Here is a 72089-nt window from a genome sequence, read left to right on the forward strand (position 1 = left end):
GAGAATCGATCAACCACCACCATGATTGTGCCAAAGCCCTCTGAATTTGGAAAACACATAATGAAGTCCATTGTGACGTTATCCTATGGCCTTTCCGCCATTGGTAAAGGCTCAAGAAAGCCTCCCAGTACCTTGTGCTCAACTTTGTCTTGTTAGCACACAAGACAGGTTCGGACGTAGACTTCAATATCATCCCTCATATGCGACCAATAATATGATGACTCTAACAGCGCCAAGGTGCACTTTTAGCCTCTGTGTCCTGCCCAAACAGTGTCGTACCTTTATTTAATTAATGTGCGCCTAAGGTTTCCCCATTTAGGCACGAAGATACACCTACCAATGGAATAAAGAAGCCCATCTTCCACCCAAAATATCTTTCTCTTGACTTGGCTGACCAAGTAAAAAAGTTGCATCGCCACCGGATCATGCTGAATCCCTTGCTTGATTGCATCAATATATCACTGTTGGTCATGCTAACAATTGGTGCTAGCAGTACCCTCCGACTCACTACGTCGGCTACAATATTGGCTTTCCCCAGTTTGTACTCCAAGTAATAATCAAACTTCGCCAAAAAGTCCTGCCACCTTACTTGCTTAGGTGGTAATTTCTTCTAGGATTGGAAATAACTTGTCGTCACGTTATCCGTTTTGACAATGAAATGAGCCCCCAACAAATAATGACGCCAGGTTCTTAAACAATGAACCATTTCCATCATCACCTTCTCTTCGACAGTGTAACAACACTCTGCATCATTCAATTTTCTGCTCTCAAAAGCTATTGGATGGCCCTCTTGCATTTAGACGCCTCTAATAGCAAAATCAGATGCATCTGTGTGGATCTCAAAGACTTTGGAAAAGTTGAGTAGAGCCAAGACAGACTCTTCCGTAATTGCTGACTTGAGACCTTCGGATGCCCCTCGACACAAATCAGTCCACTCCCAGGAGTGATCCTTCTTCAGCAAATCTGTGAGCGGAGCCACAATTGCTGAATACCCAAGAATGAATCGCTGGTAATAATTGGCAAGGCCAAAAACATACCGCAACTCGGTTACCTTCATTGGGGCCTCCCAATCTCTAATCGCCGCGACCTTGTTGCTATCCATCCGAATCTGTCCTTGGTTGATTGTATCCCCAAGAATTACACTTGGGGCTGGGCAAAAGAACATTTCTCCTTCTCCACGAACAGGTCATTTTCCCTTAGAACTTGGAAAACTTTGCGGAGGTGATCAAGTTGTTCCTCCATGCAGGTGCTGTAAATCACAATGTCATCAAGATATATGACTACAAACTGATTGAAAAATGGATGGAGCATCTTGTTCATCAAAGTGCAGAATGCAGCGGGGATGTTGGTCCAGCCTAACGGCATTACCAACCATTCAAAAGCCTTGTAACACACCACGCAAGTCGTCTTTGGTTCATCACCTTCGGCTATGCGAACCTGATAATATCCTTTCCTCAAATCCATTTAACTAAACACCTTGGCCTGGCCATGACGATCAAGTAAATCTGCTATCAAAGGGATTGGATATTTAGTCTTTACCGTGACTTTGTTGAGAGCATGATAGTCTATGTTAATCCGCAATGACCCATCTTGTTTCTTTTCGAACAATACTGGTGCACCAAATAGAGCCTTGACGGTCTGACATGTCCCGTCTCAAGAAACTCTTTAAGTTGTTTTCTCAATTCCTCCAGTTATGGAGGTGCCATGCGATACGGACCCACGACAGGTGGCTTTGCTCCCAGAATCAGCTCAATCTGATGATCTACTTCCCTACGTGGTGTCAAATGTTTGGGAAGATCTCCGGATATGAAATCCTTGTTCTCATCAAGAACCTGCTACACACATGGGGGCAAGGCTTCGTCAACCATGTCCTCTTCAATCTCTATTACAACAGCTAGAAATGTGGTTTCACTCCTCTGGAAGCCTTTCACGATATACATCACGGACAATTGGCCAACGACTTACGGCACCCAAACTCTTGGTACCACACAAGGAGCCCTCGGATCCCAAATATAAATTTGGTTAAGGTTGGGGGAAATGAAGGAAATGACTTCATCCCAATAGTCCAAACCCAACACAAGATCAAACACATCCATGGGAGCAACAAAGAAATTCACATTTTCCTGCCAAGCACCTAAGTTGAGTTACACATTGCGGGCAACTCCATTCACGTTGGTAAGGTCGGCATTGACTATTTTCAACAAAGAACTACTAGGACCAAACGCAAGGCCAAGTGACTTAGCCTTTGCTTCAGCCACAAAATTGTGTGTCATTCTGGAAAAGGGTACTTGAATGATCGGGGACCACGGAGTTGGGGCCATCTGCGAGGCACACCGAACCGGGAAGCCATGCTAGAAGGAACATAAAGGTTCTTATCTATTGGGCGAGTACAAAGGTACTACCGGGAGCATTGGGTACTTGCTAAGGAAGTGATTGTTGGAAAACAACGAGAATTGTTCTTGAATGTGTAGATGTTATACCTTTGAGAATGTAGAACACACCAGGAGTACGTCCCCAAAGCTTGATGAGTACCGAAGTATATGAAGCAGTTGAGTTGCCGAAGGTTCCATGTTGCAGCATGAGTTTCCGGAGGTAGGGCTAGTATGCCAAGTGGGATAGAAACATTGACAAGTACCCTCCACATTGAGTGTGGGAGGATCTGCCTATATAGGGGCATTGGGGCAAAACTGTGAGTCCTGAAGCAAGAGAGTCTTCCAAGGTAATGAGGGTGAGGAAAAGGGCTACGTGAGTGATTGAGCTACTAGAGCTATGCCAAAGGGCGCGAAAGGGATTTGTGTGTTGTTAAGCCACAAAAGCAAGGGCTATGCGAGTTGTTGAACTACGGGAGCTGCGCCAAGGATTACTATAATGTGCTTACCACTGAGGGAAGACCTTCGGATGATATGAAGGCCATGAGGCTCATGGTGTGGTTGACTAGTGTGCGTCACCACAAAGTTAGACACCGGAGGGTGCAAGTGCGGAGGCACTTTTTGAGCGAACACCTAAAGGATGTGAAGTGCAGAGGCACTCTTGGAAGATACTTGGGGGAGAAGTGCACGGGGCATGACTCCATTCTGAGACGGACTTTGAGGAAGTCCGATCCACAAGATTAAGGGATTGTGATGTACATCCCTGAGGGGGAAGACTCTGGGCTATCGTGGGCATTGTTGTGTCATCAAGGATGATGACATGTTGAGTGTTGGAGGATGCTACACCCCGCGTTTTGGGGGTTCTTGGCATCCATAGTACTGCGCGCTACAGGGCGGCATAACGAGTGTCAGTCCCGTAGGCGACGTGTGCTGATGATGTGTAGTGAAGGAGCATCTGACTGATGGGCTATGCATGAGTTAAAAACCATCTATAAAGGTTGTGTTACATGTCCTAAGAGTGCAAAGAGATTTTAGCGAGGACTTTGGATGAAACCAAGGGTCTAGCCTGCGGGCGACGGCTGCGTACGTGCTTGAATGTCACGACCATACATTTCTGATCTAGGAGGGGAATCTAGGGATTTCGGTAGTAGGACTTGTTCCTTGTATGCTCTTATATATGTTGACCAAGTTTGGCATCATTTGAAGTTCGTTTTCCTAAAGACTTGACTTCTCCAAGGGTACTGGCAATGTCGTAATTTGCTGAAGTGTCCGAAGGCTATAACTTTTTCCAAAACATGTCTACTCGGCAATCTTAGGCTTTTTTATTTTAAGCAATATAAGAGGGGCAGAGGTGTTGAAGCTCAGCCAGCCTCCCCCGTGCATGCTGCCACAAAGCCGCACCAAGTGAGCCACCTTGAGGGGGAACCTCAAGGGCCTGCTTGGACATCTCAAAGGAGTATCTTAGGTATTCATACGAGCTTGGGAACTCTATGGACGATACAACGCCTTAGGACTAGCGTTGGGCACACAACGGATGCTAGAGGCTAGACATGTGGGACTATTATGCCCTATAGGCTACCGAAATTGTGGATAAAGACCTTTGTACCGATTGGATACTTGAAGCACCTATCTTAGGTATCTTAGGGGACTCATGTGTCGACTTGTGAGCATCACTTGGGTTCATCTATGTGAGCAAGGGTCTGTTGTCTTAGACGTGCAGTTGTGGGTCGACACTGCACTATGGGCGATGGAAGTATGTCCCAAGGGCTATGTTTGGCCATGCCATAGGACAACCATAGGCATGCTATGAAAGACGCACATGACAAAGGCCAAGGACTAAAGGTTTCTTTAGTCGGGCGAAGCACAAGCTGGGTGTGGATGCACGAGGCAAGTGTCAAGCTTGAGGATTGGACTGTGCACGCGAGAGTGATGCTCAGTGCCAGGCAAGGTACGGACATGTCCTTAGCCAACCCCGGGTGTGTGCATTGATGAAATACAGTAGATGAGAAATGCTACAACTAGTCGAGGCTATAAGCCTAGACATCACACGGACGACGCAGTTGAAGTAAGCCTCCTAGGCAAGCTTCACCACATGCTAAGGATCATGTTAGAAAACTTGGGAAAGATGACAGGCTGGCATGTAGTGCGGGGTGACTATAGGCGCCGCACAGGTTATTTAATGCCGTTGACATCCGGAAAAAGATCGGCTCGTGACACATATGTTATATTAATATAAGTATACATATGTTGTTGTAGCTAAAACTTAAGTATTAATATAGCACTATAATTTATGGAACTATACACTTTATTTTTAAATGTGTTATTAAATTTTCAATTGATCCACTGATGAAGTATTCGAGCAAAGCACTAATAAGGTGATCGAGAATAAAACATTCAAGATTATGTGTGTGTGTATATATATATATATATATATATATATGTGTGTGTGTGTGTGTGTGTGTGTATGTGTGTGTGTGTATATATATCTATGCTGGGGTTGTATGGCTAATAGATCTGACGTCCGAGGGCCGGGATGTATAGTAGCGTCCATATTGTCAACTGTAAATTCATATTTTTTAATAACTTAATTGTATAAATTATATATATATATATATATATATATATATATATATATATATATATATATATATAATTTTTGTTATATTAAAAAATCAATTGTCTTGGGCGGGAAAGTATGACCAATTTGTTATATTAAATGCAAGTATGACCAAGTCTTGATTGAAGATTGACCAATTTATGATCAAGATCGGTCGGAATTTTTTTTGTTGTGGGACCACTATTTCCGACCGATAGTGATCGGTATATTTGTCAGGAATATTTTTTTTGACTTTTGTGACTAGTTTACTTGATTTCCGACAGATTTCGGTCGATTTTATTTCCGACCAATTTCGGTCAGTATTCTGTGGGCGAGTGTTTCTAGTTTTCTAGTAGTGCCAATCGGTATTTACAAACCTCATGACATAGATAAGAGAGATAGAGAAGCTTCAAGCTTTCCTAGGTCATAAAGAAGCTTCAAGCTTTCCTAGGTCATAAAGAAGCTTCAAGCTTTCTTAGATCTGAAGGAAAAGGAAAGAACCTATGTTTGAAGGAGTTGAATATAATTATGAGGACTTTGAGAAAGTGATTGATATGCGTCAGCGGATGGTTGATAAGGCATATATATACATAGGCAAAATACTTTAAAACCCTCCTAAACTTGACATGAATTATTATTACAACTTTAAACTATTCGTGTTCTTAATTACCCCCTCAACTTGGCCTTTTGAGAACCATTACCCCCTGGATGCTTGTGACGACCCGATCGGTCGTCTTAAGAATTAACGCCTAGATCCCCTATTGACTGCTTTTCCCAAATTTATTTCTGCTATTTTGATTTGCCAGAATATTCGGTTTTGAGTTTCGGAGAGTTTTTGGGATACTTAGTTCCTAAATGAGAGCTTAACTGTTGAAAAATTGACTGTAGTCGGAACAGTGTGAAGACGGCCTCAGAATGGAAATCCTATGGTTTCGTTAGCTCCGTTGGGTGATTTCATGCTTAGGGGCGTGTTCGGATTGTGTTTTGGAGGTTCGTAGCTAATTTAGGCTTGAAATGCGAAAGTTGAATTTTAAAGTTTCCGGTCCGATAGTGAGATTTTGATCCGACGGTCGGAATGGAATTCCGAAAATTGGAGTAGCTCCGTAAGATTGAATGTGACGTGTGTGCAAAATTTTAGGCCATTCGGACGAGGTTTGATAGACTTTTTGATCGAAAGCGTATTTTGAGAATTTTAGAGTTCTTAGGTTTAAATCCATGGTTAATTCGAGGTTTCGATATTGTTTTAGGTGTTTTAAGGATTGGTACAAGTTTGGGTAGTGGTTTGTGACTTGTTGGTGCCTTTGGTTGAGGTCCCGTAGGCCTCGGGATGAATTCAGATGGTTGACGAAAAGATTTTGGAGTTAAAGTTGTAGCTCCAGCTGCTGGTTCTGTCATAATCACACCTCCGGTTTGGGTCCCGCAGGTGCGGCGCCGCAGAAGCGGCTCAAAGGTTGCAGAAGCGGTTGGAGGTAAAAGGGGAGTCGACCGCAGATGCGGTCAGGTAACCGCAGAAGCGGCATCGCATCTGTGGTAAGGTAGTCGCAGGTGCGGAAGTCCTTCTTTAATGAAAAGCCGCAGGTGCGACCATTGTTCCGCAAATGTGGGATCACAGAAGCGGTCCCAGGGCCGCAGATGCAGAAATCGCTTGGCAGAACATATAAATTCTTGCCTTCGCGAAATTTAGCCATTTTTCATCTTTTTCAAAACGGGAAGAAGCTTGGGGAGCACTTTTCAAGAGAGATTCTCAGAGGAGTTTATTGGGGTAAGGTCTTTGGTCCCTAAATTCGTTAATGGAATAATTTTTATCAATTTAAGCATGAAAAATTAAGGAAAATCAGTGGTAATTGGGGGGTTAGGGCTTGTCTAATTGGAGGCCTTTGAGTGATGATTTGAGGGACAAATTGAGGTCCGATTTTGGTACTTTTAATATGACTAAACTCGTGAGAGTGCGAAGTTTCTAGAAATATAAATTTTACCCGATTCCGAGACGTGGGCCTGAGGGGCGTTTTGGTCATTTTACCTAATTTCGCATATTAACTTAGAATTTAATTGTAGAATCAGTTACTTGAAGTGTTATTTACATTATGAAATTGAATTGAATAGATTTGGGCCATTTGGAGTCGAGTACTCGTGGCAAGAGCGTGGTTTCAGAGTGATTTTGAGCCGGTTCGAGGTAAGTGGCTTGTATAACCTTGTGTGGGGGACCTTCCCCTTAGGATATGATATATGTGATAATTGAAATGCCTTGTACGTGAGGTGACAAGTGCGTATTTGAGCTAATTGTTGAAAAATCTGGGCTTTCTTTAAGTATTTCAATTGATTTCCTTTTTCCTGTTTTTATTCTACTTGCAAATTTAGCCTGTTGTTAGTTTAGATAAGCATGTTTAGTTGACTTAATTACCTATATGCTTAAACTACCTTAATTGCACTACGTGAAGCATGTTAGGCTAGAATTAACTGTTACTTGGTATGGAATTTAGCATTTATTGGGTATTCTTGTGTTGTTGTTGTGTGTTTTTACTTTGGAACTATGAGATGGTATCCTAGGAGATCCCTGGCACGTATATTGAGGATACCAAGTGATCCTTGGGATACCAAGTGATCCGAAACATATATTGAGGATACCAAGAGATCTTTAGGATACCAAGAGATCCCTTGTATACATTGAGGATACCAAAAGATCTTCGGGATACCAAGAGATCCCCGGTTATCATCCCTGTTATGAGTAGTATTCCTTGTGTTTTGTCTTTATCTCTGTTGCAGTTATTAATTTCCTTATTATCCTGTATTACACTCTTGCTGTAGATTCTAAATTGAACTGTTTATCTTATGCTGTCATTTCTATACTTATTTAATCTCAGTAGGGCCCTGACCTTCCTCGTCATTACCCGACCGAGGTAAGGCTTGGAACTTACTGAGTACCGCTGTGGTGTACTCATGCCCTTTCTGCGCATGTTTTTCATGTGTAGATCTAGGTACTTCTACCCAGTCCTATCACCCTGAGGCGAGGCGATTGCCCTAGCGACTTCGAGGTATATCTGCCGCGTCCGTAGACCGAGGAGTCTCTTTCTATTCTTGTATTTAGTACTTAGCCCTTCTGTATTTTCTGTTCTTGTTAGACATTCCGAAGTTAGAGCTATGTAGTATTTCTTAGCTTGTGATTCATGGGTTTCCGAGTTGGATTTATGTATTGGTATTGAGAGTTAAACATGCTGTATGCCGAGCGGCACATTTAAACACTGTTATTACTTTATTTCTATTTTAAAATGTTTTACTTCCGCAAATTTGATTTTTATTCCGCAATTTAGGCTTACCTAGTCGTAGAGACTAGGTTCCGTCACGACGGTTCACGGAGGGAGAACTGGGGTTGTTACAATGCTGATGCAAAGAGTGCAGGTGCACTCGCCTGCCACGTGGATTTTTTCTGTATATGTGATATTTTTTGAAAAATAGAATATATTTTTACCTTTTTAAGTCTGATACTTCTTTAGATAATCTTTTTCGAATACAATTTATAATAAAACTTGGATAGAACTACATTATTTAGGCCAAATATTTTTTATTTGGCTAAAAATAATAAAATTTCAATTAACTTTTTTTGAATTTGATCTGAAAATAAAGGTTTATACAATTGAAATAAATAGTCAAGGCATCTAAAAGTTATAAAAATACATAGTTTAAAATTAATTATTTTGGCTATAATTTTTTATATAGCTCTAAATTATGGTGCTCTAAAAAATATTTTTTTTACAGATTTTACCGGAAAAAGTAAGAATACACAGTTGAAATAAATAGTCATTGCATCAAAAGAAGAAATAAAAAGATTGTACAATTTCTTCAAATGTGTATTTTTATTTCTCCAACTGTGTACAATTTCTTCAACTATAAAAAGAGTGTACTATTTTTATTTCTTCTTTTGATGCAATGATTATTTATTTCAAATGTGTATTTTTACTTTTTCAAGTAAAATTTCTAAAAAAATATATTTTTAGAGCACCATAATTTAGAGCTATATAAAAAATTATAGCCAAAATAATTAATTTCAAACTATGCATTTTTTATAACTTTTTAGATGCCTTGCCTATTTATTTCAATTGTATAAATCTTTATTTTCAGGTCAAATTCAAAAAAAGATTAACTAAACCTTTATTATTTTTAGCCAAATAAAAAAATTTAGCCTAAATAATGTAGTTCTATCCAAGTTTTATCATAAATTGTATTCGGAAAAAATTATCTAGAGAAGTAACATACTTAAAAAGGTAAAAATATATTTTATTTTTCAAAATAATGTCACATATACAGGAAAAATCCACGTGGCAGGCGAGTGCACCCACATTCTTTTTCACATCAGCATCCAGGGGGTAATGACTCTCAAAATGCCAAGTTGAGGGGGGTAATTAAGACCGCGAATAGTTTAAGACTGTAACTAATAATCTGTGTCAAGTTTAGGGGGGTTTTAAGATATTTTGCCTATATACAGATTAACTCAGCTTAATTGTGTGCTCTTTTTATTTTCTAAAACAACATCAGAATTAATGTTTAAACAAATCGATTGATGATGTTTTAGCTAAACAACTCCAGGTAGTTAAACAATCTAATGTTGTTTGTACTGCATGCTTAACTATTTCGTTTGATGTATCTGTAAATACTCTATTTTATTTGCAGCATGCATGTTTATGGAGTATTGACAGTAGTATATGTCGTTCCCCAGACAGTAGACCACCAATACTGATTTGATATTAGATTGTAGTTTTTTCCCAGAAGTTCCTGACAGACCTTCATTACTAGATATATATATATGTTGGCTTTTTTGATGAAGTATGCTACTAGTGCATCTCTCTATAAGCTAATTAAATACGTACAACGGGTATTCACTATTTTAAACATGCATGGATCAAAAGCATTTTGTTTTCCTGATTGATGAGCAAACGATACAAGTGCAACATTAAAGAGTTCGAGGATGATATATGTTTTAGCAGTGTACTACCTGATATTTCGAAATTCATCCAATAAAGTGAAAAGTTGCCGATAAAAGAAATTTGGGATTATAAACGTACGTAGGAAGAATTACGGCCTTGTCACTTGGCCCAACAACCTAATCAAAAACAACCCAAATTTAAAATCCTTACCCTATTTGACCCCGATTGTACATAACATTGAAAGAAATTTTTCAACCTTTAGCCCATATTAATTATTTTAAGGATTATATTCAGTTTCCACTTTTATTTTTATTTCTTCTCTCTTTTGTCACGCCATTGCTGTCTTCTTCTCTCTACTTTCTTTTGCCCAAATAGACCACAAAAAGTGGAGAGGACTTGAAATTTCTAAAGACAAAGGATGGGAGCTTTTGCAGATAAGAATCCTCATTTTTTCATGGATTTACTATTTTATTTTGTGTCTAATCACTCTCTTCAGACAAAAGGTGGTTGCAATGTATGAAAATTAAAGAATAGAAATTCACCATTGAAAGCCATTCAAAGTTTGGTTTTCGAAAATAAGATTTTTTGAGTTTGTTAGTTGTTTAGATTGGGTGTTGTTCCAATTGTGAGGCGTCACCTATGGTACACAAAACAGAATGTTGAAAAGTTGAGGGCCAAGGCCAGCGCCCCACGCTGCCCTGGATGCTCAAAACGTGAACATGTCCTATTTCGTCCGGGACAAGGTTATTTCGGCCCTATGCGGTCCCAACTCATATAAAAGAGGCTCTAAACCTAATTTGAAGGAGATCTAACATACTGTGAGGGAGAATAGACGTGGAGGAACACACACCACGCTTGGAGGAGGCTTTCAACTAGTTTTTCTTCTCCTATCTTCCTTTAATTTCATATTTTTTTATTCTAGAGAACATTGTAGTTTGAAGCTTGAATTATTCTTATTATTTTATCATATTGGTTTATTTTGTTCAATCTTGTACTTAATTATTTGATTGCTTGATCACCAATTGAATACTATCTACGAATCTAGGATTGAACTCTGGAGAGGGAATTCTAGATTGCATATAAGATTGAGTAGAGCAAGATCTTAACTCTGAGTGGGAGGCGGATTTGCAGTTAGGATAGGAATATACCTAATCCCCTTGCTTGGTTACTATACATGAATTATTAATGCGTTCTAATTAATTCTAATTTCATAGGAATATAAGCGTTAGATTATCTTGAATAGGCGAGTAGTACTTCAAGAGAAGGCTAATATTAACCCTGTCAATCAATAAAACAGATAAATTAATTAGACGATCTAGGTGAAAAACTCAACGGGATTGTTAGTTAACCCATAGCTCTAGAATATTGTCTCTCATTGAATTTGTCTCTAAAATTCTCCAACTTGTTTCTTTAATTTCTTAGTCTGTTACTCTAGATTAATTGTAGTTAAATACTCATACTTTAGGAATCACTTAAATAGATTAATTGTTTGGGTTTAATTTAGTTGATAGTTAACCACAAGTCCCTGTGGGTACGATATCTGGACTTACAATCCTATATTACTTGTTGACCATGTGCATTTCGGAGCAACAAGTTTTTGGCACCGTTGCCGGGGACTTAGAAATTAACTATTTTACTAGATTAGGTTTATAATTTTTGTCTATTCAAGTTTTTAAATTTTAGCATAGTTTAATATTTTACTATCTTTGTTGATATGGCATCTTGGTATGATAATTGATCGAATATTGGTTATTTTTATGATGGTGATCCTTGTCCATATTATGAAAAAATTGTGTATCTCAATCTTATGTGTGAAATTTGTGTAATGTGTGTGGTGGTCAAGGTAGCCATTTGGATGATTGTCCTAATTCTTATTATCCTTCTCAGAACTCTTATTATGATGTTTCTAATAATGTTTATGAGTTTGATAGGAAAAATGAAGTGGAGGATATGGAACGTGTTGCTCGTATTATTGACATGATGAGGCAAGTTGCCAAGCAATAAGATGAAAATCAAAAGGCTATACAAAGAATTAGTGCAGCAATCATGAGAATGAAGGCCGAGGTGGAAGAATTGGCTAAAGAGAGCGAGTTCCCACTAGAAGATAATTTTGAAGAAGAAGATATAGTGAGTCAATCTTGGCTAGAGGAACAAGCTCAGCTAATAAAAATTTTATGAGTCTCTCCGCGATGGTCTTTCAAATATGATTGAACAATTGATAGAAAGAAGAACTGAGCTCAGGCAAGAGATAGACTAATTTGGCTGAGATATCCATGACCTGCAGACTAAATTGAATAAAAAGGTTGAGACGTCTGATGACCTACAATCAATTGTTGTAGATATTGGCCAACTTATGGAGCAAAAAGAGAAATCCCAACTATTCGGCCAAATTATTAATGATGCCAAGGTTGACGAAGTGCGCAAAAGTGAGAATGTCAAAAGTGAAACCATTCTAGAGTTGGAGCGCATTGGACCTTATTCTAACCATTTTTCATTGAGCTTGGTTGGTGACATGAGAATTGATCCATTTGAGCATATGGATGAGTCAATGGATGAGGAAAAAAGTTTTTATATTCTTAAGTTTACCATACCAAGGAGACAAGACGACATCCCACGTTTAAGGGCCAAGAAGTGCAAGATGTGATACCTATTGTTTGGTTCCTTTATTTTTACACCACCGCCCCAGGAACGTGACAAAAAAATTGATGCAAAATTGGGATGCAATTCATATCCTCAGTGGAAGGAAAAGTGGTGAAGCGATAACGTCGAGACACGACTATAAATAAAGCGCTTGTTGGGAGGCAACCCAATTTTATTTTTATTTTTGGTTATTATTATTTTTTTATTGTGTCACTTTAACTTAACTATATAATAAGTGAATGTGCCCATGGACGAAGAAGGGTAGTTCAGTAAAACCAACACTTTTTATGGGTATTTTGGTTCAACCCTTTTATCCCTTTTTTTTTTGGTGACACGTGGTGTAACACTTTCAAAAGGTGGGATGCAACTGGATTTTACCTAGATTTTCATTTTTCATACTTTTCACCTGATTTTGCCATTTCTTCTTCTTCTTCCATATCCTCTATTTCTTTTTCATTCTCTGTAGCGTTCCTCTGTTTTTGCTTCTTTTTTTTTTTTTTTTTTTTTTGTTTCTCTGCTCTCTCTCCGTTGCAGGCTCACCTTCTTCTGGTCATTTACCCGTTGAAGGTGCATTTTGGTATTAATTTTTCCTGTTGGTTTTCTTTTGTGTTTTTTCCTCTCTTTGATTTATTAGATATGTTTTTTTCAAATTTTGTTGTTGTCAGGTATTTGGGTTCTAATCATGTTGCATGTGTTGGCTTTCACATCATTAGGCATTTGCATCTACTTCTAGATGAAAGCAAAAGCAATTCCAAAGACGATATACAACACGCAGAAGAAGCTTCATATTGCAAAAATCTATAGATCTGCCGGAAAAATTGCAAAATTGCTATTTAGTTGTAATGCAGGTGCCTTCAAACATAGCTCCTTTTATATTGTCAAGTAAGGGGAAATTATTTCAAGATTTTGCCTCTCTTCTCTGTGAACAATAGATATAGTTTGTTAGTACATCATTTTCATGGTTAGAGTAGAAAAGCCGTCACCAAGTAATTCATTCTCACTGTTAATTTTTTTAGCTGATACAAAATTACTGATAGTTCACTATTTCCTTTTCTTAAAAGTCAGAAATGTTAAAGTTACACATTAGAACTGTTACTTTATAATGCCTCAAGTGTGTATTTCTTTTTCATTATTTCTTAATTTTTGTGAAAAATTAGAGTTATGTGTATTGCTTTGGCTCTGATTCCTTTTGCTTTTCAAATGAGAAAATTGCTTTAGTTCGTGTTCTTAGTTGATTTCTTGAATATGATTTTTGTTAAATTCATGTTGTGTTTCGTTTTACCATATTGGAAGAACCTAAGCAGAGGAAAAAGGGAAAAATAATTATGAGATTGTTATTGTTTAACCAAAAAAATGGGATTTCGGTTAAAGCTTTAATTTAGAAGAACTCGGGTTACTGGTAATCAAAAGAATATATGAAATAAAGTGATTTGGCCAGCAATAAGATAATCAGAAGAAAAACAAGTAAATTGGTATATTCAGATAGTATTTCGTGTCCCTACAGTTGATTCATTCTCTCCCTTTTATAGCTATTCTAGAGATATGCATTTTGCCTTTGTCATAATAAGGCGATTAAAGACATTAAATGCAATGTTACATAATCATTGTATTTAATACTTAGTATTTAAGACTTATTAATTACTGTATCTGTACTCCCATGTAGTGCCAGATTCATTCCCCTTGATTTTTGGACTTAAATAGGTACGAGCGCTGAGTCTTTTGAATAACCGCTCATGCCTCTTCCTTTGCCTCTACTTGTATTTGTTGCAACTCGTGCCTCTTTGCCAGTTGTAATTTTTTGACCAGTCTATGTGTCATGACACGTCATCTTTACACCACTTTAATATGTAAACTCAATTTCTCCCAATACAGATAGTCCCTCCACTTGCCATTTATTCATCGATTGAATATTTGGGAAGTGGATTTCATTAGAATGAGGATTTTTGTCACCATTAATGCTATGACAGAATCGATACTTCAATGGTCACATCCATTAAATGCTTTTCACACGTGTCACCTTTTCATTAGATTCGCAGTTTTGCAGTATTTTTAAGGCTTTTCCACGGCTTCACTATTCACGAAGCATTAGTTATCATTATTATGGTCCTTCCATCATTGTACCTTTTTCTTTGATGGTTGCTTATCAGTATAAATATAGTTTCCTTCTTTGTCTTTACCATATAAAGTTTTCTGAACATTCAATTTTCTCAAATCTTTGTTTGCTTCTTCATCATATTATCATGTCTTCATCAGACCCTAACCCTAGAAAGGTTCCCATTGTTGATACCTTTCCTGATGCCTCCACTAGGAGCAAAAGAGGAGGTAGGCCCCGTAGTTTAGGATCTGCACGTGGTTTTTCTATTCCTTCACCTAGTTCTGGCCCTTCTTCTAGAATTAGAGGTTCTTTTTCACAAAGATCTTCTAGGGGTAAAGAACCTTCTGAACCTCTTCGTGAGCCTTCAGTAGAAGAGATAGTTCCTGCAGAACTGTCTTTTTATCATGACAGAGAGTCTCTTAGAAACCAAGTATCTTCTTTAGATCGTGCTGATATCTACCCCACTCAAATTACTAAAGGTTTGATTTCTATAGTTCGTAGAGATTCCATTGGAATCATGATTTTCCTATTATCATTTCCAATCCGAATCAAACAATTACTTCCTACTTAACCGGATTTTCTTTTGTTTATATATACCCTTTCACTTTAGGATTTAAACCAGCTATTGGCCATGTTATCCTTGAGTTCTGTCATTTCTTTGATGTTTGCTTGGGTTAAATTGGCCCAATAATATGGAGGGTTGTTGTCTGTTTGAGGCATTTGACCAACACAGCCAGTGTGCCTTTTACTTTTCCACATCTGATCCACCCTTACTCCCCTAAACTCTTTCGCAATGAAGTTTTTACACTAGTAGTCAGGAGCAAAAGAGTTTTGGTAAGTCCTGAAGATGACAAAGACCATGGCTGGTATGCCAGGTTTGTTGCTGCCCCCACTGTTGCTTTAATGGGTGATGAGGACGTTCCCCTTCTTGAGAAATGGAATTTTGAACGTGAGTCTTCTGACTTTCTCGTACCTTTTTCTTCAAGTTTGTTGATTTTTCTTCTAATTTTGCTTTTCTTTTTCAGCAACCATGGGAGTTGTGGAAGATGTTCCCAATTTTCGTGATTGGGTAGACAAGCTATTGAAGATTGCTCCAATGGATGGTAGATCTTGGAAGATCCTTTCCCAACGATTTGGTTGGAAAGTAAAAACTCATGGTAAGAGCCTTTGTTTTATTTTATGTTACATATATTTTTTGTTTCTAAATTCAATCATTATATCAGGATTTGCTATTCAAGGAGTTATTGCCGAGGCGGTCGCGACTTCTCGTATCTCTTTGGAAAGGGCCCAAAAAATAATCTTGAGTTCTTTATCGAAGAGAAAAGCCGTTAATGAGCAAGATTCTGAAGAAAAGGAAGACGAGGGCTCTTTGGTATCAAGGCCACGGGCTCGAAGACGCATCATTTCTTATGATGAAGAAGAAGTATCCCCCAGCCGTTCTATTCCCCTTACCGAGTCTGTTGAGGCCCTGAAAGTGATTCTTGACGATGATGTGGCTCCCGCTGCTGCTCATGCCTCCGTTGAGCAGTTTTTTATCAGCGGGTTTGGTGGTGAAGCCTCAAGCCCAGTTTTGGATGAAGCACCTCTGGCTTCTTTTTCTACACCCATGTCCGTGACTCCTTCTTTACCGATCTCGGCTGTTTCCGTTCCTCCCCTGACTGTCTTTACTACTTGTACTGTTCCTACTTCTACTGTTCCCCCTACAGTCATTCACCATGCTGAAGTCGGCTCCTCAAGTAGGAGTGGAGCTATGAGGCAAGTGGTCATTAAAGTCACCGCTGAGGGCAATCTCTTAAGAAAATCGGGTCAAGCAGATGTATGGCTAAAGACCTTAATTGGACCAATTTAAAAAGCCAAGCTAGATAGCCATAACTCCTTGACTTTTATGAATGATATTATGCACGGTTTTTTAAAGGTATTCCCTTTCTCTTTTTTCCTTTGTTATGTTTTTAAAAAAAATTCTATCTTTGAGATTCTCATTTCTCTTCCTTTTTTATTGTAGGCCAATCTTATCGGTATGGAGATGATGAAAAGGATTGCCCTCTCAGAGCAATTAGTGCGCGATTCTCAATTAGAGGCGTGCAATTGGAAGGAGCAGTATGAAAGCCTTCAAATTGATGTGGAGTACTTAGAAGAAAGTAAAAGTACCTTAGAGCAGCGGGTACGGGCCTTGATTTCAGAGTTAGCAGTTGAAAAGGCTTCCTCAAGTCAAGCGGATAAAGAAAAGGCTCGTCTTGAAACCTCTTTTTCCGAGCAGCTGTCCAAGGCAAGTGAAGAGATTAGAGAGTTGAAGGCTCTCTTGGGTGAGAAAGATGCTTATGCTGGAGAGCTCGTGCAGAATTTGACTCAAGCACAAGAAGACCTCCGAGCTTCTTCTGATAAGGTTTGTGCCTTGAAAAGTTCTCATGCCTCTCTTCAAGCTTCTTACACTTCTGCCTTGGCCGAAAATGAGAAATTAAAGAATGAAATTGCTGACTGAGAAAGGGATTATGAAATCCTTAAGGATAAATCTGCCATTGAAGTGAGTTGGGCATTTTTGAATTCTCGCCGTGATACCCTAGTTGAAGCTAGCCAAGAGACTTTTGATTTGGAATCTGAGTTAGCTAAAATCAATGAAACTATTGAGAAAGCTCAGCAAACTCAAGATTTTCCTTCTCTCGTGGACGAAGCTTCCGTGAATGTTGAAGTTGATATGGGTATCCCAACTCCTTCAAGTCCAGTTGAGCCCGCTGCTGTAAACCCAGTTGAGCCCGCTGCTGTTGATGCATCTTCTTCCGCTCCTACATCTTCTTAGTGATAAGTTTAAGTCATTTGAATTTTTTTGTGTTGTTTTGTTTTTTGGGAAAATTGTGGTAAAACCCTTGGCCTCATTTGAGGGTTTGTTTTGGAAATTCAAGTCCCCGGTCCTTTCATGGGGCAATTTGTATAAACAATTCGCAGTTTATGACTAAGTTCGTACTTAGTCTTAAGCTATTTAAGAAGTTTTCTCGTTACTATCTTGAACTTCTGTTTAGTTTATTCTTGCCTTTATTTCTAAGGACTTATAGAATAATTTGCATTTTTATTCTTTAAAAATGCTTCTATTAATTTCATGAATATTAATCATGAATTTTACAAAAGAGGACCCTTTTATATTCGACACTTAATAAAGAAGACGTCTCATCTTCATAATGGTGTTAACATATGATAAAAGAAATAGGATTATACATGTTTCTTTGAAATAATTTTGACAAGTTTTTATTTGAACTTTGTCTAGTTTTGAATAACACTTTACACGTATTTGAATTACATCTATAACTTTCTCGTAACTGTTTTTCTTGTAACAGATTTAAAAAAAATAAACACAAGGTTTTTATCTATAACCTGTTTCAGTCGTGACTTTGCTCTGCACTTGACTCATTCAATGAGTAAACTTGATTTTCTTTGCCTTCCTTATACACATGTCCGTGTATATTATGTAGTCCTCCAAGTGTTTGAGTGTTGAAGTATGAAGCCTCGAGCGCTTGACTGTTCCTCTCATTTGGTCCTTTCCCTGTAAAAGAGAAACATACGAGACTCGGAGGTACGATTATAGATGCAGACTGCTTAACCCGTTTGAATTTCTTTCAGAATAATTGTAACTCTAGGCCAGGAAATTTAATTTATTCTACATGCCTTGCAGGTCGTGACTCATCATTTAGTACGGGTTAACGTTTTTCCTATCATCTAAAATTGTTAGTAAAATTTTAACAATTCAAAAATTAAATTTTAAAATATGGATACCTGACCGTGGGTATTCTTCATAAATAATATCTCTTCAGATGAACGACGTTCCAATGTGAAGGTAGTATCTTGTCATCCATTGTTTCCAGTTCGTATGCTCCTTTACCTGCAATATCATAAATTCTATAGGGTCCTTCCCATGTTGGACTTAATTTCCCCGAGTTCGCTGCCTTCGTAGATTGAAAAACCTTTTTGAGTACGAAGTCCCCAATTTTGAAGAATCTGAGGCGTGCTTTTCTGTTGTAGTATCGTTCTATGACCTGCTTCTGTGCTGCCATTCTTATTAGTGCAGCTTCTCTTCTTCCTTCAAGTAAATCAAGATTTACATGCATTTCCTTTTCATTAGATTCTTCTGTCGCCTGTGTGAATCGTGTACTCGGCTCTCCTATCTCAACAAGTATTAAAGCTTCAACTCCATAAACCAATGAAAATGATGTTTTTCCTATACTTGTTTTTGCTGTTGTGCGATATGCCCATAAAATACCAGGTAACACTTCTAACCAATTACCTTTGGATTCCTCTAAACGCTTCTTTAAATTGTTGATAATGACTTTGTTTGTTGACTCAGCTTGCCTATTACCCACCAGATGATAGGGTGTAGACGTAATCCTTTTAATCTGCTAACTTTAAAAGAATTCCGTAATTTGAGTGCCTATAAACTGTGGACCATTATTAGAAATGGTTTCCTTTGGCACACCGAATCGGCATATGATATTCCGCCAAATGAAATCTTTAACTTCCTTTTCTCGTACCTTTTTAAATGCTCCTGCCTCTACCCATTTAGTAAAATAATCAGTGAGAACGAGCAAAAATTTTACCTGTCCTTTTGCTTGCGATAGTGGACCCACGATATCCATCCCCATTTCATAAATGGCCACAGTGCAATACTAGATGTAATAACTCTGCAGGCCTATGCATATTATTACCGTACCTTTGGCATTTATCACATTTAGCCATAAAACTTTGCGCTTCTTCTTCCATTTTGGGCCATAACCTGCCCTAATTAAGGTTCTTACCAATGACCTTCCTCCTGCGTGATTCCCATAATGCCCCTCGTGTATTTCTCTCATTACGTATTCCATCTGAGAAAGTCCGAGGCATCTTGCTAAGGGACCACCGAACATTTTTCAGTAAATATTGCCTTGCTTTAAGCAATACCGAGCATCCTTTTTTCGAAGCACATGAGCTTTCTTCTTATCTTCAGGGACGGTACCATACTGCAAAAAAGCAATAATCTCGTTCCTCCAATCCCAAGTTAAGTTATTAAAATTTACCTCATTCTTATCGAGGTCGAGAACTGAATGAAACAAATGAATAACTGAAGTATTTTCATTGCTTGCCACGTCCGCCGCATATGCAAGGTTAGCTAGGGCGTCGGCTTTAACATTTTCATCCCTTAATATTTGTGTTACTTTCCAGGTTTGAAATTGCTTTATCAAATCCCTTACCTTCTCTAAGTATTGCTGCATCCTTGCTTCCCTGGCCGTATAAGTCCCCAGCATTTGATTAAATATGAGCTGTGAATCGCTTTTGATTATAATCTAATTTATGCCAAGTTCTCGTGCCAGTTATAAACTTGCAATCACAGCTTCATACTCTACCTTATTGTTAGTTATAGAATGACATTTTATAGCTTGTCGAATAGTTTCACCCGTAGGTGGTACCCAAACAATCTCTAAACCAGCGCTCTTTACGTTAGATGAACCATCAGCAAACAAGGTCCATGTTCCTGGGTTAGCTCCGTTGAACACCTGCAACTCTTTTTCTGCTTCTAATTGCATCTCTTAGCTAAAATCAGCCACGAAATCAGCTAACATTTGAGATTTTATAGCAGTTCTAGGTTGGTAGGTGATATCATATTCACTTAATTCTATAGCCCATTTAGCTAACCTACCTGACAATTCATGCTTATGTAATATATTGCGTAATGGATAAGCAGTTACTACAACAATAGGATGACATTGAAAATAAGGCCTTAATTTTCTAGATGCCATGATTAATGCAAGTGCAAGCTTTTCTAATTGAGGGTAACATGTCTCCGCATCTAACAAAGATTTGCTAACATAATAGATCAGAGATTGTTTACCTTGGTCTTCACGGACTAAAACAACACTTACCGCTACTTCTGAAACAACAAGGTAGATGAGCAGTCTTTCCCCAGCCTTTGGTTTTGCGAGCAATGGTGGATTGATAAGTATGTCTTCAAATTTTTGAGTTCTTGCAGACATTCCTCGTTCCATTCAAAGTGATCTTGCTTTTTAAGAGCTGAAAAGAATTTAAAGCACTTTTCTGATGATTTAGAAATGAATCTTCCTAAGGTTGCAATTCTTCCTGTCAACCTCTGCACTTCTATTTTTGCTTGAAAGCATATCAGGAATTTCTTCAATAGCCTTAATCTGTGCGAGATTCACTTCAATACCATGGTTAGAAACAAGAAAACCCAAAAACTTACCTGATGCGACACCAAATGCACATTTCTTCGGATTTAATTTCATATTAAATTTGCGCAAAATCAAAAATGTATCAGACAAGTGTGATATATGATCTCTTGAATGTTGAGTTTTAACGAGCATATCGTCTATATAAACCTCCATGGTTTTTCCCAGATGTTCTTGAAACATTTTAGTAACCAGCCTTTGATATATTGCACCAGCACTTTTGAGACCAAAATACATTACTTTATAATAGTAAGTCCCCCTGTCTGTTATGGATGAAGTTTTTTCCTCATCAACCGGATCTATTTTGATCTGATTGTACCCTGAATATGCATCTAAAAAACATAATAGTTCATGCCCTGCAGTAGCATCAATTAGCTGATCTATATGTGGAAGTAGAAAAGAATCTTTGGGACAAGATTTATTAAGGTCTGTGTAATCCACACAAACTCGCCACTTACCATTTTTTTTAGGAACTACAACAGTATTGGCTAACCAATTAGGATACTTTACCTCGCAGATGGATCCAATCTTTAGCAATTTTTTAACCTCTTCTTGAATCACCTGATTCTTGAAAGTTCCTTGCTTTCTTTTCTTTTGTTTGACAAGAGGGTATGTTGGGTTTTCATTCAATTTGTGACTCATTACCTCCGGTGGTATTCCTGTCATGTCAGATTGGGACTAAGCAAAACAGTCCACGTTAGTTTTTAAAAATTCAATTAACTTACCTCTCATGACTTGGCTTAGATTGGTCCCTACGTAGACTTTCTTATAAGGCCATTGTGCAAATACCACCACAGCCTCCAGTTCTTCAATTGTTGTTCTGTTATTTTAGTTTTCTTCTGGTTCTTGAATGCTATCAGGCCTTGAATCCACATCTGTCCGCCCTTGTTCAGTTGAGGTTTGGGCTGTGACGCCCTCAACTGTCTTCTGTGATTGCTATTTTTTTTTTTTGATTACTTGAATCTGCTACAGATTTGATGCTCCTGGATGTATGTTGATCTCTGCGGATTTGACATATTCCCCATGATGATGGAAATTTAATAACTTGATGCAAGGTTGAAGGAACGGTATCCATTTCGTGGATCTATGATCTCCCAAGGATCATATTGTAAGTCATCTCCATATCTACTACTTGAAACTTTGTAACTTTGACAACTCCTTCTGCGAATGTGTTGAGTGTTACCTCTCCTTTTGTCACAACACTAGAATTGCAGATAAAGTATGCGCCTTTGGTAATTGCATCTCACGTAATACTCTTAACAAAATAATGTTGACGAAACTACCTGGATCAATCAAAACTCGTTTCACATTAGTATCATGCACAATTAATGATATTACTAGGGCATCGTTATGAGGGGATACTACGCCATCCCCATCAACATCATCAAATATAATACTGTCTTCCTCTAATACATGTCGCACCCGTTTCCCTTGAGTAATTGTGACTTTAGAAATTTTATTAGCTGCAGTGTACATTACGCCATTGACGGTCCTTTTGGGAGAAGGTGGTTTAGGGGGGTTTCTGCCTATTCTTCATGTAAGCTTGCTTACCTTTCTCACTGAATAACTCGGTGAGATACCCTTGTTTTAATAAATGATCAACTTCACTTTGTAAAAATCTACAGTCTGCTGTTTTATGCCCGTGATCATTATGAAACTCACACCAATGATCAGGGTTGCGCTTGTTTGGATTTGATATCATCTCTTTTGGCCACCGTACCTTGTCACCCATGCTTCTCAAAATAGCTACGAGCTCGGAAGTGCTCACATTGAAATTGTAACCGCCAAATCTTGCCTTTAAATTTCTATCATCATCTCGTGACTCATTAGTGTTTCGATCATTCCTAAACCTTGATGAAGATCCTGACTCTCTATTCCATGATCTATGATCATACCTTTGATTGTCCTGTTTTCACCGTGAATCCTTTCCCGCAGGTCCCATGTATGGCTCGTACCTGTTTTTATCGGACCGTTTTTCGGTTTTCGCCCGTCTCGAACTTACTTTTTGTTCTTTTTGGAATCGTGGAACAGTATCTTCTTCTATCCTTAGCTTAGTGCTATACCTGTTGTAAACGTCATTCTATGTTGTAGCTAGAAATTCACGAAGACTTTCCTTGAGTCGCCTCATAGCTTCTAAACTCTTTTCATTCAAATTACTTGTGAAAGCTATAGCTGCCCAATTATCAGGTACACGTGGTAATGTCATTCTTTCACGTTGGAATCTGTCCACGAACTCCCTAAGAAATTCTGAATCTCCTTGCTTGATTTTGAAAATATCTTCCATTTTTTTCGACTTTTTGAGCTCCCGAGTGTGCCTTGATGAAAGAATCTGCAAGTTCAGCAAAAGAATTTATAGAATTTTTGGATAAAAGAGAATACCATGTTAATGCACCCTTGGTGAGTGTTTCACCGAATTTTTTGACTAATACTGATTCAATCTCCTGCTTGATCAAATCGCTGCCTTTTACGCCTATTGTGAATCCAGTCACGTGGTCTCGTTGGTCTGTTGTTCCATCGTATTTTGGAATATCAGGCATTTTGAATTTCTTTGGAATCGGGAGGGGAGCATCACTTGGCTTCCAGGGTTGTTGCGAATATTTATCCGTATATATCCCTTTGATTACGGGTGGCACCACAGGTATTTGCTCTATGCGATCACTTTGCTCCTTGAGTTGTTTCTGCAATGTTAGTACTAAATTTTGTAAATTAGAATTGACTAAGTTACCTGGTTCTCCCTCCTGTAATTCGCTGGAGATTCCACCACTACCTGAATTAACAAGCCCAGAACGAGAGTTCTCCAAAGTGTTGTTATTTGGAGTGGGTGTGGGTGGTGCAGCAGGTAACTGGCTAGCAAAAGCTTCAAGAGCTTTATTGACCTGTGCAGCAATTAGTTTCTGCAAAGCTTTATCGATAGCTTCAACATTTTCAAATTGAGTGTTCCCATTTGTATGAGATCCATCAGGAGAACCTTCACGAGACCGTTGAGGAGAGCCTCGTGGAGAAGGGACCGGAGTTTGATTATCTTGTAGATTTCCCTGAAGTTGTTGGTTTCCTTAGTTTTCGTGAACGTTGTCATTGTTGTTCGACATGGTTGATGCAACAAGGAAAGTTAAGCTAAAAGAGGATAGATTATCGGATTCCCGGCAACAGAACCAATTTATTTAACAAAAAAAATGGGATTTCGGTCAAAGCTTTAATTTAGAAGAACTCGGGTTACTGATAATCAAAAGAATATATGAAATAAAGTGATTTGGCCATCAATAAGATAATCAGAAGAAAAGCAAGTAAATTGGTATATTCAGATAGTATTTTGTGTCCCTACAATTGATTCATTCTCTCCTTTTTATAGCTATTCTGGAGATATGCATTTTGTCTTTGTCATAATAAGTCCATTAAAGACATTAAATGCTACATTACATAATTATTGTATTTAATACAGATTTTCTAACGTTTTTAGTATTTAAGGCTCATTAAATACTGTATCTGTACTCCCATGTAGTGCCAGATTCATTCCCCTTAATTTTTGGACTTAAATAGGTACGAGCGCTGAGTCTTTTGAATAACCGCCCGTGCCTCTTCCTTTGCCTCTGCTTGTATTTGTTGCAACTCGTGCCTCTTTGCCAGTTGTAACTTTTTGATCAGTCTATGTGTCATGACACGTCATCTTTACACCACTTTAATATGTAAACTCAATTTCTCCCAATACAGTTATCATTTCTTGTGTGTTAATTATTATATTAGCATTGATCGTGAATATACTTATCTTAATCGATGCAGATATGGTTCTCTGTTTTCTTTTATTCTTTTTTTTTGGTTTTAAACTTTCAACTTAGATTTCAGTTATGGTTATGGATGCTTTGAGTATATTGATATTGAGGCTAAGAAAGAAAAATATTTGGTGGTTAAGAAAACTGGAAAGTATATTTTATGCTGAATTAGTTTGAGTTATGCTCTTAACTAATTCAATAAGGCTTTTCTTTGTCTTTCCAAAACACCAAGTCGATTAGTCAAATCTCTTCAATTTTTTTTGATGTATGATAACAATTCTTGGTATCCTCCAGAATGATAAGGTAAGCAAGAATATTACTGCTTTGTTTGATTTATCTTTGTACATATTTTAATTTTAAATTTGATAGGAGTTATAGGTTCTAACTTCAATATCTATTTCAGGTTATTAAACAAGTACCATAGTCGGCACACTTTGAGAAAGAAAGAAGGGAAATAGACGAGGTCATTCTATCTACAAGATAGTAAACTGTTAACTTTTTATGTATTGGATGTTTACAATATGATTTACACAACGTAGTTATTTTTAAAATGAATAAAGAAGAATGGATACAATAATTTGAGTAGAATTCATTTTATTTGGCATGCTTGTCTCTTTTGAACTAAATTTCAGGTCAGCTTTTGGAGCTTTTAGTTGATGTAAATAACTCCCACTTTTCTGTTGAGATGCTTTGAGTTGTATATAATTGAGCCTATTAGGTAATAAATGCTTCAGATCATACAAGATCAGAAGTCTTAACTTGCTTACAGATGTTCTTGCTTGATTTATTTGTTTAGCTCACCAGGTTCAAGATATAGCCTTTTTTAGATTATAATAAAGTACACATGTTAATTATAGGTGAATTCTTTTACATAGTAGTGATATATGTTCTTTGGCAGATATGATAGCAAAATAGCAATACTTTGGTAGACTTTGATTATGATATTTTATGTTTGTTCAAGTTGGATAGGATTATTGTGACGACCCGACCAGTCGTCTCATGAGTTACTGCTCCGTTTCCCCCATTTCTACTTCAAATTGCTTTGTATTCTGGTTCTATAAGTGATCGGGTTGATTGGTTAGGGTTCGGAAAGAATTTGATTAGAATTGAGACAATTAGTCTCTTTAGAGTAAGTTTAAGTTGGAAAAGTCAACCGGATGTTGACTTGGGTGTTAGAGGGCTCGGATGTGAGTTCTGATGGTTCGTATAGCTTCGGGAGGTGATTTGGGTCTTAGAAGCGTGATTGGAATGAGTTTTGGAGGTTTAGAGAAGATTTAGGCTTGAATTGGCGAAGTTGTTATTTTGGCGATTTCCGATTGGTAGGCGAGATTTTGATATAGGGGTCGAAATAGAATTCCGAGAGTCGTAGTGGCTCCGTTGTGTCATTTAGGATGTGTGTGCAAAATTTCAGGCCATTCAGATGTGGTTTGGTTGGATTTTTGATCAAAAGCGTAATTTTGAATATTTTAGAAACTTAAGCTTGAATTCGATGTGTTTTGGTTGATTTGATGTTGTTTGAGGTGTTTTGAAGATTGTTACAAGTTTGAATGAGATTTTGGGTTATGTTGGAGCCTTTGGTTAAGGTCCCGGGGGCCTCTAGTGAGTTTCGAGAGGTTGAACAGATCATTTTAAGTTAAGGAAAATTGCAGATTTTGGGTTCCAACAGTTGCAGACATTTTGGTCTTCGCGTTCGCGAATGGACCCTCACGTTCACGAAGGGTCAGGAAGGGATGCGTCAGGTTTGGCCTTCGCGTTCACGAAGGGGAGTCCTGCGTTCGCGAAGGGCCGGGATTGTAAGCATCGCGTTCGCGAGAGGGTTGGTCGCGTTCGCGTAGGTTTGTGAGGCTAAGACATCGCGTTCGCGATGGTAGGGTCGCGTTCGCAAGAGTTTTGGTCAGCGGAATGTTTGTGCTTCGTGAACGCGAGGTTTTGACCGCGTTCGCGAAGAAGGAATTAATGCCTGGGCAGAAGGTTTTTAAGCTCGTCTTTTCCGCGATTTTGGGGCTTATTTCCTCTATAGTTGGTCGTTTTTGGAGCTTTTTGAAGGAGATTGAAGAGGGATTTAAGGGGAAACACTTGGAGGTAAGATTCTTAGACTAAAAACTCGATTATTATTTGAATTCCACCTAGTAAATAATGGAATCTAAGCCAAAAATTAAAGAACGAGGGCTTGAAATTGGAGACCTAAAATTTGGGATTTGAAGGGTCATTTGTGGATGGATTTTGATGTTCTTGGTATGTATGAACTCGTGGGGAGATAAGAAATCCATTGATGTAAAAATTTTCGAATTTCGAGACGTGGGGCTGAGGGTCGGGTTTTGGTAATTTCGGAATTTGTGTCATATTTTGATTTTTTTCGCTTGGGCTTCGTTCCCTTAGCATATTTTGACGTTCTCGTTCTGATTTTGGATAGATTCGACGCGAGTGGAGGAAGATTCGAGGGGAAAAGGCATCGCGAGCTAGAGATTTCACCGGTTTGAGGTGAGTAACGATTGTAAATGATGCTCTGAGGGTTTGAAACCCCGGATTGCACATCGTAGTACTATATTGAAGTGAGGTACATGCTTGATGACGAGCGTGAGGTCGTGCACTATTAGGGATTGTGACTTAGTCTATCCTGATTGATGATTTTATCACGTATTTGACTGAAATCTATTTGCTATCATCATTATTTGGACTGAATGCCATATTTGGGACTTGTACAAATTAATTGAACTCTTTGGGGATTTTTATTGATATTGTCTCACTGTTTTGAATTTATACTTGAACTCAGTCATGTTATTTTCCACTATTTTCATACTCAGCCATGTTTACTCAGTTTTAATACTTTAATGCTATTTTAAATGATGTTTGGGCTGAGAAACACCGTTTTACTATCGTTCGAGTGGCTTGTGAGGATTTTTAATTGAGTAAGGCCGATGGCTTATAATGTGAGGAAACACTGATATTGATTTGAGGCCGAGGGCCTGAGATATGTACGCCATGAGGTGGCTTGATATTGATATGAGGCCGAGAGCCTGTTTATGATGGCACGAGATGGTTGGATATTTCGCTTGGGCCATAAGGGGCCCCTCCCGGAGTCTATACACCCATAGTGAGCGCGAGTACTCATTGTGATATGAGATTGAGCCCGAGGGGCTGGTATTGTTCTCAGATGTTGTGCGAGGGGCGGTTTTGTTGATATAGTGTCTGAGGGGCGAACCTTTACTTGTTTATTTCTCCTTAACTGCCTATCAATTATATGCTTACTTGTTAAAAAAGGATTTTACTTATCTTTTAACTGATCTACTGTTTTTAAATGATTTTACTGCTTCGTTATGGAATGCCTTGTGCCTTACGTGTTTTCTCGCTTTCAGTCTTTATTTACATTTGTTACTCACTGAGTTTGAGCACTAACTTTACTCCCTGCACCCTATGTGCAGATTCAGGCATAGTTGGTCCCGCTCCCGAGTGCTGATCATTTCCAGCTTCAGATGGATCCGAGGAATCTTTAGGTAGTTGTTTGTGTTCGCAACCCGAAGCTCCTCCTTATCTTATCAGTTTATGTCTTTAGTTTTTTATATCAAACATTGTAGTCTTCCGAGTACTTCAGATTTGTTTAGATGCTCATAACTTGTGACACCCCGGTATCGGGCTGTGTTTGAGTTGTATTCCGTACATTATACTATCTTTTGCTTAGACTTTGGCTTATTTACTCCTTCTTAGACTATTTATTACTATTTAACTGTTTTAAAAAGTGAATTAGGTTTATTTGGCTAGCCTTGTCTTCACGAGAGATGTCATCACGACCGGGTCCGGGTTTAGGGTCGTGACAAGTTAGTATCATGAGTTACCACTTTGTTTTCCCCATATATGCTTCTAATTGCTTTGTATTATGGTTCTATATGTGATCAGATTGATTGGTTAGGGTTCAGAAACGATTTAGTAAGAATTGAGACAATTAGTCTCTTTAGAGTAAGTTTAAGTTGGAAAAGTCAACCGGATATTGACTTGTGTGTTAGAGGGCTCGGATGTGAGTTCCGATGGTTCGGATAGCTTCGGGAGGTGATTTGGGTCTTAGGAGCATGATCGGAATGGGTTTTGGAGATTTAGAGAAGATTTAAGGTTGAATTGGCGAAGTTGTTATTTTGGCGATATCCAGTTGGTAGGTGAGATTTTGATATAGGGGTTGGAATGGAATTTCGAGAGTTGCAGTAGCTCCGTCATGTCATTTGAGATATGTGTGCAAAATTGCAGGCCATTCGGACGTGGTTTGGTTGGGTTTTTGATCAAAAGCATAATTTTGAAGATTTTTAAAAACTTAAGCTTGAATCCGATGTGTTTTGGTTGATTTGATGTTGTTTGAGGTGTTTTGAAAATTGGTACAAGTTTGAATGAGGTTTTGGGTTATGTTAAAGCCTTTGGTTGAGGTCTCGGGGACCTCGGGTGAGTTTCGAGGGGTTGAACGGATCATTTTAAGTTAAGGAATATTGCAGATTTTGGGTTCCAACAGTTGCAGTCATTTTGATCTTCGCGTTCGCGAGTGGACCCTCGCATTCGCGAAGGGTCAGGAAGGGAGACGTCAGGTTTGGCCTTCATGTTCGTGAAGGGTAGTCCGGCGTTCCAAAGGGTCGGGATTGTAAATATCGCGTTCGCAAGAGGCTTGGTCGCGTTCGCGTAGGTTTGTGAGGCTGAGGTATCGCGATCGCGATGGTAAGGTCGCGTTCACAAGAGTTTTCGTCAACGGAAAGTTTGTGCTTCGCGAACGCGAGGCTTTGACCGCGTTCGCGAAGAAGGAATCAATGCCTGGGCAGAAGGTTTTTAAGCTCGTCTTGTCCGTGATTTTGGGGCTTATTTCCTCCATAGTTGGTCATTTTTGGAGCTTTTTGAAGGTGATTGAAGAGGGATTCAAGTGGAAACATTTGGAGGTAAGATTTTTGGACTAAAAACTCGATTATTATTCGAATTCCACCTAGTAAATAATGGAATCTAAGCCAAAAATTAAAACACTAGGGCTTAAAATTGGAGACCTAAAATTTGGGATTTGAAGGGCCATTTGTGGATGGATTTTGATGTTCTTGGTATGTATGAACTCGTGGGGAGATAAGGAATCCGTTGATGTGAAATTTTTGAATTTCGAGACGTGGGCCCGAGGGTCGGGTTTTGGTAATTTCGAGATTTGTGTCATATTTTGATTGTTTTTGTTTGGGCTTCATTCCCTTATCATATTTTGACGTTCTCGTTCTGATTTTGGATAGATTCGATGCCATGTTTACTCAGTTTTAATACTTAAATGCTATTTTAAAAGATGTTTGGGCTGAGAAACACTGTTTTACTATCGCCTGAGTAGCTTGTGAGAATTTTTGACTGAGTAAGGTCGAGGGCCTATGTTGTGAGGAAAACACTGATATTGATTTGAGGTCGAGATCCTGTTTATGATGCCACGAGATGGCTGGATATTGCGCTTGGGCCGTAAGGGGCCCATCCCGGAGTCTGTACACCCACAGTGAGTGTGAATACCCATTGTGATATGAGATTGAGCCTGAGGGGCTGGTATTGTTCTGAGATGTTGCCCGAGGGGCGGTTTTGTTGATACAGTGCCCGAGGGGCGAATCTTTACTTGTTTATTTCTCCTTACTGTGTGTCAATTATATGCTTACTTATTGAAAAGGATTTTACTTTTCTTCTAACTGATCTACTGTTTTAAATAGTTTTACTGCTTCATTATGGAATGCCTTGTGCCTTACGTGTTTTCTCGCTTTCAGTCTTTATTTACATTTATTACTCACTGAGTTGGAGTACTCGTTTTACTCCCTTTACCCTGTGTGCAAATTCAGGCGTAGCTAGTCCCGCTCCCGAGTGCTGATCATTTCCAGTTTCAGGCGGATCCGAGGAGTCTTTAGGCAACTGTTGGCGTTCGCAGCCCGAAGCTCCTCCCTATCTTATCACTTTATGTCTTTAGTTTTTTGTATCAAACATTGTAGTCTTCCGAGTATTTAAGATTTGTTTAGATGCTCATGACTTGTGACCCTGTTATCCTTGAGTTCTGTCATTTCTGTGATGTTTGCTTGGGTCAAATTGGCCCAATAATATGGAAGGTTGTTGCCTGTTTGAGGCATTTGACCAACACAGCCAGTGTGCCTTTTACTTTTCCATATCTGATCCACCTTTACTCCCCTAGACTCTTTCGCAATGGAGTTTTTACACTTGTAGCCAGGAGAAAAAGAGTTTTGGTAAGTCCTGAAGATGACAAAGACCGTGGCTGGTATGCCAGGTTTGTTGCTGCCCCCACTGTTGATTTAATGGGTGATGAGGACGTTCCCCTTCCTGAGAAATGGAATTTTGCACGTGAGTCTTCTGACTTTCTCATACCTTTTTCTTCAAGTTTGTTGATTTTTCTTCTAATTTTGCTTTTCTTTTTCAGCAACCATGGGATTTATGGAAGATGTTCCCAATTTTCGTGATTGGGTAGACAAGCTATTGAAGATTGCTCTAATGGATGGTAGATCTTGGAATATCCTTTCCCAACGATTTGGTTGGAAAGTAAAAACTCATGGTAAGAGCCTTTGTTTTATTTTATCTTACATATATTTTTTGCTTCTAAATTCAATCCTTCTTTCTATCAGGATTTGCTATTCAAGTAGTTATTGCCGAGGCAGTCGCGACTTCTCGTATCTCTTTGGAAAGGGCCCGAAAAATAATCTTGAGTTCTTCATCGAAGAGAAAAGCCGTTAGTGAGCAAGATTATGAAGAAAAGGAATACGGGGGGCTCTTTGGTACCAAGGCCACGGGCTCGAAGACGCATCATTTCTTATGATGAAGAAGAAGTATCCACCCGACGTTCTATTCCCCTTACCGAGTCTGTTGAGGCCCCTATAGTGATTCTTGACGATGATGTGGCTCCCGCTGCTGCTCATGCCTCTGTTGAGCAGCTTTTTATCAGCGGGTTTGGTGGTTAAGACTCAAGCCCAGTTTTGGATGAAGAACCTCTTGCTTCTTTTTCTACACCCATGTTCGTGACTCCTTCTTTACCGATCTCGGCTGTTTCCATTCCTCGCCTGACTGTCTTTACTACTTCTACTGTTCCCCCTTAAGTCATTCACCGTGCTGAAGTTGGCTCCTCAAGTAGGAGTGGAGATATGAGGCAAGTGATCATTAAAGTCCCCGCTGAGGGCAATCTTTTAAGAAAATCGGGTCAAGCAGATGTATGGCTAAAGCCCTTAATTGGACCAATTGAAAAAGCCAAGCTAGAGAGCCATAGCTCCTTGACTTTTATGAATGATATTGTGCACACTTCTTTAAAGATATTCCCTTTCTCTTTTTTCCTTTGCTGTGTTTTTAAAAAAATTTCTATCTTTGAGATTCTCATTTCTCTTCCTTTTTTTTGTAGGCCAATCTTATCGTTACGAAGATGATGAAAAGGATTGCCTTGTCAGAGTAATTAGTGCGCGATTCTCAATTAGAGGCGTGCAATTGGAATGAGTAGTATGAAAGCCTTCAAATTGATGTGGAGTACTTAGAAGAAAGTAAAAGTACCTTGGAGCAGCGGGTACAGGCCTTGACTTCAGAGTTAGCAGTTGAAAAGGCTTCCTCAAGTCAAGCAGATAAAGAAAATGCTCGTCTTGAAACCTCTTTCTCCGAGCAGCTGTCCAAGGCAAGTGAAGAGATTAGAGAGTTGAAGGCTCTCTTGGGTGAGAAAGAGGCTTATGCTGGAGAGCTCGTGCAAAATTTGACTTAAGCACAAGAAGACCTCCGAGCTTCTTCTGATAAGGTTTGTGCCTTGGAAAGTTCCCATGTCTCTCTTCAAGCTTCTTACACTTCTTCCTTGGCTGAAAATGAGAAATTAAAGAATGAAATTGCTGACTGGGCAAGGGATTATGAAATCCTTGAGGATAAATCTGCCATTGAAGTGAGTTGGGCATTTTTGAATTCTCACCGTGATACCCTAGTTGAAGCTAGCCAAGAGACTTTTGACTTGGAATCTGAGTTAGCTAAAATCAATGAAACTATTGAGAAAGCTCAGCAAACTCAAGATTTTCCTTCTCTCGTGTCCGAAGATTCCGTGAATATTGAAGTTGATGTTTCTCCTGTACTTGTTTTTGTTGTGGTGCGATATGCCCATAAAATACCAGGTAACACTTCTAGCCAATTACCTTTGGATTCCTCTAACGCTTCTTTAAATTGTTGATAATGACTTTGCTTGTTGACTCAGCTTGCCCATTACCCACCAGATGATAGGGTGTAGACGTAATCCTATTAATCTGCCAACTTTGAAAGAATTCCGTAATTTGAGTGCCTATAAACTAAGGACCATTATCAGAAACGGTTTCCTTTGGCACACCAAATCGGGATATGATATTCCGCCAAATGGAATCTTTAACTTCCTTTTCTCGCACCTGTTTAAATCCTCTTGCCTCTACCCATTTAGTAAAATAATTAGTGAGAACGAGCAAAAATTTTACCTGTCCTTTTGCTTGCGGTAGCGTGGTTGGGATGACCTGTTTTTGTTTTGCAATTCTTATTGGAGGTCGTCTAATGTTTACTTCCTCCTTGACCTTTTCATCCCAACTCTTCTTTCTTGTATGAGCCTTGTTAGTTTTTTCACTATGCATAGGTGACAAATCTCCTTTTCTTGGTGCCTCTGCCCGACATTGTTGCAAAATTGCATCTTCTTCTCCTTCCTCATACATATCTCTTCCCATATTCACTGGATGCAGAAGATTGTCGTCGAGTTCATGTGTCACCAACGCATTTACTTCTTGTGTATTTGCTAAGGCTGTAGTGTTTTGAAGATGTTCTATGGCTTGCATGTTGTTCCTATTCTTAGTCACATTTCCAGTGCTTGCAGCTTGCATTGAACTTAAATAGTTTAGAGGTTTAGGGCTTACCAAAGCATCGAGTAACTTTCTATCCTCCAAAGAAATAAGTGAAGCCTGCTGCAAAGCATCGTGTTGTTGTTCAAAATTTGGAGACATTACTGCAGCCCCTGCGATACTTTCATTTTGCTACTGCTGTCGGAGTGGACTGCTTGCAAGCTGCACTTGCTGTCCATGCGCAAAATTTATTTACTGCTGCCCAGAAACAATAGCATGGAGGACATTAGTAGGTGTAAAATTGTATTTTACAGCCATTGTATTGTTACTTCCAGTAACTACTGCTTTGTGCATCGACGAAATTTCGATCTCCTTCGAAACTGCTGCATTACTAAGCTTTTGTTGCTGCCCGGCAGGTACCAAAACAGCAGCATTAGGACTCAAACCTTTCTTGATTTGCACTCTTTGATAATAGCTTGAAACTTGATCCTTGTGCACCTCCACTGCCCCTTCATTTGAAGTATATGAACAATGATCTGCTTCCTCCTCAGAAACACTCAGGTTGTCAAAAATAGTGTCTTCCCCGTGTTCACGTTGATCAGCCCATGTTTTGCGAGTAAGGAAAAATTCACTCGTCATATCTTGTTGTTCCTTGGAATCAAGCATTTTATTTGCATAGTTTGCTTGAGATATTGCAGCCATACTTTTCTCTACCTGTTGGTTATTTCCAGTAGATAAAAGTTGCTGCCCAGAATCGCCATCTCTCTCACCAAACGATTCCATTGACTGGGATGGAATGTCATGAACGGTGGTATTCAATGTAACCAATGGAGAGTGGATCTTTGGAGTTGTGTTTATGAACATCGCTGCCTGAGCATCCTTTACCATCTTGGCCATATCTGGATTGGATATCTTTAAAGTTGGTGAGGCTGCATTATGTACTCCCCAGCCTTTTGCTCGTCAACAGGAACAAGAGCAAGATCCTTGATGTTTGATCGGGCATCTGCGTTCTTCATGGACTGCTGTTGCTTTCCACTGCCTAGAGAATTGGGCAGCCTACTTGTTGAAATTAAATCATGATCAACCTGTTGTATGTTCATCTCAACATCCCCCAATGCAGGTTCATTCAGCAAAACATCAAAAGAGTTAGAACACCTGAGGTTGTTTGCGTCTATAACCTGATTTGTGCGACCTCGAGAATTCTTTTTGTTAGGTGACATGTTTGATCGATTTACTACAGTGAAGTCACCACCCTTAGATTGTTGCACCCCTTGAGCACCTGACTTAAAAGCATCAGTTACTTGTGTACGAGCAACAACAGATTTCACTGTAGTTGTGAGTACCTGCATAGGAGCTTCAACTATCTCAGTTCCCTTCTTCATTGCACCTGCTATCTGCTGGTTATTAGTCGTCTCCTGTCCACCATTAATGAGCCCAACACCTGCCTTAAAACCTGTTGTAGCTGCACTTCCCAAAACATCAATATCTTCAAGTTCCTGCTCCTCATTTTGCACTGGAGTAGCTATTAACTCAGCTGGTTTTTCAGTTAGATCAACTTGTGCAGCAGTAGCTTTAATAACCCCAGCAGTAGATCGATTACCAGTTGCATTCAATGCAACCTTAGCCTCCAATTGTGAACCTACCGAAACTGGTCGTTTTACAGTTTTGTCAACTTGTCCTACCACTGCTGCTGCTGCATTATTCTTGGCAAAGATTGCTCGAACAGCTGCAGCTAAAGCACTGTCATCCATCAGCCCAGGTTCAAAAGCTGAACCTTTAGAACTTCCAGCTAAATCTTGATCAACCACAGTATTTTTTGCAGCCTTCAAGTCCTGAGAAACTCTAGCAAGGGCTTCAGCAACTGGAACAATTGCACCAGGAATAGGATTTTGCCCTGTTCGATTAGCATCAGAAATTCTTTCAGCAGATCTCTGTTGGCCAGCATTAGCCTTATTTAATTCTCCATTGGTTGTTTCAGTCACATTACAGTTGCCAAATTCTTTTGCAACATCATCTACCAACTGACCAACTCTTTTGGCATTAAGGAAGTCCCTGACATCTCCTTTTAATTTATCAACAGGGGACATGTCATCGACAGAATTTTCGGCATCGTCAATCTTGTTCTTTAAAATCAGACGACACATCTCCTGTACATGGCCTTGCCGTTTACAATAGATACAATAATCTGGGAGGTTATCATATATTACTTCTTGAAACACCTCAACAATCTTTCCAGATGCATTATGAACATGCTGCAAATGTATACACGTTGGTAGTTTATCTAAGAGATCGAGAATAACCTTAACTCTAGTAGTGCTAGGTCGAGATTTCACCTGTGTTGCTTTGTCGATAGCGATTGGTTTACCCACTACAGTAGCTATTGACAACAGTGATTGTCGAGCAAATAAATCTTGAGATAAGTTTGGTAATGAAATCCAAACTGCAGCCTTTGATGTTTCTTCCTTAGGATTGTATCCAACAGTCCAAGGGAAGACCCTATAATGATGTTGTTCGCCAATGTGCGAAAAATAATTTACTGCTCGAGCTAATGCGTTGCCAAAATCCTCTGGTTGATCCAACCTTAACATGAGTTGACGTGGGGTAAGATGACCAATCAAGCAATGGCCTTTTATGCTTAGTATTTTTGACAGTAAGCTTCTTAGAACATGCAAATCTGGCACTCTTGGAGATAACTTCAGCACAACTGCTTGATGCAGTCCTTCTTCAATAGCAAAACTGTCTTTCCTCCATTGTGAATTGTATTGTAGGTTCCCCATGGATAATTTGGACAGGTTTTAAAACCGGTTTTGTGGAGTTTGAGGCAGAATTATTTGTAAGTAATAGAGAGGCAAAGGTTTGTTGAATCTTGTTGCTAGGGATATGTTCACTATGATTTGGATTGGGCTCTCCCACAGCTTGAAGTTGGGGAGAGACGATGGCAGCCATGGCTTCTCAAAACTCAAATCCTGTGAGCTACAGTAAATTTCACATTAATTCGTAGATCTAGAACAATTGGTTATAATTTTGAAGATGAAACCAATTGGGTATTGTGCGCAAAGATTAGGAGCTTATTTTAACACCGAGCTTGAGATTTTCCACAGCTGGATGCCAGATTTATGGTGCGTGAATAGTGACAACGCTACTATTCACAGCTACAGTGACGACGGATTTTTGAGAGAAAAATCCTAGAGAGAGGAAACATCCAGAGTAACCTAACAAACTCATTTTAATTGGAGCAACTGTATTGTGATTTTGGACTTGGGATATGCCCGAAATTGAAATCGGAGGTCCCTTAGTTGATTTGTCTTATTTTGCCGAAAGTTACCAATTTGAATGTTTGGAAATTTCCTAGGTTTGATCGTAGGTTGACTTTACGGTTACCGGGTTCGAATTTTGGTTTTGAGACTTGGATAGGTCTTTTTTGCAAAATTTGGTGCAATTTGGAGTTTGTTTGATAGGATTCATATGCTTGGTTGTGATTCTAGAAGTTCTTGAGTTTTGTTTTGAATTTCATGTGTTTTGATGTCTGGTTCGTAGTTCTAAAAGTTATTTTGGTGTTTTGATTTTGCCAGCAAGTTTGTATGATGTTTTTATACCTGTGTGCATGTTTAGTTTAGAGCTGGAGGGGCTCGGATGAGTTTTGGGGGTGATTCGGAAGGTCTTGGATTGCTGGTGTGTTAGCTAGTGCTGCAGGTCTCACAATTTCGATGACCTATTTGCAATTGCGTGTCCCGTTTTTGCAAAGTCGGACACGCAGATTCAACATTTGGCTAGGAGACTGTAATATTCGCAAATGCGAAGTTCCTATCACAAATGTGAGGTGGGTGGTCCTCTTTTGTGATGGGTAGGTCGCAAATGCAACTAGAATGCTAGACTTGACAATTTTCACAAATGCGAATTCTATCTCACTTTTTCCATGTGTGCTTTATCACAAATGCGATATTTTATGTCGCAAATGCGACACCTACGTACTATTGGACAGTTACCTTTTGTGGACAATTGTTTGCATTTGCAGGCATCACAATTGCGAACAAGACATCGCAATTACGACACCTGCAACTAGGTAAAAGAGAGAAAATCGGGACTTAGCTTATTTTACGCTATTTCTCAACACTAATCACTCTTGAGGCAATTTTCTAAGAGTTTCTTCTTCCCAAAATCATTGATTTGGTTGGTTTGGAGGCTAATTCTAAAGAAAAAGCAACAGTTGAGCTTTGATTTGTTTGCAGAATGAGGTATCGTTGTAAAATTTGACTTGAGGGATTCAGACTTGTTGGTCTATTCGCTACGTGAATTATGTGTGAGTACGACATATATTTTGGGTGACGAGTATATATGCATTGTCATTGGGTTAAATCATGCGGGTGAAAATTATTTTATTTTATTATGTTGTTTCATTGACTATGCTTTCCATGTCTTAGTTAGATTATTACTTCTTAAATTATTTGCCTTCATAATTTGTTGGAATTTAGAAAGCTGAGTTTGGTTATCATAACACTATGATTGATGTTAAATTAGCTTCCCACCTTGCGTTGCTATTTTGGATTAGTGTTTTTGCATGGTGAGGAAGAGTGAAACACACGAAGGACGTTGTCGTGCCTCATTCGCATATACTATCATTGCTTTGAGAGATTGTGAAGATTAAAGCACGAAGGGTGATGTCGTGCACTTGGTTTCATATTATCATTTATCATACCATGTGAGTAAGATAGTAAACCCACGAATGATGTTTTCATGCCATTTCATATATCATATCGTTATTATATAGTTAGGATGAGAGTAAAAGCACGAAGGGTGATGTCATGCGATTTCACTGCCTTATTTGATTTCATGATTGGTGATTTAATTGGTTGTATTGTTGTTTATTTTGGAAAAATACTACATGGTAATTTTGTACTTATTGTTCTTATCGTACTTCCCTTTCTACATTTTCCCTCCCAGTTAATATTTATAATTCCCTACTTGTTATTTTTGCTGCTTTATGTGTATGTCTGCACAAGATTTTAGTAGGTGTCTTGTCACATCCTCGTCACTACCTCATGAGGGTTGGCTTGACACGTATGGAATACAATGAGTCGGTTGTAATCATGCTAACTTCTGCACTTCTTGGGCAAATACTAGTGTTGGTCCCATCGGTGTCTAGTTGTGCTTCTTCTCGGATCATTGCTACAACGGATATTTGAGGTAGAGCTACTGGCATTCGTACTCCCTGAAGTCCCCATCTATTTCTATCTTTGCTGTTTATTTTGAATAGTTGTATTCGATTAAACCATACTTGTAGACTTTTAGTTGCTCATGTACTAGTGACTCCGGATTTTTTGGAGTAGTTTAACATCGCAGTATTTACATTAATACCGTGTTCATTTATGAGTTTATTAATCGATAATTATCATCACTGTGTAATAATTGTTAAAATAGGTTAACTAACTTAATAACTCCAGGTTTCATAGAAAGTAGATATTAGGCGCCATCACGGTCTCAAGATTGGGAATTCCGGTGTCACGACCCAAACCGATGGGCCGCGACGGGCACCTGGTAGTTTACTCAACCGAGTACCAACGTAACATATCTTTCTTATTACATTATCATATACACGTGACATACGGGCCTAATAGGCCAACATGATCCTTTATAAACTCAAAACATAGGCCGACCAGGTCGTACAATCTTTCACGTACAAGACATATGTCTACAAGCCTCTAAGAGTACATAAATATCATAAAGGTCAGGACAGAGTCCCGCTATACAAAACAATACACGTCTAAATCATACTAACCAAACACGCAACTCCGAAGCAAATGGAGTGCACCAACATCTTTCGCTGAGCTGATAGCCTACTTAGAGGGATCTCGATCTGTCTATCTGGACCTCCGGGCATGAAACGCAACGTCCCTAATCAAAAGGGACGTCAGTACGAATAATGTACTGAGTGTGTAAGGCACATAAATAAGTACATAATAGACATGGAAGAAATATAGAGTAATTGAGTCAACCTGTATGTCTGGATAAATCTATAAATTATAAATTACTTTTAGCGTCATGCATATGCGTATGAATGTCATTTCGTACATAGGTACATGTTTCATAACATCATCAGCCTATTAGGGCGTCCCATCATATCATATCGGCCACTGTGGGCAAAATCATCATCGTATACCAGCTGATCAGGTGGTGGTGCGTATATAACGCCATAACCTTTCTTATATCCCATATACATATATATACATACATATATAACGCCGTTTGAATCATATTTCAACCACTATGGTCAACATCATCAACACATACCAGCTGATCAGGTGGTGCTGCGTATATAACGCCATAACCTTTTCCCATATCCCATAGACATATATTTACATATATACGCGTATATAACGCCATCTGATCATGGGTTAATGCACATGTATGAAATGCATGAAAAATATATAATAAATGTCAATATTCTTTTCGGATAAATTTATCCAACTGCGTATTATTCTGAGACCACGGGTAGAAGATAATAATATTTTTCATGGGGAATCAAGGATATAGACACCCCTACTATTTCTATGAATAGAGTAATTTATAGAAACAGTGTATTTATTATTTGTTTTTTCAGTATAATCTGGACCATACAAAAAGAAAGAAGGGAGGGCCTTAACATACTTGCTTCTGCGAAATTCTTGAACGAAACCTATGTCTGAAGCTTTGATTGAAACGAAATTTGGACTGAAATTTTTGGACTGATATTTTGACTCTGTTCTTGCGTTCTTGGCTTCAACCCCATAACCAAATTCTTGTTTTAGACCCGTTTACAAAGAAGTCATACCAAGCCTTTTGATAATGACTAATATTTTACAACATACGGGTCTTATTTTGCTAAGACTTGAATGTAAGCTATTGGTCACATTAATAATTAGCCATCTAGCCAAAGTGACTACTTAGTCACTTCTATTCTTTTGGCTTCTTGCCACGTGAGTGGGGGTGAGATATTAATAATTTACCCATTTATTAGTTAACTGAGTAATGTCCTTTTACCCGATAATTAATCAATTACCCGTAAAATTGAGAATTATTCCCACTTACTTAAAATGTTACTCAGTTTTAACACACCTTGTACACCTTACTATCATGGCCATGTAGTACCTTGTATGACACTAGTCCATAAATACCGGGTATTTTAGCTCGGGTCGTATTTTATCCCAAAATGCCAAACTTTGACAAAATTTATTTTCTTAGACTTGCTCCCCCTTTCACCTTCATGAATTTAGTAATCACTTGTGTAATAGCATAATCCTTATAATCCCCAAATAATCTTTTCCTTGGATTGATGCCAATTACCTTACGACAAATTCAACGTAAAATACTGCAGGGTGCAACACTGTCGTAACTTATTACTGCAAAGCGCAACAACATCGTAGTGTAATACTACAGGGTGCAACACTGTCGTAACTTATTACTGCGAAGCATAACATCTCCGTAATGTAATACTGCTGGGTAGAACACTGTCGTAACTTAATACTGCAGGACGTAACACTATCGTAATATATTACTGTAGAGGGTAACACCATCGTAACATATTACTGCAGAGCATAACATTGTCGTACTATAGTACTGCGGGACGTAATATTGACGTAATATTGCGGGGTGTAACATCATTCCCCCTTTTGGAACATTCGTCCTCGAATGTTGACTGATGCTCTTATCATTTTCGTAACTTATAGCTCTTGTGAATACGTTAATACTCTTCTAGCCATTCAAGCAGTTGCTCTGTGAATAAATCCAAAGTCTAGGGTAGTCCCCCCTTTGGTCTTTTTGCTCATATCATGACCTATGGTCGAAATCTTCCTAATCTTGCAACTTTTGTTACCTCTTGTCATGCGGCCTGTATGACCCTGGCTTTGTAGGTGCACTTATGTGATTCATCTTTCCTTTTTCCTTTTACCTTTTAGTTGATCTATAGGCCTTACTTTGTATATACAATGCTTAATAGGATGCCTCTCTTGGCCTCTATAGGTGTATTGAAGTCCTTTGCTCGATACTTTGTAGAACTTGCAAATATGGCCATATCTTATTTCATAGATCTGGTTACCCATTCATATGACTTTACTGCATTTACATGGGTTATACTATACCATAATTTTTTGCTTTAATCTACCTTTACTGAGGTATGCTTACCAAGCTCCCACTTAGTTTTGTTGCCTATCCTTTAGGCATAAATCTCAGTCCTTCAATGCTCCTTCATTACCGTTCGTCTTAAGAATGGCGGCCTAATCTCATCTCATACTTTGTGACTTTTGTCCATCCATTGTTGATTCACCTCAATATTAATCTACAATATACCACTGATAACTTGAAACTTCTTACGTCATACCTTGCCCCTAGGGTTTACGTTCCATCGAGGAATATTTGAAGTGATTTTCCTGATCCACTTAGAGGTGATACTATACTTCAATGACCGTATTTTATATCATCCCAATATGATTCACTTATGTGGGTATTTTAATCTCGTACAATCCATGAAATCCTCTTCAAATCATTACTCACTCGAAGGTATAAATGCCATCCTTTATCCATAACAATTACACACTCATTGTACTATCAGGGCAACATTCCATCTTTTCTAAATGCTACTAGTCTTAGACTCCTTTGAGTTCATTCAAGCTATACTGAGCTTTCTATAACTTAGAGAAACCATCAGCTCTTCTTGTTTTCATGGAGTTAATCCTGAAGACTTATCCATTCTCGTCACCCTTTCACTTGTCGTTCCTCATTCTTACTCATGTTTTCATAAAACTTTGTCGCTCTACCATACTTAAGCTTGCGACCTATACATATCCATTTATACTATTTGCAACTTTCCTTCAACTTGCTTGCATAATAGATTTCCTTATGTTATTCTAGAACGTCAAGCGAGACATCAAATCATCTCCAACTTTTCTCTATTCTCTTAACTAGATCTCTTAGTACTTAGAAACCATAGGCTGGAAGACATGCCGCCGACGATGCCGTAATCATTCCCAGTTATTGGATCCCCATGCTTATATCCTTCTCCGAAGTATGGACTATTCACGATCTTCTGCCTTTCAGCATCTCATACATTGTTCAGATTTACCTTACTTACCTTAAAATCTCGTATCATATCTTATATGTCTTTCATAACCTCCCTTCCACCTAGGTTTCATTCACGTCCATAACTTGAAGATCTATTATAATACTCGCACCTCTAGTACATAAATAATCCGGTGGGAGCTTCGTACTGACTTCTTATGAGGCTGGTACTTCTTCTAACTGGCTTCCTTGTAGAGCCATTACAGATTATGGTTGTTGTGTTATTTCTCTTGAACATCAAATATTAAGAGTGATTCTGTCATGTTCTCAAGCACAACTTCTATAATTTTTCTAGGTGCAATAATCAGACTCTTGATTTACTTGGGTGATGTAATTCTTTAGTTTTCTCTTCCTTCTGATCAGCCTTTACGTAGTCTTAAGCTATCTTTCGATCTGTGGTTCATGATATTATTTATTCTGTTTAGCCTTTCATGGACGCTAAGGAATATGCATGATACAATCCTTCAACAATTTAATCCTTCGTTTATGACCTAGGCTCAATTCTTTCTTTTAACGTGTACCAGAATCTTCTACGGTTGTATATGATGCATATATAAAACTCCAAACCCTTATATGAATTCTTAACGCAACCAACTCTGGATCATTGATCGAGTAATTCCTTTTTTCAATCTTAGCTTTCTTTAAACGCAAGCTATTACTTTTACTGATCTTTCTACCCCCTTGTTGAGTCCATACTTCACTTATCTTAGTGCCCATATGTATTGAAATTCCATACAACTCATATGATCCTGAATATCATTTCTAACTTTACTCCCTGTCCATTAGCCACTGTAGGTGCCACTTTCTTTGGGAGTGCATACAATGTTGTTTTGAGACCGTTGTCACACGACCATTTTCTCTTTAGGTCGTTGTACTGAGGTTGAAGCATTCTTCCTTATTTCCTCAGCTAGTCTTTCGTCGTAGTACTAAGGGAAGACCCTCTGACTCTTGCAAAGATGCGATTTATTATACTGTATTCCCGATAGAATTTTCGATATTCGTGCTCACTTGTAATTATCCTTAGTTACTTACCTCCATAATCATCTGCTTGTACAGCTGCTTCTGAACTGAAGTTTTGACTGTCTTCCTAGTGGAACTATCTTTTATTTTTGTAACACTCATACGGTACCTTTAACTACCCCATCTCCTATTTGAATATTTCTCAAGTATTACAATGTCATAATTGTGGGGCTAAATTCACTATATTGGGTTTTACTATTTTTATCTTGCACGACCTGCTATCTTGTTTTGTATCATCTTGACTAGTCATAGCTAGGCTCTTTCTGAATCAACTACTAACTACTCGTTGGCCCATCCTCATGTCAATATTCCGCAAAATCTTTCTTGTATTATTTCCTTGGTCTTAACTTATGTCTCGCACTGGCTCCTTAATTATCAATAATATCTCGGGCAGGAACCCTTACTTCTTCTCCTTGACGTCGCGTTTGCATAATGTTCTGGAATCGTAGCATATCTGTAGCATTTGGATAAGTGCAATCTCATCCCTTTCTCATTTATATCGCATTCTTCCTTTTATCATTCCATATTCCCCCCTTTAAGGGAGTACTAAGAGTTGGAGCTACGACAACCTGCCTATAAATGTTTCACCTTTTCATCTTTGGCATCCTTTCACATCATCGATGACTCTTACTCACCTTGTGATAATCTTTCCGTACTAAGGATAGCAAAATCCCTTACTCACGAGGGTGAAATTTAGTATAACTGGCACATATAATCCCTTAAGCTAAATTTTCCTCACATTGCTTGTTGTAGGGAAGCGTCTTCCTGAATGATCATTTTCTGAATTTCTCATGAATCTTCTTTTGTCGTCCATTCTAATATTAGCGGAACAAAATCAGAAGTTCTTATGATAGCGACTATCACCAGTCACTCAGTCCCTAATTCATGTTTAGTTTATCTTGTTCATCAATCCATACTAGTTCTATTACATTGGGGTCTAACTTTTCTTCTTGGTAATCACGCTAGAGGTGCGAATTTATTTCTTGAAATGAGGATATAACCTTATGGCCTATACTCTTTCGTTGTCTTAAGGCCCATTACCTTTCGTCTCTTCCTTCATTTGACTATAGGTTATGTAACACTACCATTTTCATCCATGTATCACATCTTATTCATAATGCTTCCTTATCTCCCTTCTCATTACTTTGCTAATATTTTTGCATATCCCGTTTCTTGTGAAAACTTCAGTACGACATTCTTTCGCTTTTGACTTCCCTTTGCTCTATCCAATGGCTATTTGGGTTGCTCAACATCCTCGCTCTACTAGGGATGAGAGCCACACTTGAGGTAATATTTATCCCATCCAGGCTTTCACAGTCTATCTTCCGAATACTAGTATTCACATCTAATCGTAATATTCTAGGGTGCACCATCTAGGTGTCTCACAAGAAGATCTATTGGCACATTTGTAATACCTTTCAGAAATGCCAACAAATGAAAGTAATCCATTTACCAATTTGGGTTACTCTAACCCCAACCAGATCTTGATATCCCATCCTTCTTTTAACTATACCTGTTAGCCCCCACAGGGCATAACTGAAATGGGTGTGACCAATTGTACATACCTATGTTACAGTTGAATATAACTCAAAAAGCTTATGTTCCTCTTCTTCAATTATAAATGTTGTTAACCTTCATTATCTGGGTGCCTCGTACCCTTCTTCATCTTGCTTCTTTTTCTTATTGAAACTTGTATTTATCTTTTTAATCTCTCATTGTCTTTCACCATAAAGGTGGATAGGCATTCTTGCCATAAGGCTCCTTCTCAAGAGGCTTACATCTTTTAGTACACCCATGATCTGCTAAAGACCTCACATTTACTTATCGTAGGCATTATACAAAAATTCAATTCCTCTGACTCAGATCTTCCACAACTATCTCTCTTTCCAACCTTCTTTCTGGACGTAGGCATCGTCTTATTATGAATAAAATAGAATTTCGGAACTTGGATTCTTGTAAGTGAGCTCTACCACATGATCTAGAATAAGAAGAAAGAGTGACAATCCTAAATACCTTGTAGCCTCCTGCTTATAAGTTTAGTGCACGACACACCCATAAACAAGACACTACCAGACACGGCTTGTAGAATCCTAGGACAAAACTACTCTGATACAACTTTTGTCATGACCTAAACTGATTGACCACGATGGGCACCCGGTACCTTAATCAATCGAGTACCAATGTAATGTATCTTTCTTATTACATCATCATATACACGTGACATACGGAACTAATAGGCCAGTATGATCCTTTATAAACTCAAAACATAGGCTAACAAGGCCGTACAATCTTTCACGTATAAGACATATGTCTACAAGCCTCTAAGAGTACATAAATGGAGCGCACCAACATCTTCCGCTGAGCTCATAGCCTACTTGGAGGGCTCTCGACCCATCTATCTGGAACTACGGGCATGAAACACAACATCCCCAGGCAAAATGGACGTTAGTACGAATAATGTATTGAGTATGTAAGGCACATAAATAAGTACATAACAAACATGGAAGAAATATAGAGTAATTGACTCAACCTGTATGTCTGGATAACTCTATAAATTATAAATTACTTTTAGCATCATGCATATGCATATGAATGTCATGTCGTGCATAGGTACATATTTCTTAACATCATCATCCTCTGAGGGTGTCCCATCATATCGTATCGGCCACTGTGGGCAAAATCACATCGTATACTAGCTGATCAAGTGGTGGTGCGTATATAATGCCATAACCTTTCCCATATCCCATATACATATATATACATACATATATACGTGTATATAACGCCGTTTGAGTCATATTTCAGCCACTGTGGGCAACATCATCAACATATACCAGTTGATCAGGTGGTGGTACATATATAGCGCCGTAACCTTTTCCCATATCCCATATACATATATTTACATATATACGCGTATATAACACCATCTGGTCATGGGTCAATGCATATGTATGAAATGCATGAAAAATACATAATAAATGTCAATATTCATTCCGGATAAATTTATCCAACTGTGTATTATTCTGAGACCCACAAGCAGAAGATAATAATATTTTTCATGGGGAATCAAGGATATAGACACCCTTACTATTTCTATGAATAAAGTAATTTATAGAAACTGTGTATTTCTTTCTTTCTTCAGTATTATCTGGACCATACCAAAAGAAAGAAGGTAGGACCTTGACATACTTGTTTCTGCGAAATTCTTGAACGAAACCTATGCTTGAAGCTTGGATTGAAACGAAATTTGGACTAAAATTTTTGGACTAATAATTTGACTATGTTCTTGCATTCTTGGCTTCAACCCCATAACCAAATTCTTGTTTTAGACCCTTTTACAAAGAAGTCATACCAAGCCTTTGGATAATGACTAATATTTTACAAGATACAAGTCTTATTTTGCTAAGACTTGAATGTATGGTCTTGGTCACATTAATAATTGGCCATCTGGACAAAGTGACTACTTAGTCACTTCTAATCTTTTGGCTTCTTTCCATGTGGGGTGGGGGTGGGATATTAATTTACCCACTTATTAGTTAACTGGGTAATGTCCTGTTACCCGGTAATTAATCAATTACCCGTAAAATTGAGAATTATTCTCACTTACTTAAAATATTACTCACTTTTAACATACCTTGTACACCTTACTATTATGGCCATGCAGTACTTTGTATGGCACTAGTCCATAAATACCGGACATTTTAGCTCGGGCCGTATTTTATCCCAAAATGCCAAACTTTGACAAAATGCGTTTTCTTAGACTTGTTCCCCCTTTCACCTTCATGAATTTACTAATCACATGTGAAATAGCATAATCCTTATAATCCCCAAATAATCTTTTCCTTGGACTGATGTAAATTACCTTACGACAAATTCAACATAAAATACTGCAGGGTGCAACACTGTCGTAACTTATTACTGCAAAGAGCAACATCACCGTAATGTAATACTACATGGTGCAACACTGTCGTAACTTATTACTGCGAAGCGTAACATCTTCATAATGTAATACTGTTGGGTCGAACATTGTCGTAAATTAATACTGCAGGACGTAACATCATCTTAATATATTACTGCGGAGGGTAACACCATCGTAACATATCACTGCAGAGCATAACATTGTCGTGATATAATACTGCGGGATGTAATATTGACGTAATATTGCAGAGTGTAACATCCGGGTCATGATATTTTGTCTCCACCATGGTGCCGTCCCAAAAGGGGATGCATGACAATCATGCAAAATTTCTTCCATCTCTTCCTTAGGGACACATCGGCATCGTAACCGATCTGCATAATTCTTAAACATAAACGGCTCATCCCATAGATAAAATTTAATATCATGCATGAATTTTCTCTTACCATCTGGTGACAACTTTGAAGTAGTCACCCCACTTACAATAAAGTTCACATATTCAGCATACCATTGGGTTGCGCTAGTTGTGATGAATAATAATTGCTCATCATAAAAACTTTCTTGAATTTCACCCCCTTCATTAACATGTACACGAGTTTCCAAGCGCGACAAGTGATCAAATACCTGATTTTTGGTCCCTTTTTGATCTTTGATTTGCACATAAAATTGTTGCAAAATAAGAACCCAACGAATTAGTCTAGGATTAGCATCCTCTTTTATCAAACAAATACCTGATGGTTGCATAATCTGTGTAGACGATGACTTTAGTTCCCACCAAATAGGACCTAAATTTGTCGAATGCCCATACTATTGCTAGCAACTCCTTATAACTGTGTAATTTGTCTGTGCTAGGTTTTGAGTTTTGCTAGCATAGTAAAGTGAAAAAAATTTGTTCGTCCTCTAGCGCAGTACGACCCCAATTACCGTGTCAGTGGCATCACACATCAACTCAAAATGCTCCCTTCAGTCTGGGGCGGTGATAATTGGTGCAGTCACCAATCTCTTTTAAGCTCCTGATACGCCTTCAAGCAATGCTCATCAAACATGAAAGACATGTCCGTCTCAAGCAACCTGCACAAGGGAGCAAAAAACATAGGGAAATCTTTAATTAAACTACGATAGAAATCTACATGACCCATAAATCTTCTGACTTCTTTGACAGAGATTGGAGGTGGCAGTTTGTCAATGACATCCACTTTGGCCTTATCCACCTCCAACCCATCTTTGGACAGTTTGTGCTCGAGTACAATTCCTTCCCATACCATAAAATGGTCCTTCTCTCAATTAAACACTAAGTTTATCTCTTCACACCAAGAAACACTTTATTCAAATTCGTTAAGCATTCATCAAAAGATGGTTCGAAGACCAAAAAAATCATCCATAAACATTTAAAAAGAATATCTACCTTATCAATGAAGATTGCCATCATGCACCTTTGTAGAGTCGGAGGTGCATTGCAAAACCCAAGTGGCATTTGCTTAAAAGCATAAGTTCCATAAGGACAGGTGAATATAGTCTTCTCTTGGTCCTTTGGTGCAACTAATATCTGATTATAGCTGGAATATCCATCAAGAAAACAGTAATAGTCTTTCTTGGCCAACCTATCTAACATCTTATCAACTAAGGGAAGGGGGGAGTGATCCTTTTTAGTAGCATTATTCAATTTCCGGCAGTGTATGCAAATTTTACAACATGTGACAGTTCTGGTAGGAATTAATTCATTGCATTCATTTACGATGACCGTCATTCCACATTGTACTGGACTTACCCATTTGCTGTTAGTTATGGGAAAGATAATACCTTCATTTAGCCACTTTGTGACTTTCTTTCTTACCACTTCCTTCATGACTATATTCAAGCGACGTTGGTGTTCCACACTTGGTTTGTTCCCATTCTCCATGAGAATTTTACGAGTACAAAATGATGGTCTAATACCACGAATTTTAGACATGGTCCATCCAACCACATGCTTGTGCTCTTGAAGTACACAAATCAACTTTTTCTCCTGCAAAATAGACAACTCAGAAGATACAACAACAGGTAAAGTTTTATTAGCACAAAAAGCATATTGAAGGTGAGAGAGTAGAGGCTTGCATTCTAATTTTTGAGCTTCTTCGATGGACAACTTGGGTGGTGGACCAGTTGGACTATCTAGAGGCTCGAAATCGTTCATTCCTTTGATGTTGGCACATACATCTAAATGATGAACTATATGCTTAACCTCATCATCTAAGTCAATATTATCGAACATCATAAGTGCTTTCTCTAGAGAGTCATCCAGATATGCACCTATGTCATTTTTTTCTTCTCGTTTTTCCACCACAGAGATCAAAGCCAGATCCTCACAGTGACTCGAAAGTTGGATTGCCTTATACGCACTAAAGACTGCTTCCATGTTATCAACCCAAAAAAATATTTTTCCGTCATGAACTTTTATCATAGCATTGGAGGTTGCTATGAAAGGTCATACCAAAATAATCGGGACGTGTTCATCAGCTTCATAGTCTAATATAATGAAATCTACTAGAAGAATAAATTGTCGAATCTGTAGTATCACATCTTGTATCACCCCAGTGGGATGGGTAGCAATATGCAACATGACAATGGCTGGACTTGGGGCCCCTAACCCCAATTGACTGAAAACCGATAGGGGCATGTTCTAGCTCCCTAATCACAAAGTGTCTGTCCCACATCCACCTCACCAATTCAAACAGGGATGGTGAAGCTCCGAGGATCCTTCAACTTTTAGGGAAACTGCCTTTGAATTTGTGTGCACTCTTTAGTAAGTGCCACTATTTCAAACTCTGTCAATCTTCTTTTATTATCCACAATATGCTTGATTTACTTAGCATATTTTGGAATTTCACGTAACACGTCAACTAATGGGAGATTCAGTTGGATTTGGCTCAGCATATCAAGAAATTCGTTGAATACTCAGTCATCACTTTTCTTCTTCAATATTTGTGGGAAGGGAGGTGGTGTCCTTGCAGCTGGAGTCTTTTCACTTTCCTCAGTTTCTTTCTTAGTTTCTACAACAATTCTAGGAACCACTCGCCTTCAGGAGTGACTTTTTCTTTCTTTCTTTTTGGTGCCTCTTCTAATTCTTTGCCATTCCTCAAAATTACAGCATTTACTTGATGATTCTTCTCTATATCACTTGGAAGGGCCCCTGTAGGTCGGAGTTTGATGTGCATCAAACTGCTCAATCTGCCTATCTATATTTCGAAATTCAGTCCTCAATATCACTTGGAATGGCCCCTGCAGGTCGGAGTATGTATCCGCAATCTTCAAAATATTCTGCATATTTCTTAGGGGATCTTCGCTCGATAAACCCATAAATTTCCCGGTGGATTAAATCAGTTGCAACATGTACTGTTTTAGCTCGAATTGCCCAGATATGTCGGGCTTCTTAATAGCCCGAGTCATATTCGCGAGATTAGGCCTTATAGCCTTGATCACCAGTCTCTCATCATTTTTGTCCATGTCGATTGGTCTTGGTTGGAGTATAACGCCCAACTCTGCAGTTCTTCCTCTTGCTTCCGCATCCCTCCTTAACTTATAAAAAAGTCTTTCAGGTTCAGGATCAAAAGGAGGAAGATTTTTCAAACTATCACTTCTTTATAGGATTCAATGTGAACACCTGTAGAGTTAGAATGGCAAAACAAATTAAATATCGAACAAAAAGAAATAAAAGCTTATTTCAGTCAAGTAGCTAATTTCTAGATCCCGACAATGACGCCAACAATTTGTTAGGTCAAAATGCACACACAAGTATGCGTGATCGACAAGTAATAAAGTGATGAGAGAGTATTGTCCCACGAGTTTTTACGATCAACTATAGTCCAGTCTAAACTATGTATAAATTTATTGCTCAAGTAATTGTGAAGAAGACGATTTTGATTTTTACCAAAATTACTACAAAATTACTAAATAGTCAAACAATTCAAAAATGCAATGAAAACAAGCAAACACTTAGAAAGAATTCAGTAAGATGGGAATATTGTGGGTATATGGGATTAATGTCTCTCCTATTGCGTTCTTCCAGTTTATTTAATAACTCAACTTATCTAATTTGTTGAATAACATGGTTTATTATGCTCGCGAAGTCCCTTTGACGCCGCTCACCTGTTCAAGCCAACCTAATATTGTATGTCTAAAGAATTAGAATTAACAAGAATGCATGTAGATTTCCTATGAAATAATAAAGTGAGGCAACTAGAATAAGTCTATCCTAATCGTGAATCTATTGTCCGATGCCCGGATTCAAGAACTTACTCTACTCAATCTTAGATGCAATCTATAGTTCCCACTTTCAAGTTTAACCATAAATTCGTAGATAGTAATCTATTGCTAGCTACGCAATAGAATAACTAAATGCAAGATTTAATACACAAATTGATGTGATACGTCAAGCAAAACAAACAACTGTCAAGCTAGAATAGTAAATAATGCCTATACCCCCAGATAATGAGGTTCTTAGCCACTCATGTTGATGACAATAATCGAACTATTATATTAAACATAAAGCTATGAATACTAGATGAAATATATAAAATCGATGAATTTCGTGCTCCGTTTGTGTTTTTATGCCTTTGCCGCTTTCAAAATTAACCAAACCCCAATTAATCACGTTTAGGGGGTATTTATAGGTTAGGGTCCGAGCCCCCAAGCCCACATCCAAGTGGAAAACATTTAATACACGGACTGGGAAAGAACCACACCTTAAAGCTTGCGAGCCCTAGCCTGTAGAGCGCCGTGGAGCTCACATCGCATGTTCTGTCTTGCAGTGAATCTCGCCCAGGACCAAACATCGCCTAGCCTGGCACTTGGTTCTAGAACTTGTCTGATTTTTGCCTTTTCATGCTCTTTTTAAGTGTCTTTGAATCCTTGTGTACAACCTTCACAGATTTTCATCTGCCAATGATATTAAATATTAAATGACACAATTAAGCTCAAACGTCACACAACTGATCATTAAAACACTAAAGTGTAAAGTAAGGATGGCACTAAAAATATAAATTTATAGCCAAACATTAGTAAGCAACATTAACTAGTTTTCAATCAATTCCCATTAATTTTCATGCGTTTTTAACATCAAATCTATGAATTTCATGGTTAGAATTAGGGGTTTTCAGGAGAATTTATGATTTTTCAAATTGAGATTTAGACCTCAAATTGAGGTCGGATTACAAAAAAAATGACACAACCGGGTTCAGAGGTGAATGGGTAATTGTATTTTTGTCTGAATCTCAGATTGGGATAAACCATGCTCTGGGTTGACTTTTTCTATTTAGCTAAAGAATGAATCTTTTTCATTCATGGGTAGTTTCTAATGCTTATTTTGAATTGTTTGAACGATATTTAGCTAGATTTTGTTGGTTCAGAGGCTTGTTCGAAAGCCGTGGTTGAGTATTGATTTGGTTGCAGAAAGATGTAAGTGTCATGTTTAACCTTAACTTGAGGGAAATAAGACTTGTTTGGTCTATTTGCTGTGGGAATTATATGTGCGGATGGCGTTTATGCGAGGTGATGAGTGTATATGCATTGTCATGGGTTAAAGCATGTGGGTTGGGCTATTTACCTTTACGTTGTTATTCATTCCATGTTAGATTTCGTTACATGCTTTGATTGCTATATGTCCTTGTGAGCGCCCTATATGAATTACTCCCATAGATTCAAGAAAATAAATTTCTCACATTATTTGTAATTTTGTAGATTTTTGTGACATTTTTGTCCACTGATTGCATTTGTTTGTGCACGTTTATTTTATACAATTCATCAAAAATACAAAAATATGTTTCATTTGAATTTATGCTTTAATTTTACATTTTTAGATTAATTAGCAAGTTAGTTGTTTTATAAAAATGGAAAAAAAATCAAAAAATAACTCTTTTTTTTGCACTTTTTAATTTTAGTTGTGATTTTTTGTATTTTTTCTTTTAATTTGGGTTTTAATTGTAGTAATCATTAGTTAGAGTTAATTAATTTAATTTGGTAGGGTATTTTGATTTAGGAATTAATTTAGGTTTCATTTTTAATTTTTGAAAAGAAAAATAATTTTGAAATTTTTAAAAAAAAGAGGGAAAAGAATGAAAAATCAGATTTCGGCCAAAATTTGAAATTCCCTAGCCCAAAACAAATTTCTCCCACGGATACCCGTTTAACCCAAGCCCAAACCCGCCTTAACCCGGTCCAATCCCTCAATATTCCAAAACGACCCCCTTTTTAACAGACCAAATTAGGACCGCTGATCTTTTTTGATCTAACGTTCCGAAATTGGGGTTTGTTTAGTATAATACTGTCCAAACGCCTAACCCCCCTCCTCTTTCACTCGTCTCTCTCACTCAATCCTTCAGAGAACAGACCAGTAACCTTAATCCGCCGCCCTGATTTTCCACCACCCTGGGCCGGCAGCGCCACCGCAAAATGACCCCAAATTAACACCACACAACCTCCATGACCCCCTCATTCCCAATCCCCACTCTGTTTCCTTCGAATCTCCCCAGTACTGCTCGAATCTTAATTTAAAGATATGAACCCTAAATCCCAAAAAGAATCAAATCTGCGAGGTTTTGAATATTTGAGTTCAAATTTGACTTTAATCGCATGTTTTCAGTTGAGAACACACGATTAAGGTCTAGTTCGGCCAAAAAATTCAAGACCCCTCAAGTTTGGTTCAAAACTGATGTCCGCTTGGTTTTGATAGGTATGACCAGTGTTTTCTCTTTTTCCATTTCTCTTATCTTCTTCTATTTTTCTTCTTTTATTCTATTTTCCCAAGATTGTCCTTGCATGCGTTTCTTTTAGTTTAGGATTGAATGTAATGGGTATCTGCTTTAGTTGTGTTTAGAGTCATTAGATTAGTTTTCGCTTAATGTTTTTTTCCCTTTTAGTTTTAGGTTGTTAAGAACTTTGGGTTCAGCAGGCCCAATTGAGCATTTGCCCTTCTATTTTTCTGCCCTCTAGATCGTTCTGTCTGAATTCCTAAACTAGACTTGGGTCCAAAGGAAAGGGGATTAGCCCAGGTTTTGAATTGACCATTGGGTCGATTTGAACCATACCCATTGGATTCCCTAGGGGTAATTAACAGAGTCTTGGGGGGTAGTTTAGAGAGTCTAGGTGAAAAGAATCTTAGTAACTGAATAAGGAAGCTTCTAGGAAGCTGGGATTGGGGTTAATTTGAAAGCTGGATTTCTGAACTAAGGGCTCTTAAGCAAAAAACAAAATGTCAAAAGGGTAGAAGTGCAAATCTGATTTCTTTTAGGCTACCCTAATATCTTGCTTATAAAGGCACCATTACTTGATATTCTAAAGAGGGGGAGAGAAGTAAAAATCCAGAAAAACTGAAACAGCTGCATACTTGAACCTAACACTGATTTCCTTGCATTACTTGTTTGAAAATTGGCTCAAATTTGCTTAGTCTATAGTTTCTGATCTTCATTACTTAGTTAAAACTACTGAAAATGGTGAGATCTCACACTTGGGTTGAAATGGATTGAACTCTGTGTCTTTGAAAGCTTTTGTTTGCGTTTTTGCTGGTTGGTTTACTATTCCATTGCTGGGTTTAAGTTGATTCCTGTTGACGCTTCTCACTGTTTTTCTATTGATGCTGTTTATTTCTTCCTAATCTCAAAAACTGAGTTTCTGGTTCTGTTGTTGCTAAATTCAGGTACATGCTCCTGAACCTCATTTGTTTGTAAAGTTTGACTTGAGGAATGAAATGCAAGGGAGAAGTTTAAAGCATGTCATTAGTTTATTTTTTTTGATTCAATTGTGTTATTTTGATTTTCTTTTAAAACCTGATGTTGTTGTCTCGACTGATTGAGTTCTGGTTTGAGTAAGTTAGTTTATAACATTGTATTTAATTGGGGACTACCATAAAAACTTGGGTAACAATTTGTCTAGTTGAATTAATGGTTAGACGTCGGTGTTGTATAATTGAACATGTATCATGATATTTGGTCGGGAACTATTATGAAAGTTTGGGTACTAGTCTCTTTAGTCAAACTCTGGATTCTTCTTACCTTGAGTTCTACTTAATTTACTATTAGCATGTGTACAAGGCACAAATGATTCTTTATGGTTCTTAAATTAGTCGATCTGGGCAGTACTCTCTCTTGAATCCATGATCCTACAGGTTTTGTTTGGATTTTCAATTATTAAAATTGTTACTTAAGGATATGGTGGTAAAGTGTCAAACCATATAGGATCTATGAGTCTTAACTGCAATTCACCTCTTGATAGTTTTATTTAGTTTAAAATTTTTGATTTAGAATCAGCTTTAATTCCAAATTTAACGTATGTTTTGTGCCATTAAAGGGGTTCAATCCTGAATCCCAGCCTCGCTACAATGGGATGGCTTCAAAGCCGGATTTCCTTGGGCTCAGTTTAAGCCATTGTGAAATCAGCAATTTGTTGGCCTTGTAATGGTGACATGCTATTGGGCCTCATTTCAGGCCCAGGTTTTTGAAGTGGATTGGACGTTGCCTAGTATTAGTCATTGGTTTTTGCTGAATTAGTTTGGACTTTAGCTTACAGTAATTAGCTTAGTTTGGATTTTAGTCTTCATTTAATTAATTTGTTTTTTTAGATTGGAGGTGTGCCATATTAGCCAAATTAATAATTTATGGCCCTCATGAGCTAATTTAGAAACCTTTTGGGTTAGAATAAATCGAGGTATGCCGTGCCGAACAAAACCTCAAAATGCAGGGCCCTCGCTTAATTACTATTTTTAATCCTTAGAAATTGAGTCGTGCCATTTAGTTGAATTTCCATGGCCCTCGCAAATTTAAATGCGTAGTTGCTTTAGGCGCATAATTTAAATTAATTTTCTTAAACTCGGGTGTGCATTTATGTGACCCAAATCCAAATCTCAGCAACATTAGATAAAATGTGTCGTGGACCGCGGGTGCATTTATGTGACGTGGTACAAGACGTATTTTAGATGATGTTGAATCTTTCTCCTAAAAAATAATTAATTAAAGCGATTATAAAGTTAAAATTGAATCATTGGTTAAAACATGTATTAAAATGAAGTAAATAGACCAAATACAACACTTGAGCGACCGTGCTAGAACCACGGAATTCGGGAATGCCTAACACCTTCTACCGGGTTAACAGAATTCAATACCCGAATTTATGTGTTCGCGGACTGTAAAACAGAGTCAATTTTTCCTCGATTCGGGATTTGAAACCGGTGACTTGGGATACCATATATTATCCCAAGTGGCTACTCTAAATTTTTAATAAAATAATCCCGTTTCGATTGTCACTTTAAGTTGGAAAAAACACCTTTACACCCCTTACGGGGGTGTAGGAAAAATGAGGTGTGACAGCTCTGGCGACTCTGCTGGGGACTGAATCCAGAATCTCTAGTTCAGGGTTCAAGAATTCGAGTTTAGGATAATTGTTATATTTGGCTTTTATTTATTATCTGGTTTTATAATATGTTTGGGCTTAAAATGCTAAATGCTGCTTTGTACCGCTTTTATATTATCTGAACTGTATATAAACTGTTACAAAACCCTTTTCTTCTTACCTTCGGGGATGTGCATGCTGGCGTGACTCCATATTCTGTTAGTGTCATATCTTGAAATAAGAAAGAGGCTCGGACTAGTTACAAAGCCGGATGGCCTTTTGGTTCCTGGTATGTAGCCCCCTCCTCGACTCGAGTTGTCTGCTCGGGTGCACAAGTATAGAATAGTATACCCAGGTTTTATACTTAGAATAACTCAGCCTCATGCCGGATCCCTAGTAGGAACGTTTGCTTGCATCACGTGCATTTGATTTTGAAGACTCAACACAGGGGTTGGGTCTGTCTAGGACAGGTGTACCCGAAATGAAAAGACCATCCCGATGCATCATACTTGCTACTTGCGCATTCATTTGCTTTGGATTCGCATGTTGTCCGGCTTATCGAATAATAGGAGAAAAGTTGAGAAGAAGAAAGTCAATGTGAGGGCTGAGAGAGATAATTGCCTGTTTTTGAAAAACCGTTGTCCAAAATATACTGAAACTCTGCCGAAACTTTAAAAAAAGGAAAAAAAAAGAAAGATTTTTGTTTTTTTTTAAAAAAATAGTTGGTTTTTCTTTTGTCAGAATTGCCCAGACTACGTTAGTTTGATTCTTACCGGACGTGGGATACGTAGACAACCCCCATCGGGTCCAACTTCCCTTTTGCAAAAATAGCCCAAAAAGAACCAAAATTTTATTACTTTGTTGTAAATAAGTAAGGTGATGCCATTCTTGTCGAAAATAGCCGAATGTCCCCAAAAGAATGCCGGAATGTTGTTTTGGCAAGAACAGCCACCTTTGGTCTCTTTTTCGAATTTCTGGCCAGTTAGCAAGCACAACCTTAAAATCTTCTCCCCGGAAGTGCTGAAAGGCCATATTTGTAAAGCTGGGTTTTATTTTTGAAATGAAAATTTGAAAAAGAGAAAAACATCGTTAACTTTGTTTTTGAGTCAAATGAGTCTTGATTTTGCTTAATCACCCTAACAAATGTGAGAATGAGCACGAATCAAAATTTGCCAATAGCAGTCATGAACAAGATACCTTTGGAGCTGTATATGTGGTGGGAAGATCTGGGTAAATCAGGGCAAGATAGGGTCAATCTCTACTTGGTGGGTCTCACCGGGTTATTGAAGATCAGGCCTAGAGGAGACATCATAAAGGCGTTGGTTACGTTCTGGGACCCCGCTCACAACATGTTTCATTTCTCAGATTTTGAACTCACACCATCTTTGAAGAAATAGCCAAATATATTGGGAGCACTGAAGTTCCTCTAAGACACAAGTATTTGATTGCTCCAAGAGTTGTCACTGTGCACAGGTTCCTAGATTCCTTAAAGATAAGTAGGGGGTCCACAATCCAGATTTGGCTGCTGTATTTTCCACTCCGCAATTTATATACCAACAATACGGACACATAGGGGGTTTAACAATCCAGAAAGCAAAATTTGCAGCAAAGGGAATCGCCTCAAATGGGAAGAACACATGTGCTTTGCTTTTATGGTGGTATTCTTGGGTCTTCTAGTGTTTCCCAGGAAAGATGGGAATATCGATATGCAGATAGCTGGGGTCGTAAACACTTTGCTTACTCAGGCCAAAGGCACCCTTGCACCCATGATGGTGTCTGAAATCTTCCGTGCTCTCACAGCTTGCAAAGCCGGAGGAGACTTTTTTAAAGGGTGCAACTTGTTGCTACAAATGTGAATGATTGAACATCTATGTCATCGTCCTCAATACATGAAATATGGGTCAACAGAGAAAAGGTGCATAGAGGAGTTTTATACGAGTTTTGACGGTTTTAGCATGCCGGAAGGGGTCACAGAATGGATATCACGTCTCCGTTCCATCACTACAAATCAAATAGAAGGGACGTTTGGGTGGCTTCCTATAGATGAAATCATATATATGCTAGCTACCGGGCCTTACTTCCTCCTGATGGGTCTCAGAAGTATCCAGCCTTATGCCCCATACCGAGTTTTGAGACAGCTGGGGAGATGTCAAATAGTTCCAAAGGATGAAGACCTTAGTATGCAGGTAGTCAAGATTGGTTCTAATGGTCAATTTCATGAAGCAGCAGTTCGCCAGATTTGGAGTGAATGTCAGTACTTGACGGCAAATACCTGTGTGCGCGATCTATCCAAAGGTGAAGTTTCACCAGGGTACCTTGCGTGGTATAAAAGGAAAGTTGAGTTTGGAAGGTCGGCCAAAAGACCCCATCTTCAAGAATTTGTTGAGGCGTCACAAGCACAATGGGATTAGTTGGATAAAGAAAATAAGTATAGGGCTACCATAAGCAAGCTGGAAAGCAAGTTAAGGATCTTCAATTTGAGAATAGGTTGCAAGCCATCGCGGATGAGGGTGAAAAGAAAAAGCTAGCCAAAGAAAATGATGCCCTCCGAGCCCAAATGAAAATAGCAGCCGAAAACCCCGCTAGAAGTGCAAAAGATGAAAAGCTTATATGTAACCTTAGGCATAAAGTGCGTGAATATGGTTTTGATCTGAACAAGGCCGAAGGCGAACTGGCAAGAGCTCGAACAAAATTGGTCAAGAATGCGGAGGAACGACCACGCTTGGTTAAACAATTAAAAGATAAATATGACAATGAGGTTGTGGGGTTGAAGAAAATGATCACCGTCCTTGAGAACAAAATGATTAAGCAGGCAAAAGACTTTAAGGCAGAGAGAGAACACTGTTATGCAGTAATGGCACAGTTAGAAAGAGATCTGCAACAACTTCAAGAACAAAACCATACAGCTGAACAAACATTGGAAGCTAGGGCTCAGCAGATTGGGCGTTTGTTGCAAGAAAAGGACGTTATAAGAGAAAGGGTCAGAAGGATCACCGACAACATTACAATGAAATGCAGTAAGTGTGAAGACATGACCAAATCCATGTTTTTTGCCACTGTAATGACCTTTGTCTATCAGATAATGGAGGATATTTTCCATCTCCAAGGGGATTTGGCACGTAGGCCCGTGGCGAGACCGACTGATATCCAGCGGGCTCCAGGAGCAGTTGAGGCATTGATGTATTCATGATTTTCGTTTGAGTCTATTAGTCTATTTTCGAGTATGTATTTTCATCTTTCTGTTGGAGTCTGTGAGTCTGTATTTTCGTTTTTTAGAGTCTGCCAACTCCTTTTTCTTGAGTGTGTTAGTTTTTGTGATTAAATCGGTAGGATGGGTCATTGTAGTCAAAACGTTTATTCTATGATTTTTTTTTTGAAAATCCCAAATGTTTTTTTTTTACATTTATCCCCCAGAACTACGCTTGTTCTAATTCATACGGCGTCATGATACGTAGGCAATCCCCATAAGATTCGATTATAACCAGAAAAGAAAAAAAAAGAAAAAGAGAGAAAAGAAGAAAAAGAAGAGATAGAAAACAAGAAACAGTGGGAAGGAAACTGAGGGAATAAAGAACAAAGAGAAATCAAGCAAAGAAAGGAAGGAGTGGAAAAGAGAGAAGTTGCAAAATGAAAATTAGGGAAAGTCGGGATGACGCAAGCAACCGATCAAATGCATAATAGAAATGGTTAATTGCTTAGGTGCATTACATCCCCCAATGTGCGATTACCTATCTGTTAAGCTCTAATCGCTAACAAGTTTGTTGTTGAAAATCAGTACAGGCAGGTGGTTAGTTTGTTTGGCATTCTGGCAACTCATCTATACAACACCAGGTCCAAAAACAAGTTGATCATGACTAAACAAGAATTGGATGCAAGTGTTATTGATCCGTCGAGTGAGGGGGAAGAGTCCGATGTTAATTTGAAAGAGGAAGTGTATAAGCTGAAACAACAGATGGCGAAGATGTACCAGGAATGGGTGAAAGGGCATCCGCCACCATCCTACCCCGCCAACCCTGCTTTCGTCCCGCCGTTGGCTAAATCCTAGGAACCTCCCACTAACGATTCATCTCCAAGATTTCCCATTTACCACCACTACCACGACACCACGTCCCAAGCACCACAAGTTCTACCACCCAAACCAATTCCATACCCGCCTCCACCAGCCACCCCTATTTTTGTGGTACCCCCACATGCTATACTCAACGGATCTTCCAGTGAGCCTTTATTCCAAACCCAAGATAACTAATACTATCCCCTAGAGCCTACTTTCAAGGCCCCAGAACCTTACTCCTACACTCCTCGTTTTGACCTCGCTGTTAAAACTAAGAAGCCCCGTAAAAATCCAGAACAAGAGGAGATGTTCAAGAAGGTTAAAAGATTGGAACAGTCATTCAGAAACATGTAGGGATTGGTAGGTCAGGTGAGTGTGGCCTACAAAGATCTGTGTCTATTTCCCGATGTTCAACTGCCAGTGGGATTCATGATGCCCAAATTTGATCTATATGATTGGCAAGGAGACCCGATAGCTCATTTGAGGGGATTGTGCAGCAAAATGAGAGGAGCCGGCGGGAATGAAGAGTTGTTGATGGCATACTTTAGTCTGAGTCTGAGTGGTTCGGCATTGGAGTGGTACACTCGTCAGGATCACAACAGATGGTACACGTTGGATGATTTAGCCCAGGTATTCGCTTGTCATTTCCAATACAACCTTGAGATCGTTTGTCTCTGACGAAGATTGAGAAAAAGCCTAGTGAAAGTTTCAGGGAGTACGGTTTTTGTTGGAGAGAACAAGCGGCAAGGGTTGACCCTCCGATGAAAGAGAGCGAAATGGTGGATTACTTTCTGCAGGCCCTAGAACCCACTTACTACGGCCATCTGGTATCGGCCATAGGCAAGTCCATCAACGAGGTAGTGAGGATGGGTGGCATGGTAGAAGAAGGGCTTAAATCAAACAAAATCCTGAGTTACTCGGCTATTAAGGCAACTACCCAAGCTATTCAAAACGGTACTGGGGGAGTAATTGGAAAGAAGAAGAAAGAAGATATGGCAACAATTGATTCAGGATCATGGTTTGGACCCAGGGGCCCGTCCCACCATTATAATCAGCCTCGACCCCACCACCAAACCTACCCCCAGACCCTGTATAATCCACCCCAACATTACTACCCATCTCCAAACCCTCATTTTTCTGTCCACCACGCCCAAACATACACTCAACCTCCTGCCCACGCACAATGGCGTGCGCCAGCCACACAAAACCCCTACCCAACTCCACAAAATGCCTACCCACCCCCACAAGCCTACCGAAACCCTACTGGCTCGGGTTTCCAGCCCAATCAAGCATTTAAGAACGAGAGGTTATAGAGGAAGAAAACCTTCACCCCATTGGGAGAGTCCTATACTAGTTTGTTCCATAGACTGAGGCAATTGGATATGCTGAGGCCAATTGAGTCGAAATTGCCAAACCCTCCTTCAAAGAACCTTTATTACTCTATAAGCTATGAATATTGTTCTAGTACTCCGGGGCATGATACAAAGAAGTTCTAGGACTTGAAAAATGTCATCCAGGAGCTCATTGATACCAACCAGATTGAAGTCCAAACTCCAGAGGCACCAAACATCTACAAGAACCCATTGTCAACACATCAGGAGACAAACATGATCGAGATAGTGCATAAGGGAGGGGAGCCAATAAGCCTTCACAGACCGTCATGATAATCCGGTCCAGTGAGGTCAAGCCAGTTGAAAAACCAACAATTGAGAGATCAGTGAACAAGTTAAGCGGGACAAACGTGAACCATCTTTGGTAGTCGAAAAAGGGTCCCCAAGTGATGTTGCATCAAAACAAGAAAAGTCAAAAGTGGTTGTACCAGTTGTGGCAAATAAGCCTATCATAATTGTACAGGGTGCCCGTACGGATCCTGTCATCATCAAGCCTGTAACCCAGTTGCCAATAGTTAATAGAAAGGCTATACCGTGGAACTATGAACAAGTTATAGTAACTTACAAGGGAAAGGAAGTGAAAGAAGAAGTCAATGAGGCCTATGTATTAACCCGCTCGAGAAAATGCTTTGCCCTGGAAGAGTTAAGAAAAGCTAAAACCTCCAGAGATAAACCAGCTCTAGTGAAGAAAGCAGTAACTGAAGAAGAGGCGGAGGAGTTTTTGAGAATAATGAAGGTACAAGACTATTTCATCGTGAAGCAGTTGAGAAAGACGCTTGCTCAGATTTAATTATTGTCATTATTATTCCACTCAGACGAGCATCGTCGGGACTTGATGAAAATCCTGAATGAGGCTCACGTTCTCGACAAAATCTTAGTGAACCATCTGGAAAAGATCACCAACAAAATATTTGAGGTGAACAGAGTCATTTTATCTAATGATGAGTTACCTGTGGAAGGTATTAAGCATAATAGATCCATTTATCTTACGGTGAAATGTGAAGATTCCATGGTTACCAAGGTATTGGTTGACAATGGTTCCAGTGCAAACATTTGCCCTCTCTCTACTCTGAACAAGTTGAAAGTGGATGATGAGAGGATTCACAAAAATAGTATCTGCGTTCGGGGATTTGACGGTGGAGGGAAAAATTCAGTGGGTGATATAGTGCTTGAGTTGACAATAGGACCGGTTGAATTCACCATGGAGTTCTAGGTGCCGGATGTAGCCGTTTCCTACAATTTACTGTTAGGTCAACCTTGGATTCATGCCGCCAAAGCAGTCCCATCCACTCTGCACCAGATGATCAAGTTCGAATGGGATAGACGGGAAATCATTGTGCATGACGAGGATAATTTGTGTGCTCACAGTGATGCCGTTGTCCCATTCATTGAGGTTGAAGATGACAATGGGCCCTGGGTCTATCAGGTTTTTGAAATAGCGTCGGTCGAGAAAATTCCAGAAGGGAAATGCGTTCCAAATCCAAAGGTAACCGCCGCATCAGTCATGGTGGCCTTCGAAATATTGAAAAATGGCGTTGTGCCTAGTAAGGGTTTGGGTGTGTCCCTGCAGGGTAGCATACAGCCGGTGTCCCTCCCTAAAAACTTGGGTACATTTGGTCTGGGATTCCAACCCACTGCCAGAGACGTAAAAAGAGCTAGAAAGTTGAAACAAAGGGCGTGGGCACTTCTGAAGCCTCTCCCACGTCTCTCCAGGTCATTTGTCAAGCCCAGTGCTAGGAAATACCTAGTGACAACAATTGTTCTGTGGTTGGCATTGACGAAGAGTTAATTGAAAGGTTCAAGAGGTTGTTCGACGATGTGAACATGGTAGAAGTTGGAGAAGGTTCTAGCAAAGCAGATGTGCAGTTTGTTGGGCCGAGTGCAAAGCTTAACAATTGGAAGGCTGCTCCTCTCCCTACCTAGAAGGAGTTTTGGTAGTTTGCTTTGATTTTCTTTCAGTTAATCTGGATTATTCCGGGGTTGTAATTCAGATTCTATGTTCCGTCTGTTTGGATGTATAAACCTTATTATCTTTTAATTTTAGTGAAATGCAATTTCCCTTTTTCATCATTCCAAATAGTTTTATTTTTGTTTTTATTTTCTTCTTTGTACAGTTCTTTTATGCTGGTTTCAATGACATGACAAGCATGAGGAATCTACGGCCCAGTCTTAAAAGTTAATCTAATTCTGAAATAATAATTCATGAAATAGAGTGTGATGATGAATCAGAATATGATGAGGATGCGGCCTTTGAAGAGATTAGTAAAGAATTAAGCCATTTTGAAGAAAAACCCAAGCCTAACCTGAGTGATACAAAACCAATCAATTTAGGGGACCCAGATAATGTTAGAGAAACTAAGATAAGTGTCCATCTTGAACCGTAAATTAGGAAAGAGATAATTAAAGCATTGTTTGAATACAAAGATATTTTCGCATGGTAATATGACGACATGACAGGTCTAAGCACTCACTTGGTGGTTCACAAATTTCCCACTGACCTAGTATTTCCTCCTGTCAAGCAGAAGTTGAGAAAGTTCAAAACCGACATGAGTTTGAAGATTAAAGAAGAGGTCACAAAGCAGTTTGATGCAAAGGTCATTCGAGTCACGCAGTATCCCACTTGGTTAGCCAATGTTGTGCCTAAGCCAAAGAAGGATGGCAAGACTAGAGTCTATGTCGATTACCGCAATCTCAACAAGGCTAGTCCAAAAGACAACTTCCCACTGCCAAATATCTACATTTTGATTGATAATTGTGCCAAGCATGAGATTGGGTCTTTTGTGGATTGCTATGTGGGCTATCATCAGATCTTAATGGATAAGGAAGATATAGAAAAGACGGCATTCATCATGCCATGGGGAACATATTGTTACCGGGTCATGCCTTTCGGTTTGAAAAATGCTAGGGCAACTTACATGAGGGAAATGACGACCATATTCCACGACATGATATACAATGAGATCGAGGTTTATGCGGATGACGTGATCATAAAGTCCAGAAACCAGTCTAACCACATCAGAGATTTGAGAAAGTTCTTCCAAAGGCTCCGCAGGTACAATCTTAAGCTCAATCCTGCTAAGTGCGCATTCGGTGTGCCATCTAGAAAACTATTAGGATTCATAGTCAGCCGTTGAGGTATTGAATTGGACCCGTCAAAGATCAAAGCTATCCAAGAATTTCCACCTCCAAGGAACAAGACTGAGGTGATGAGTCTGTTAGGGAGGCTGAACTACATCAGCAGGTTTATTGCTTAGCTCACGACAACTTGTGAGCCTATTTTCAAGTTGCTGAAGAAGGATGCAGCGGTCAGGTGGACAGATGAGTGTCAAGAAGAATTTGATAAGATAAAGGGGTACTTATCAAACCCACCTGTGTTGGTCCCACCAGAACCGGGGAGACGATTGATTCTGTATTTGACGGTCTTGGACAATTCATTTGGTTGTGTATTGGGTGAGCATGACATCACGTTAGGAAGGAGCAAGCCATCTATTATCTCAACAGGAAGTTCACATCTTATGAGGTAAAGTACACTCACCTTGAAAGGGCATGTTGCGCCCTAAGTTGGGTAGCACTGAAGTTGAAGTATTATTTGTCATCTTACACTACTTACCTCATTTCTCGCTTGAATCCGTTAAAATATATCTTTCAGAAGCCTCTGCCCACAGGGAGACTTGCAAAGTGGAAAATTTTGCTCACGGAGTTTGACATTATCTATGTGACGGACCGCGATGAAAGCCCAAGCATTGGCCGATCATTTGGCCGAGAACCCGGTTGATGAAGAATAAGAACCATTGAGAACTTATTTTCCCAATGAAGAGGTGATGCATATTGATGAGCTGGAGCAGATTGAAAAACCAGGTTGGAAACTTTTCTTTGATGGGGCTGCAAACATAAAAGGAGTCGGAATAGGGGTCGTGCTTATTTATGACACAAGGCACCATTATCCTGTTACGGCTCAACTTCGTTTCTATTGTACCAACAATATGGCTGAGTACGAGGCATGCATTTTGGGTTTGAGGTTAGCTGTAGACATGGACGTCCAGGAAGTTTTTGTCTTGGGAGACTCAGACCTTATGGTGCACCAAATTCAAGGAGAATGGGAAACGGATGATTTAAAACTCATACTATACCGACAATGTTTGCATGATCTTTGTCAACGGTTCCAATAAGTGGAGTTCAGACATATTCAAAGGATCTATAATGAGGTTGCCGATACTTTGGCTACTCTGGCGTCAATGTTACATCATCCAGATAAGGCTTATGTTGACACTTTGCATATTCAGGTCCGCGATCAGCATGCTTACTGTAACATGGTGGAAGAAGAACTTGATGGTGAGCCGTGGTTCCATGATATCAGAGAGTATATCAGGATGGGGTTGTACCTAGTACAAGCCACAAGTGATCAAAAGAGAACAATTCAACTGTTTGCAAGTGGATTTTTCTTCAATGGAGGAGTTTTGTACAAAAGCACTCCAGATCTTGGTTTGTTAAGATGCATAGATGATAGACAAGCATCAACTATTATGACCGAAGTACATTCAGGGGTTTGCGGGCCGCATATGAGTGGGTATGTTCTAGCAAAAAAGATTCTCTAAGCAGGTTATTATTGGCTGACCATAGAGCGAGATTTTATCAGTTTTGTGCGCAAATGTCATCAATGCCAAGTACACGGAGATTTGATTCATTCTCCACCATCTGAATTACACACAATGTCTGTACCATGGCCCTTCGTTTCTTGGGGCATGGATGTCATTGGACCAATCAAGCCAACAGCATCCAATGGGTACAGGTTCATTCTGGTAGCCATTGATTATTTCACCAAGTGGGATGAAGCAAAAACTTTCAAGTCTGTGACCAAGAAAGTAGTGGTCGATTTTGTTCACTCAAATATCATTTGTCGGTTCGAGATCCCAAAGGTGATCATCACCGATAATGGTGCTAATCTCAACAGTCATTTGATGAAAGAGGTATATCAACAGTTTAAGATTACACATCGCAACTCCACTCCATATCGCCCCAAGGTGAATGGAGCAGTCGAGGAAGCTAACAAAAACATAAAGAAGATAATTCGGAAAATGGTGGAAGGTTCCAGGCAATGGAACGAAAAGTTGCCCTTTGCGTTGTTGGGTTATCGTACTACTGTTCGCACTTCAGTAGGGGCAACTCCTTATTTGTTGGTATATGGCACTGAAGTAGTGATACCCACGGAAGTTGAAATCCCATCCCTCCGGGTTGTCACACTAGCCGAGATTGATGATGATGAGTGGGTCAAAGCCCGTTTAGAGCAACTAAGTTTGATTGAAGAGAAGAGATTGGCAGCAGTATGTCATGGTCAGTTGTATCAAAAGAGAATGGCAAGAGCATACAACAAGAAGGTGCACCCCCGAAAATTTGAAGTGGGTCATGGTCAGTTGTATCAAAAGAGAATGGTAAGAGAATACAACAAGAAGGTGCGCCCCCAGAAATTTGAAGTGGGTCAGCAAGTATTGAAACGCATCATGCCACATCAGGCCGAAGCAAAAGGCTTCGCCCCAAATTGGCAGGTGCCGTTCATCGTAACAAGAGTGTTGTCTAATGGTGCTTTGTATTTAACAGATATATAAGGAAAATGTGTAGATATGTCTATCAATTCTGATGCAGTTAAAAGATATTATGTATGATTTATTTCGTTTGAATTGTGTTTGCTTGTACTTGGCATGCATTTTGTTTTGCTATCTAAACACTTTATCCTTTGTTACCCTTTTGAGCCTTAATTATTTCCTTTCATACCCCTCTTTTGGAATTAGTAGCAAAGTTCATAAATTCGAGCGCAAAAGATAAGTAACGGAAAAGAGAGAAAAAGAGAAAGAAAAGAATGAAAAGAAAAAAAAAGAAGAAAAGAAGAGAAAGAAAAAGAAAAGAAAAGAGAAAATCACAACAAAATAAAGCAATTCTTATGTTATGAATTACGTTCGACCTGATTCCTTTTAAGGATACGTAGGTAGCCTCACGGTTCGGTCCCATCAAAATAAAAATTCAAGTCCCCAAGCAAAGAAAGTGGGGCAGAAGTTGTGGTTGTTATAAGAAATCTGATTCCAAAAGATGTAATTTTGAACCTATTCGAATTATTTTGAGCCTTTTTGATATCCTTTCCTTCTAACCCTATCCAAAAGCCCACGTTACGGTCCGAAGAAAGACCTTCCGATCAGTCTTTCTTATTGGTGAAAACCCACACGGGCACCGCAAGGTGACTGTGAGTTTATAGATGAACAAATGAGAGAGGCTTGTTGATGAAAACCCTTCAGGGACCGCAGGCCGAACAAGGTCAGGGATTCGTTGAGGAAATTGCGTTTTGAAGTTCTCGGGGCATAAAGTATGACAATTGAAAGTTGATTGGTTGGACAGGCTGGGCTAATTAATTCGAAATGCATGTCATGATCATTGGTATTAGCTGCTCCACTCAGATAAGTCTATTTTTTTCCCCTTCAAACAGTCATCCAGTTTTGGATTTTTCTTCCTTATTCCTAACTCTCAAAGCCATTGCATTTTATTTCTTTTGGGTTTATCTCTAAGATGTTTTAGTGTTAGTTGTGTTTAAGAAAATAAGAAAGGATTTCAAATCTTACTACCAACTTCCAAAATTGCACAACGCGCAGTGTGGCCAAAGTATGTCAGAGATAGTATAATGTAAGGTGGGACACAAAGCGTCGGTGAAAGTTTTAACGTTGGAATGGTTTATTGATTCCATGGGAGAAGTAGAGGTTTAGATAGAGGGGTCGGAAGTGTTAAACAACGGCTTGGGTATGGAGCACTCAGGTCATCCATGGTCTTGAGGTTGAGGATCAGTTAGAAAGTCAAACAATTCTTGGCTAGTTCGGGGAAGCTAGTCAAAGCAAAACACAGTAGCAGAGAGGCCGCCTTTAGTAAGAATGCCACAAACTAACCACCACATTTTAAACTGACAAGGTTTTTCTTTGATTTGAAACAGGGGCAGGAAATTTTGTTTGTTTCGGAGAAACCCTCCGTATGGAAAAGCAAGCACCAGACAGGTTTGGCCGTAAATTCCTAGGACCCTCTTGGAAAATGGGACCTAGTTTAAAATTCAAAACAATCATGAGTAGCAAAATCTAGCATAAATGTACCCCAAAGGAATATAAGTTGGCTTCAAAGTTTGCTTGCTTGAGATAGGATTTAATTAGAAGTTTTTAGGACCCTCCTGAACAATGAGACATAGCTTTAAGATTTCCATTAGATAATAAAATTTAGCATTAGTCTTGTTGTAGGGTAGTATAATTCAGCCGTAAAAGTCGTCACTCCGAAGATAAGACTTTATTTTCGTTTTCAGGACCCTCCTAGATAATAGGACATAGTTTTAAGACCTTCTTAGGTAACAAGATTTAGCAGAAGTCATACCTTTAAAAGATATAATTTAGATTTATACCTGTCATTTTACTAGGAGTTTTCAGGACCCTCCTATATAATGGGATCTAGCTTTCAAATTATTAACGATATTTGGTAACATGATTCAGTTAACACTCACAGATGCGCCCAGCTACCAAATTGGGGCAGAAAATTTTCTTTGTTTTGTCTATTTTGTTGAAATCAGGAGCCCACTTGAAGAACAAAGCAATTCAAGTATCCGTAATCAGGAGCCCACCTGGAGAACAAAGCAGTTCAAGTGTCGGTAATCAGGAGCCTACCAGGAGAACAAACAAATTCAAGTGTCGGTAATCAGGAGCCCACCTGGAGAACAAAGCAATTCAAGTGTCGGTAATCAGGATCCCACCTGGAGAACAAAACAATTCAAGTGTCGGTAATCAGGAGCCCACCTGGAGAACAAAGCAATTCAAGTGTCAATAATCAGGAGCCCACCTAAAGAACAAAGCAATTCAAGTATCGGTAATCAGGAGCCCACCTGGAGAACAAAGCAATTCAAGTGGCGGTAATCAGGAGCCCACCTGAAGAACAAAGCAGCCATTCAATTGTTGGTAATCAGGAGCCCACCCGAAGAACGAAGGGAAAGCAGCAATGTTCGAAGGAAGACGGTTAAAGTTCAGCAATCAGGCGTCCACCTGGAGAAAAGAAAAAGCATCTCAGATTGCAATTCAAGTCAGCAACAAAGGAACTTTACCTGGAGAATGCGAATCAACAGAGCGACAGGAACTGCAAGATTAAGTTTGAAGATATAGATAGGATTCGTGTAATGCATAGATCACAGTTTAGTCTAGCTTCTTTTATTTTTTCTTGGTGTAATAATGAGTTCAGTAAGCAGTAGCAGCAACAGCAACAGTGAAATCACAACTTCCTGGTAGTCTCAGCTACCAAAACTTCCCGAACTACACTAACCTGATTCCTTTATAGCCAGGATATGTAGGCAACCTCGGAAGTAGGGTGCAGTTTCAAAAAATGCTTCCCTCGGAGTATTCAAACGGGCAAAAATCGCTCGTAACCGCTCACTTTATCTTTGCACGAAAACTCTTCGAGTTTTCGAGCGAAGAGGGGCAACTGTGAGCACGTGATTTTTGCCCTATATAAATTACTCCCATATATTCAAGAAAATAAATTTCTCACATTATTTGCAATTTTGTAGATTTTTGTGGCATTTTTGTCGACTGTTTGCATTTGTTTGTGCACGTTTATTTTATTCAATTCATGAAAAATATAAAAATATGTTTCATTTGCATTTAGGCTTTAGTTTTATATTTTTAGGTGAATTAGCAAGTTAGTTGTTTTATAAAAATGGAAAAAATAAAAAAATAACTGATTTTTTTTTGCACTTTTTAGTTTTAGTTGTGATTTTTGGTAGTTTTTCCTTTAATTTGGTTTTTAATTGTAGTAATCATTAGTTAGAGTTAATTAATTTAATTTGGTAGGGTATTGTTATTTAGGAAATAATTTAGGTTTCATTTTTAATATTTGAAAAGAAAAAGAATTTTCAAATTTAAAAAAAAATAGAAAAGAGGGAAAAGAATGAAAAATTAGATTTGGGCCAAAATTTGAAATTCCCTAGCCCAAAACCAATTTCCCCCATGGATACCCATTTAACCCAAGCCTAAACCCGCCTTCACCTGGTCCAATCCCTTATTATTCCAAAACGACCCCGTTTTGAACAGACTAAATCAGGACCGTTGATGTCTTTTGATCTAACGGTCCGGAATTGGGGTTTGTTTAGTATAATACTGCCCAAATACCTAACCCCCCTCCCTCCCTTCTTTCACTCGTCTCTCTCAGTCAATCCTTCAGAGAACAAACCAGTAACCCTAATCCGCTGCCCTGATTTTTCACCGCCCTGGGCCAGCGGCGCCACCGCAAAATGACCCCAAATTAACACCACGCAACCTCCAAGACCCCCTCATTCCCAATCCACGCTCCGTTTCCTTCAAATCTCCCCAGAACTGCTCGAATCTTAATTTAAAGATATGAACCCTGAATCCCAAAAAAATCAAATCGGCGAGGTTTTGAGAATTTGAGGTCGAATTTGACTTTAATCGCATGTTTTCAGTTGAGAACACACGATTAGGGTCTAGTTCGACAAAAAATTGAAGACCCCTCAAGTTTGGTTCAAAACTAATGTTGCTTGGTTTTGATAGGTATGTCCAGTGTTTTCTCTTTTTCCATTTCTCTTATCTTCTTCTATTTTTCTTCTTTTATTCTATTTTCCCAAGGTCGTCCTTGCATGCATTTCTTTTAGTTTAGGATTGAATGTAATGGGTATCTGCTTTAGTTGTGTTTAGAGTCATTAGATTAGTTTTCGCTTAATGTTCTTTTCCCTTTTAGTTTTAGGCTGTTAAGAACTTTGGGTTCAGCAGGCCCAATTGAGTATTTGCCCTTCTATTTTTCTTCCTTCTAGATCGTTCTATTTGAATTCCTAAACTGGACTTGGGCACAAAGAGAAGAGGATTAGCCC

General features: G+C 38.9%; 3 protein-coding genes and 1 long non-coding RNA gene across 9 annotated transcripts; 3 read left to right on the forward strand and 1 right to left on the reverse strand.

Annotated features, from left to right (window-relative positions):
* Positions 1 to 796: 796 nt before the first annotated feature.
* LOC138875489 (uncharacterized mitochondrial protein AtMg00860-like) lies at positions 797 to 1102 on the reverse strand. Its single transcript, XM_070154321.1, has one exon. It carries the CDS (start codon positions 1100 to 1102, stop codon positions 797 to 799), a length of 306 nt encoding a protein of 101 aa, XP_070010422.1.
* An 11834-nt stretch (positions 1103 to 12936) lies between these two features.
* On the forward strand, positions 12937 to 21785 carry LOC104223371 (uncharacterized). 6 transcript variants are annotated; one of them, XM_009774807.2, is made up of 6 exons: positions 12937 to 13101; positions 13190 to 13406; positions 15495 to 15568; positions 15645 to 15776; positions 15843 to 16534; positions 16622 to 21785. In XM_009774807.2, the coding sequence occupies exons 2-5, from the start codon at positions 13258 to 13260 to the stop codon at positions 16466 to 16468; spliced, it is 981 nt and encodes a 326-aa protein (XP_009773109.1). In that variant the 5' UTR covers positions 12937 to 13101; positions 13190 to 13257; the 3' UTR covers positions 16469 to 16534; positions 16622 to 21785. The 6 variants fall into 6 exon arrangements, with proteins under 6 accessions (XP_009773109.1, XP_009773124.1, XP_009773116.1 ...); XM_009774822.2 differs by having other exon boundaries at positions 13238 to 13406; XM_009774814.2 differs by having other exon boundaries at positions 12937 to 13091.
* Positions 16517 to 17413, forward strand: LOC138875490 (tropomyosin-2-like). The gene is made up of 3 exons (XM_070154322.1): positions 16517 to 16534; positions 16622 to 17002; positions 17123 to 17413. The coding sequence occupies exons 1-3, from the start codon at positions 16517 to 16519 to the stop codon at positions 17411 to 17413; spliced, it is 690 nt and encodes a 229-aa protein (XP_070010423.1).
* An 83-nt stretch (positions 21786 to 21868) lies between the features above and the next one.
* On the forward strand, positions 21869 to 25337 carry LOC138876465 (uncharacterized). Its single transcript, XR_011401751.1, has 2 exons — positions 21869 to 21927; positions 24990 to 25337. It is a non-coding gene; the product is annotated as an uncharacterized lncRNA (long non-coding RNA).
* The last annotated feature ends 46752 nt before the right edge of the window (positions 25338 to 72089 follow it).

This window comes from Nicotiana sylvestris, chromosome 8 (assembly GCF_000393655.2).
Source record: "Nicotiana sylvestris chromosome 8, ASM39365v2, whole genome shotgun sequence".
NCBI lineage: Eukaryota > Viridiplantae > Streptophyta > Magnoliopsida > Solanales > Solanaceae > Nicotiana > Nicotiana sylvestris.

Excerpts from the sequence above, each read along its gene's own strand:
- LOC138875490 (XM_070154322.1), top strand. Across the intron at positions 17,003-17,122 it reads TCCGAGCTTCTTCTGATAAG|GATAAATCTGCCATTGAAGT; the intron begins GTTTGTGCCTTG and ends GAAATCCTTAAG.
- LOC138875489 (XM_070154321.1), bottom strand. The coding sequence starts at position 1,102 with ATGGATAGCAACAAGGTCGCGGCGATTAGAGATTGGGAGGCCCCAATG.
- LOC104223371 (XM_009774801.2), top strand. The coding sequence starts at position 13,258 with ATGAAAGCAAAAGCAATTCCAAAGACGATATACAACACGCAGAAGAAG. Across the intron at positions 13,407-15,494 it reads AGCTCCTTTTATATTGTCAA|GTTTGTTGCTGCCCCCACTG; the intron begins GTAAGGGGAAAT and ends CTGGTATGCCAG. Across the intron at positions 15,569-15,644 it reads TGAGAAATGGAATTTTGAAC|CAACCATGGGAGTTGTGGAA; the intron begins GTGAGTCTTCTG and ends TTTCTTTTTCAG.